At 47.1% G+C, this 55,221-nt stretch overlaps 1 protein-coding gene and 1 pseudogene across 2 annotated transcripts; one reads left to right on the plus strand and one right to left on the minus strand.

Moving 5' to 3' along the window:
• Positions 1-7,071: 7,071 nt before the first annotated feature.
• Positions 7,072-8,894, minus strand: LOC101022004 (annotated as a pseudogene). Its single transcript, XR_161782.4, has one exon. The product of XR_161782.4 is annotated as a thioredoxin-like protein 1 pseudogene (transcript).
• A 7,372-nt stretch (positions 8,895-16,266) lies between these two features.
• Positions 16,267-51,693, plus strand: OVOL2 (ovo like zinc finger 2). The gene is made up of 6 exons (XM_009216592.4): positions 16,267-16,686; positions 16,948-17,063; positions 17,417-18,227; positions 18,885-19,105; positions 34,349-34,538; positions 50,902-51,693. Exons 3-6 carry the CDS (start codon positions 18,128-18,130, stop codon positions 51,216-51,218), a joined length of 828 nt encoding a protein of 275 aa, XP_009214856.1. The 5' UTR covers positions 16,267-16,686; positions 16,948-17,063; positions 17,417-18,127; the 3' UTR covers positions 51,219-51,693.
• Positions 51,694-55,221: the final 3,528 nt, after the last annotated feature.

The following is a 55,221-nucleotide window of genomic DNA, read 5'->3' on the forward strand; positions in this document are numbered from 1 at the left end:
CACAGTTTTGGGGGCCCACCCTTGCACTCTCCACTTTCCTCTGTTGGCGTCGTCTGCAGGCAGCTGCTGGTGGCAGAGGTAGCTGCCAACCCTAAGCTTGTATCATGTCCTCTCTTCAACCTCGGAGGGATGGGAGTCTCCACAGCAGCTCACCTACAGAGTTGGCTCTGTTTGGATGTCACATCTGTCCTTGAAACAATCGCCATGGCCAAGATAGTGGAGGGTTCTAATGAGCTGGGTAAAATTCCCACCTCTGCTAGGAGGGGTGGAACTGGCCTGTCTAGAACATCATGAGAGTAGGAAAGAAGCAATTTCCCAAGAAAATGAGAGTTCAGTTACCGGAAGATGAGGGATGAATGCCAGAGGGATGGGAAAACGCCAGATGTCTTCCTCAGGTAAATTTCAAGCTGGTAGACCCTTCCTTTCCAACGCTTCCCCAGACACAATTGTGCCCAGAACATACAGAGCTTGTTAGCATGGAGAAGACACTGATATCTTGTTCTTGGAAAATTCTGAGTGTGTTTACAGACTGAGGAGCCTCAGACAAGGGGGTCCCCCAACTGGCACGACTGGGGGCCCTGATGAACACACTGCCCATTCCTGCTAAACTCAGCATGCACATTCTTAGAATCCTGTGTATTGGCTGGGCGTAGTGGCTCATGTGTGTGATCCCAGCACTTTGGGAAGGTGAGGAGGGAGGATCACTTGAGCTCAGGAGTTCGAGACCAGCCTGGCCAACACAGTGAAACCCCATCTCTACTAAAAATACAAAAGTTAGCCAGGCATAGTGTCCCGCACCTGTAATCCCAATCCCAGCTACTGGGGAGGCTGAGGAGGGAGAATCACTTGAACCCGGGGAGGCAGAGGTTGCAGTGAGCCGAGATCATGCCACTGCACTACAGTCTGGGTGGCAGAGCGAGACTCTGTCTCAAAATAAACACACAAACAAACAAACAAATAAATAAAATTTGTGTATCTCTAATGAAGAGCTTAAAAGCAGGGACTTTTGACCTTTCTAATCCTTTGTTTTCTCACTTGAGAAATGGGTATGAAAAGAGTATTTCTCTCCCACAAGGGTTGTTTAGGGAACAATATCCCAGAGCATATTACCCAGTAGCTAGGTCACAGAGAGCACTTGATTAACATTGGTCATTGTCTTTTTTTTTTTTTTTTTTTGAGACGGAGGCTTGTTCTGCCACCCAGGCTGGAATGCAATGGTACAATCTCAGCTCACTGCAACCTTCACCTCCTGGGTTCAAGTGATTCTCCTACCTCAGCCCCCTGAGTAGATGGGATTACAGGCGTGTGCCACCACGCCACCACACTTGGCTAATTTTTGTATTTTTAGTAGAGACTGGGTCTCACCATGTTGGCCAAGCTGATCTTGATCTCCTGACCTCAAATGATCCAACTGCCTTGGTCTCTCAAAGTGCTGGGATTACAGGTGTGAGCCACTGTGCCCAGCCTTGTTATTTGAACGGTAGCATAATTCTTCATACAAGCACATACACAAATATCATCCCATTTTATTTTCCTAGTGTGATGGCTAATATCAGGTGTTGGCTTAACTGGATTGAAGGATGCCTAGATGGCTGGTAAAGGACTGTTTCTGGTGTGTCTGTGAGGGTGTTGCCAGAGGAGACTGACATTGAGTCGGTTGACTGGGAGAGGAAGACCCACCCTCAGCATGGGTGGGCACCATCTATGAGCTGCCAGCAGGGCTAGAACAAAGCAGGTGGAGGAAGGTGGGATGAGCTGGCTTGCTGAGCCTTCTGGCTTTCATCTTCCTCCCATGCTGGATCCTCCCTTCCACTCCTTCTGCCCTTGGACATCAGACTCCATGTTCCTTGGCCTTTGAACTCTTGGACGTGCATCAGTGGTTTGCCAGGGGCTCTAGGGCCTTTGGCCACGGACTGAAGCCTGCACTGTTAGCTTCCCTGCTTTTGAGGCTTTCAGACTGGACTGAGCCACTACATCCCTAGAGCTTGTCAGTAGCCGAGCCAGGTTTTAAAGCCAAGTCACTGGCCTTTCAATGCAATCTCCTTCTCATCCCCTACTCAATCAAATGCTAATCAGGAACATTTGAGGACTACCTGAAGTGAGCCTTCCAGAACAATACAGGCTCTTCATGCCAGTCGAAATAGTCTAGAACCACTGTCCAGTAGAAATACAATGTGAACAGCCAGGCGCAGTGGCTCACACCTGTAATCCCAGCACTTCCGGAGACCAAGGCAGGCGGATGATGAGGTTAGGAGTTCGAGAGCAGCCTGGCCAACATGGTGAAACTCTGTCTCTACTGAAAATACAAAAACTTAGCCTTGGTGGAGGGCGCCTGTTATCCCAGCTAATTGGAAGGCTGAGGCAGGAGAATCATTGGAACCCAGGAAGCAGAGGTTGCAGTGAGCTGAGATTGCACCACTGCACTCCAGCCTGGGTGACAGCATGAGACTCCATCTTGAAAGAAACGAAGAAAGAAGGAAGGAAGGAAGGAAGGAAGGAAGGAAGGAAGGAAGGAAGGAAGGAAGGAAGGAAGGAAGGAAAGGAGGGAGGGAGGGAGGGAGGGAAGGGAGGGAAGAAAGAGAGAGAAAGAAAGAGAGAAAGAAAGAAGGAAAGAGAAAGGAAGGAAGGAAGGAGAAAAGAAAAGAAAGAGAAAAGGAAGGAAGGAAGGAAGGAAGGAAGGAAGGAAGGAAGGACAGACTATGTGAACCATGGGTGTATTATTAAATTTCCTAGTATCCACACAAAGAGTTTTTTAAAGAGCCACACATGGTGGCACGGCCCTGTAATCCCAGCCACTAGAGAGGCTGAAACAAGAGAATCCCTTGAGCCTAGGAACTCGAGGTTGCAGTTAGCTGTGATTGTGCCCGTGATTAGCCACTGGACTCCAACCTGGGCAACATAGTGAGATTCCCATCTCTCAAAAAAATTTAAAATAAATAAAAGTTTAAAAAATTGATTTTAGTAATATGTTTTATTTACCCTGATGTATCCAAAACACTATCATTTCAACATGTAAATGAATATACAAACGGTTAATGTTTTACATTATTTTTTGCATGTTAAATATTTGGAATCTGGTGTGTATTTTACCCTTATAGCACATCTCGTTTCAGACTACCCACCTGTCGAGTTGGCTTAATAGCCAGCAGCCACATGTAACCAACTGCAGTTCCCATTTGGACAGTGCAGGACTAGAGGCAGATTAGGCATAAATTTAGGACACCAAAAAAGCAGGAGGACAAAGCAGAGGGGCTGAAAAAGAGAGACAAAGAGAGAGAGAGATTCTGCTTTGTTGAGTTTAACCAGAACCTTGCAAAATAGCCTAGAAAGTGGAGATTTAAGATAAGCATAGGCCAGGCACGGTGGCTCACATCTGTAATCCCAGCACTTTGGGAGGCTGAGGTGGGCAGACCACCTAAGGTCAGGAGTTCAAGACCAGCCTGGCCAACATGGTGAAACCCTATCTCTACTAAAAATACAAAAATTAGGCAGCATGGTGACATATGCCTGTAATTGGGGAGACTGAGGCAGGAGAATTGTTTGAACCCAGGAGGTGGAGGTTGCAGTAAGCTGAGATCGCACCATTGCACTCCAGGCTGGGTGACAAGAGTGAGACTCTATCTAAAAAAAAAAAAGAAGACAAGTACATATTTTGTGGTTTAGCATTGCTTTTATTTTGAATTACGATGGGGTGGGGATGATGAGACACCATGATCTTGTCCTCGATCAGAAGACAGCTGAAGGTCTTAATGCTGTCCTAGGACACCAATGGCAGAATCGATGACCCAAGATGTGGCAGCAGAACCCACTGCAGCCAGTTGAATCAGAAAAGGAATGTGTTAAACACTGCTAGGTAGTTCATGGAATCTCGGGAGATAGAGACTCCATCTTGGAAGGGAGCGTCCTGAATCAATACTCAAATTAAAGTGCAGGCCACTCCTGTGAGGGCGTCTGTCTCTGTCATCTCTGGCCAGGATGCCTGAGTAACTAACTACCATTCTTACTGAACACAGGGCTCGACCACCAGGAACCTGGCCACAGCACCCTCCCAGCTGCGGACGTCTCTCTCCATCACCCTTGCCCCAGCAGACACTGGCAGCTCCTCTTGGTTCATGTTGTTTATGTTGTTTGTTTTTAACTGGAGTCTATGGGAAAATCCTTGTCATAGAACCTGGGTCACACGCTTGCATTCAGTAGCATGGAGTCTAGGAAAGTAATTTGCAGACTCTGTTGTGAGAAAGTGAACTCCTAAGGGTAAAATTGCCCAAGCATAAAGGTGTGCAGCAGGTTCCTAAAAGCATGACGCATGCCCACTATGCTGATTGGGTTTTCTCTTTTAAAAATTACTGTGACAGCCAGGTGCAGTGGCTCACATCTGTAATCCCAGCACTTTGGAAGGTCGAGCCAGGTGGATCACCTGAGGTCAGGAGGTCGAGACCAGCCTGGCCAACATAGTAAAACCTTGTCTCCACTAAAAATACAAAAGTTAACCCGGTGTGGTGGTGGGTGCCTGTAATCCCAGCTACTCAGGAGACTGAGGCAGGAGAATCTCTTGAACCCGGGAGGTGGGGGTTGCAGTGAGTCAAGATCATGCCATTGCACTCCAGCCTGGGCAACAGAGTGAGACCTTGTCTCAAAAAAAAAAAAAAAAAAAAAAATCAAATTATTGTGACAATCAACAAAAGGAGACAGCAACCCATGGAATAGGAGAAAATGTTTGCAAATCATATATTCAATAAGAGTGTACCCAAAATAAATAAGGAAGTCATGCAACTCAATAACAAAAAAAAAACCCGAATAACCCAATTAAAAAATGGGCAAAGGACATGAATAGACATTTTTCCAAAGAAGACATACAAACTGGCTTGACAGGTACGTGAAATGACTAACAGTGATGTAGTCAACATCACTAATCATCAGGGAAATGCAAATCAAGACCACCATGAGATATCACCTCACAACGGTTAGGGTGACTATTACCAAAAAGGCAACAAATAACAAGTGTTGGCAAGGATGTGGAGAAAAGGGAACCCTCAGAAATTATTGGTGGGAATGTAAATTGGTACAGCCATTGTGGAAAACAGTAGGGAGGTATCTCAAAAAAATAAAAATAGAACTACCATAAGATCCAGCAGTCCTACTTCTGGATATATATCCAAAGGAAATAAAATCAGTATCTCAAAGAGCTATCCCATGTTCACTGCAACATTATTCACAGTAGCCAAGATGCAGAGACAACTGAAGTGTTCATCCACAGATGAATGGATAAAGAACATGTGTATATATTACATAGTGTGTATATATATATTTTTTAATTGTTTTTGAGATGGAGTCTCACTCTATCTCCCAGCCTGGAGTGCAATGGCGTGATCTCCACTCACTGCAGCCTCTGCCTCCTGGGTTCAAGCCATTCTCCTGCCTCAGCCTCCTGAGTAGCTGGGATTACAGGCATGAGCCACCATGCCTGGCTATATTTTATTTATTATATATAATATATATTTCCTTTGGATATATACCTTTCTTTCGTGGCTTGTTAATATATAATATATAAACGTAAAATATATATATAATATACACATATAATGGGATGTTATTCAGCCTTAAAAAAGAAGGAAATTCTGCCGTTTTCTACAACATGGATGAACCTGGAGGATGAGAAGTACAGCTATTGCATGATCTCGCTTACATGTGGAATCTTAAAAAGTCGAATTCATAGAAGCAGAAAGTAGAAGGGCGGTTACCAGGGGGATGGGGTAGGGGAAAAGGGATGATGTTGACCAAAGGTTACAAACTTTCTGTAATTAGATGAATAAGCTCTAGAGATCTAATGTACAGGATAGTGACTATAGTAAATAATACTGTATTATATACTTGAAATTTGCTAGTGGAGGAGATCTTAAGTATTCTCACCACACACATACACATGTATCTCTGTGAGGTGATGAATATGTTAATTAGCTTGACTAAAGTAATCATTTCACAGTGTATATGTATAGCAAACGATCACCTATACCTTGAATGTATACAATTCTTGTCAATTATACCTCAAAAAAATTGTCGTAAAATATATTTTACAGACAAGAGTGTGTATTATGTATATATACACAGTGAAACAATAATAATTATTCTGGCTGGGCACGGTGGCTCATGCTTGTAATCCCAGCACTTTGGGAGGCCAAGGTGGGTGGATCACTTGAGGTCAGGAGTTTGAGACCAGCCTGACCAACCTGATGAAACCCCATCTCTACCAAAAATACAAAAAATTAGCCTATAATCCCAGCTACTTGGGAAGCTGAGGCAGGAGAATCGCTTGAACATGGGAGGCAGAGGTTGAAGTGAGCTGAGATCATGCCATTGCATTCCAGCCTGGGCAACAAGAGCAAAACTCCATCTCAAAATAATAATAATAATAATAATACTTTTTCTTACTTTCCTGGTTTAGAAATCCAACATTACCAGCCTGAAACCACAGCCTCTCTTTGTCTTTCCTTGGGATTTTTGTTGATTTTTTTTTTTTTTTTTGAGAGAGTAATAAGGATTCTTATTGTCAGAACAAGAGATCATAGTAGAAGACACAATTAAATTAATTTTCTGATAATTTTAGACTCCAGGGCCTCTCTACGGAAAGTTCAGCTTCTTATTCAGAGAAGATACTATCCAAAACAAAAAACAGGTATTTGAGACAGTGTTCAAGACAATGACTGAACTTATACATGGTAAGGAGAAATAAAAAGGTAGTTTCAGCTGGGCATGGTGACTCACGCCTGTAATCCCAGTACTTTGGGAGACTGAGGCGGGCAGATCACTTGAGCTCAGGAGTTTGAGACTAGCCTGGCCAATATGGTGAAACTCCATCTCTACCAAAAATACAAAAATTAGCTGGGTGTGGTGGCGTGTACCTATAGTCCCAGCTATTTGGGAGGCTGAAGCAGGAGAAACGCTTGAACCCAGGAGACAGAGGTTGCAGTGAGCCAAGATGGCACCACTGCACTCCAGCCTAGGCAACAGAATGAGACTCCATCTCAAAAAAATAAATAAATAAATAAAATAAAAAGGCTGTTTCCCTATTTCCTTTAGTGTGTGTGTTTTGCATAAAGGGATGAGGCTCATTTTGGTGAAAAATGCTTTCATACAGAAAATTTTGAATTCTTTTGCCTCCCCCATTGCAGAAGTTTCAGGCCCTGAACTGATCAAGGAAACCAAAATAAGGTAACACTGGTTTCACATGAACCTCAAGACTATAATCTAACAGTACCTACCAACTTTAAAAAAAGTTTAAAGTCCATTTACCTATTCCAAATCAGTAGACTAAATTTTCTCTTTTTAGGAAGTTTTTAACCAAATTGGAATTAACTTAATCTCACTTTAAAGTGAAAGAAAGGCTTTGCAAGACTGACTAGTGTTTGTTCTGTGCCTCCCCCAGGACTGGCCTAACAGGTACCACATGAAGAACTGGCTGCAGAACAGTAATCCATTAGATCTACCAAAAGGAACGGGACATAAGGTTCAACCTAGAAAGAGGGGTTGCTGTCAAGTCTGACTCTTCCCAGACAACCCAGGTCCCAAACAGATCTAACTGAGAAGGCTGGAGCACAGCATCAGCAGTCAACATGGCCAGAGTCATCTCAAAGAGTCAGTGAGCTTTGTTGAATTTATTTATTTATTTATTTATTTTTTAATCTTGGCAAAAGTAGTGACTTTAATTTACAATTGCATGTGTCAAGATTACAATGGAAACACTAGTGATACCATCTGAACAAAAGCAATGATTTATTGGTCATGGCAATGAATGAAACATTGACAGTCTCTGGCGAGAATCAAGCAATTATCCAGGAGCTGTAGATCTGATTGCAATATGGTTGTCCAGTGTCTTTTGCACGTTAGTGGCTTTCTCCTTTTTGCCAACTACTCGTTTGAAGTCATTCATATTTGTTGTCTGGACTGCAGTACCAATAAAAGTAAAATATGAAATTCTTGTTGTTTCCTCTTCACCTTGATTCGACTGAACAAATATAGTTACACTGTTAGCATTCTGAAACTTAACATAAGGAAGTGGAACAATGCCATCTTCTTTAATATCATCCTCTGTCAGTTTCAGAGCTTGAGTTGGTTCACTTCTTTCTGCCTCTTCAAAATCCATAGATCGGGGTAGGTTGATAAAAATTTTTACATATTTAGGGCCCTGACCATTATCTGGTCCTTGAAATTTCATGGAATAAAGCTTAACAGGTTGATTGAATGCCACAGTAGTAAGTAGCTGTTCATCACAGTCAGATTCCAAGAAGGTCGTGTCTTCCTAAACAGTTGTCAAATCCATGCTCATCACTTTCATTAAGACATTCACAACCAGCTTTGTTAATAAAAGGCATGAAATCCATATAGCCTTTTGGAATATCTGTGTCTTCACTGCTTCCAGGGTCATTTTCTAAGTGCTGCTTGATTTTTTTCTTCCAATCCCACAGCATCTGCTCCTTGATATTGATCAATTCTCACTTTGTTTCGAAAAAACAAAAATGTAGGTGTTACTGATATATTGTTGCAGCTGTTCCCTGACATTGACGTACATCGACTTCCAAGAAAACAGCCTGTGGATATTTATTACTCAAAAAACTGAATGCTGGGGCAATCCTCAAACATGGCCCGCACCCTCTCATGGTGAACCTGACCACGGCGAGTCTGGAGCCCGCGCCACTCAGCTCTGGCTGGTAATCCGGGTCGCTCCCGACGGGCTTCACCCCCACCATCCTCACAGAGAGCCCGGCAGGGTGGCCGCGACGCCACTGGCTTCCAAACTGAAGGAGAAGATGATCTGGGAGAGGAAGCAGAGACGCTCAGGAAGGCCGAGGCCTGGACAGAAGAGGTGGCGACCGCCGCGTCTTCTCCCGGGACTCTCAGTGCCGAGTCATGCCAGGGGGCGGAGCGGCCCAGGGGGCGGGGAGGGATCGTTGAATTTATTTTTAATTTTTTTTTTTTTTAGTAGAGACAGGGTTTTGCCATGTTGGTGAACTCTTGGCCTCAAGTAATCCGCCCACCTTTACCTCCCAAAGTGCTGGGATTACATGCGTGAGTCACCGCGTCTGGCCATTTTGTTGAATTTTTTTATTGACATATGATAGTTGTATATATTTTGGGGGTACCTGTGATATTTTGATAGATGTATACAATGTGTGATGATCAAATCAGGGTAATTAGGAAATTCATCACCTCAAACATTTATCTTTTCTTTGTGTGGGGACACTCCTTGTGTATACCTTTCCTCTCCCCCGGTAGTCACTACTATCCTGACTTTTGTTATTAGTCATTTTCTTACTGTAACTAATGATTATTTAAATTATTAATTTTGAGTTAATACAAATTCATAGGCAGTTGTGTGCCCTTTTCCTGTCTTCTCCTACCGTAAATCTTACAGAATTAGAGTATGATATCACAAGCAGGATATTGACATTGAAACAATCCACAGCTTTTATTCAGATTTACCCCATTTTACCTGTACTCATTTGTGTGTGTGTGTGTGTGTGTGTGTATACTTAGTTCTATACAATTTCACCACGCAATGTAGGCTTGTATATCAACCACCACAGTCAAGATACTGCACATTTCCAATGCCACAAGAATAGTTTGTCTTCCTTTTACAAATCCTTAACTCCTAGCAACCACTAATCTTTTCTCCATTTTTGTAATTTTGTCATTTCAAGAATGTTATATAAATGGAATCATAAAATATGTAAACTTTGAGATTGACTTTTTTCTTCATCATAATTCTTTTGATATTCTTCCATAATTGTCCATTGTTGCCTAATAGTTTTCTTTTTGTTTTTGTTGTTGTTTTTGCTTTTGCTTTTTTTTTTTTTGAGACAGAGTCTTGCTCTGTTGCACAGGCTGGAGTACAGTGTTGGGATCTTGGCTCACGGCAACCTACGCCTCCTGGGTCCAAGCAATTCTCTTGCCTGAGCCTCCCGAGTAACTGGGATTACAGGTGTGTACCACCATGCCCAGCTAATTTTTGTATTTTTGTAGAAACAGGGTTTCATTATGTTGGCCAGGCTGGTCTTGAACTCCTGACCTCAGGATCCCTCAGGGGATCCGCCCACCTCGGCCTCCCAAAGTGGTGGGATTAGAGGCCTCAGTCACCAAACTTGGCCTGTTGTGTAATGGTTTTAACACATATATTTGCGTTCCTGAATAGCCTATTCACTTTTATGTGTTTTTAAAAATAATTTGAATATTATAAGTTTTTTTGTAATTCACTTTTTTCATTCAACTATATTTTTGATTGTGTGGCTTTATTGATGTGTGTGGCTGTGGGGTCATTTATTTTTATTGCATAAATTTATCACAATTTATTCATCCAATTAGTTATTGACAGATAATTGGGTTGTGTCTTTTATTTTTAGGTTGAGTTTTTATTTTTTGGAATATTATGAATGATGATACTATGAATATTCTTGCCTGTGACTCTTGGTTCACTAATGTATGAGTTTTTCTAGATTAAAAATGTGGGTTGGAATATCTGGCTCAATTTTATTAAATAAAGTCAAACCTATTGCTAGGTGCCCTCACCAATACTTGGTATTTTCAGAATCCTCGATTTTGTCAGTCTGATATAAAACAGTATTTCATTGTCATTTTAATTTGCATTTTCTTGTTTATGAATGAGATTGAGCATCTTTTATATGTATGTTTATATATTAATGTTTTCCTGGAGATGCCCGTTCATGTCTTTTGCCATTTTTCTATTGAGTTTGTCTTTTTTTTAATTGATTCATAAGAGTTCTTTATATATTCTGGATTCTCATCATTTGTAAGAGAAATGTGTTCAAAAAGTTTACTCAGTTTATTGTGTAGCGTATCATTCTCCTTATTGTGTGTTTTGATAAAGACATTCTTAATTTGTCTACAATTAAATTTATCAACCTTTTCTTTTCTTTTCTTTTTTTTTTTTTTTTGAGACAGAGTGTGTCTCTGTTGCCTAGGCTGGGGTGCAGTGACATTATCTCGGCTCACTGCAGCCTCTGCCTCCCAGGTTCAAGCAATTCTCCTGCCTCAGCCTCCTGAATAGCTGGGACTACTGGTGCACGTCACCACTCCTGGCTAATTTTTTGTAGTTTTAGTACAGACGGGGTTTCACCATGTTGGCCAGGATGGTCTCAATCTCCTGACCTCATGATCTGCCCGCCTTGGCCTCCCAAAGTGCTGGGATTACAGGCGTGAGCCACTGTGCCTGGCCCCAACTTTTTGCTTTTCTTTTTTACGTTCACAGTTCTTCAAGGTGGAAACCATTTTTCTTTTGTGGTTTATTTTTTGGGTCTTATTTAAGAAATTCTTTCTTATCCTGTGGTCATAAACATATTCTTCTACATTGTCTATATGCATATACGTGTATATGTATTCACGCACATCTAAATGTTAAATCCACCAGAACCTGATATGTGTGTTATTCAGTTTCCTTTGTTTTTCTTTTATTTTTCCCAAATGGATAACCACTTGTTCCAATTCCATTTATTGAATATGACATCTTTCCCTGCTGCACTGCATACCCTCTCTCATAAATCAATGCACACATATGTGTGGGGCTGTTTCCAGGCTCTCTCTCAGGTACCACTGGTCCCTCTTTGAAGGAATGCTACATCATTTTAATTACTATTGGTATCTGATCGATCAAGTCTACACACCTTGTCCTTCAGGAGTGTTTCGACTCTTCTTTCACATAAACTTTGAAAGAAATTTATCATGTCCCACAAAAAGACTGTCAAGTATTTTTAAAAATTGTATTACAGCGACAGATGAATTTGGAGATTTTTGGCCTTTTTGATTCTGACTCTTCCAATCCATTAATATGGTAAAATTTTCTAATGATTAGTGTCTTTTTTAATGTCTTCCAATAAAGATTTTTGTTGTTGTTGTTGTTTGATTGTCTTTTAGAGAGGGTCTTCTTTTTCTGTGGCCCAGGCTGGAGTGCAGTGGCGCCATATAGGCTCACTGCAACCTCCACATCCCGGACTCAGGTGATCCTCCCACCTCAGCCTCCCGAGTCTCTGGGACTACAGGTGCACACCACCACGCCTGGCTACCAATAAAGTTTTCTAATTTTATACACAAAGAGCTTGCACAATACTTTTAAAAAATCAATTCTAAGGGGCTTTGTATTTTTGTTGTGTTTTAAATAATTTTTTAATTAGTCTTTTTATTTTTCTGACTGTTGCTGGCATGTAGAAATTTAATTGACACTCAAACCTTACACACTCAGATTTTCTTCCTTCCTTCCTTCCTTCCTTCCTTCCTTCCTTCCCTCCCTCCCTCCCTCCTTTCCTTCTTTCTTTCTTTCTTTCTAGACCGAGTCTCGCTCTATCACCAGGCTGCAGTGCAGTGGTGCGATCTCGGCTCACTGCAACCTCCACCTCCTGGGTTCAAGTGATTCTCCTGCCTCAGCCTCCCGAGTACCTGGGACTAAGGCACGCACCACCACGCCCACCTAATTTTTGTTTTTTTAGTAGAGACGGGGTTTCACTATGTTGGCCAGGATGGTCTCCATCTCTTGACCTCGTGATCCGCCCACCTTGGCCTCCCAAAGTGCTGGAATTACAGGCATGAGCCACTGTGCCCAGCCCACATTCAGATTTTCTACACTGCGACCTTGCTAAACTCTCTTATTAATTCTAATAACTTATCTACAGATTCTTTTGGGTTTTCCATAGACAATGATACTGACTACAAACAATAGTAGTTTTGCTGTCTTCCCTTATAATCCTTATATTCTTCTTTCTTCTTTTTTGCGGATCACCTGAGGTCGGGAGTTCAAGATCAGCCTGACCATCATGGAGTAACCCCATCTGTACTAAAAATACAAAAAATTAGCCGAGCATGGTGGTGCATGCCTGTAATTCCAGCTACTCGGGAGGCTGAGGCAGGAGAATCGCTTGAACTTGGGAGACGGAGGTTGCAGTGAGCCAAGATCCTGCCATTGCACTCCAGCCTGGGGTACAAGAGCGAAACTCTGTCTAAAAAAAAAAAGAGTTTAAATAAAGTTTCCTTAGGAATATTTTCTCAACATCTTACCCTCTCCTTATTGCTCTGTGCTCCAGGGATGCCATTGAGCAGGTTTGTACCTGCCTCCTTTCAACCTGACTATATATTACTGGAGAGAAGAAGTCTTAAGTGAGGGTGCAGATGGCGGCTTTCAAGAATTTGAAGAACTACCAAGGGGAGGGAGTGCAGGAGGAGGAAGTGCAGAGGGAGTCTTGGCAGCCCTGGGTGACAGAATAAAAGGGGAGATGGAAGGGCAGGAAAGCAGATTTCCACAAGCAGAAAGAGAAGCTTTTTAGCATCATTGTTGTCTAACCAGAGAATAGGTTGCTTTTTGAGACAGTGAGCTTCCCAGCTCTGGAAGTACTCAAGCAGGGCTAGATACACACCTACCAAGGATGCTGTACAGACCCCTCACCCCCAATATTGGGTGGGGTATGGACCACATTATGTCTCCTGTCTCTTCCAACTTCAGTCTTGAGATTTGTAAAGAATTGGATTCATTTCTTCTTTTTTTAAAATTGAACTTGGTTTTATTAACATCTTGTGGGTGTTTTTAAGTTCTGAGTATTCAACTTTGACTATGACGAAAATGTCTAATTTAAAGAGGTAACAAGGTATTTAACACATTGTGTAATATGAGCCAGATAAATTGCTTTCATAATGAGGGCTCCGTCCAAATAAGGCAGAGGCCATGATCCCAGGTGGAAGGAATGGAAATGAATCTATTTCAAGGCCAATAGCTACAGCCCAAATTCACTCAACTCTACCAAACATACCTGCACTGCCTCAGCAACTCATCTCTACAATTTGACAAGACAATCAAAAGTACATTTTGTACTTAATGTAATAAGAGGCTCAGATATAAATGCCTACTTTTATATATTTTTAACTTATGCAGATAGTTTGTTATTTAACAAATAGGTTAAACTGACTTTGTTGCAAATGAGATATGAGGATGTGCATATGAAGAATAATTGGGCTGGGAGCAGTGGCTCACACCTGTAATCCCAGCACTTCGGGAGGCTGAGGCGGGTGGGTCATGAGGTCAGGAGTTCGAGACCAGCCTAGCCAAGGTGGTGAAACCCCGTCTCTACAAAAAATACAAAAATTAGCCAGGCGTGGTGGCAGGTGCCTGTAATCCCATCTACATGGGAGGCTGAGGCAGGAGAATGGCTTGAGTCTGGGAGGCAGAGGTTGCAGTGACCTGAGATCGTGCCATTGCACTCCAGCCTGGGCAACACAGTTAGAGTTTTTTTAGACAGAGTCTTGCTGTCACCCAGGCTGGGGTGTAGTGGGGCAATCTTGGCTCACTGCAACCTCTGCTTCCTAGGTACAAGTGATTCTTCTGCCTCAGCCTCCCGAGTAGCTGAGATTACAGGCGTGCACCACCACATCTGGCAAATTTTTGTATTTTTAGCAGAGATGGGGTTTCACCATGTTGGCCAGGCTGGTCTCGAACTCCTGACCTCAGGTGATCCACCTGCCTCGGCCTCCCAAAGTGCAGGAATTACAGATGTGAGCCACAGCGCCCCGCGGAACTTGAATGCCATTTGGTTTCTCATAGCCTATTTTCCCTCCTTCTTAAAAAATGGGACAAATAATATTACCAAATGAATGTAAATAAAGGCATTTAGGAAATAATGTGGAAAAGTTTTAAAGTGTTATTTACTTTTTCTTTTCTTTTTTAATTTTAGATTCAGGGGGTACATGTGCAGGTTTGTTACATGGGTAAATTGCATGACGCTAAAATGTGGGCTTCTAATGATCCTATCTCCCAAATTGTAAACACAGGCCGGTCGTGGTGGCTCATGTCTATAATCCCAGCACTTTGGGAGGGCGAGGCAGGCAGATCACTTGAGCTCAGGAGTTCGAGGCCAGCCTGGCCAACGTGGCAAAACCTCGTCGCTACTAAAAATACAAAAAGTAGCCTAGTGTGGTGGCACATACCCGTAGTCCTGGCTACTTGGGAGGCTAAGGCACGAGAATTGCTTGAGCTCAGGAGGCGGAGGTTGCAACGAACTGAGCTCTCACCATTGCACTCCAGCCTGGGAACAGAGGGAAACTACGTCTCAAAAATAAAATGAAAATAACAACAAATAGTGAACATAGTACCTGATAGGTAGTTTCTCAAACTTTCCCCCCTCCCTCCCTCCCCACTTTTGGAATCCCCCTTGTTAATTGTTCCCATCTTTGTATCTGTGTGTACCCAATGTTTAGCTCCCACTTCTAATTGAGAACCTGCAGTATTAGATTTTCTGTTTCTGAGTTAATTTGCACTGGATAATGGCCTCCAGCTGCATCCATGTTTCTGCAAAGATGTGATTTCATTCTTTTTTTGTGGCAGCATAGTATTCCAGGGTGTATATATACCATATTTCCTTTATTCAGTCCACCATTGATGGGCAACTGGGTTGATACTATGTCTGTCCTATTGTGAATAGTGCTGCAATAAACACACGAGTGTTTATTGGTAAAGCGATTTATTTTCCTTTGGTTGTATACCCAGTAATTGGATTGGTGGGTCCAATGGTAATTCTATTCTTAGTTCTTTAAGAAATCTCCAAACTGCTTTCCACAGGGGCTGAATTAATTTGCATTCTCACCAATAGTGTATAAGCATATAATAGCAGTGCAAGAAAATAAGAATTGGGTTCATTTCTTATCCTACTTTCTGGGATACTTCATCAACGCCTCTCATAAAACTTAGAAAACCGACCTTACAATGGAGGCAAGTCAACCAAGATGAAAGCTGGTTCTTTGTATATGTTAATAATTTTGATAGACCCCATCACGTCTGATCAAGGAAAAAAAGAGAGAAATAAAACACATTAAAATTCCTTTCTCCTCAAGAAGCACCCAGCAAATATAGTAGGTGTGCATCCAGTGATCATAGAATAAAAGTGTTGTTATCCTGTTAAGTCTTCATCCCCAAACCTCTAAAGGCTGCATTCTTTTGGAGGTTTCTAGCCTTATACCTCATCGTCCTATAATCTTTTTAAATAATACAAGTAGGTAAAGTAGTCAAGGCACTCACTGGTTTGAAAACCTGTGAAAGAAAAAAAAGCTTTATAAATGGAGTTGACAGCCTCTTCCGTATAATTGGGACTTCTGAACCAAGTGAAGTTTTGAAGATTTTTGAAGACTGGGAATAATTCTGTAGCTTCATAGTTGTACTTTATTTTTACTCTTCCATTCACCCAAGCTTCTTCTTTCTAGCAAATCCCGTTTGTTGGCGGATAAAAATACATCTGCAGAGTCTCCCGGAAGCTGCCCCATCAGCCTCGTAGACAAGAAGCCTTGTTTTCCTGCACCGCCACAGAAATGTCTTCCTCCTCCTCCTTCTCCGGCTCACTGGGATCAAAGTCTTTTTCGTTCTTAGCTGGTTTTCCTTAGAGAAAAGCTGGAGTTCAGGGTTCAGTTCAGAGAGGGTGACTCCTTGAGGGCAGACCTAGAGGCGCCGCGCACCGATCCCGCCTGCAGCCCCGGCAGAGCTGCGCCCCGGCTGCCTGCGCCGCGCGAGTCCGCCAATAGCGCCGAGAAATCCGTTACCAGGCGGCTGTGTCCCCAAGGGCCATTCAGGGCGGAAGGGAGCAGGGAAAACCGCTGTGTTGATTCCCGGGCGCTGTAGGCTGCGAGCGCAGAGGGTCAGGTTACAGGCAGGTGAGGCTGGCTGTTGGGTGAGCCGTGGGCTCCAGGGCATCCCTGGTCAGACGCGCCCCCGCAGCACTCGGCAGCTGGCACACGTCTGACGACCTCCTGGAGGAGGGCGACCGCAGAGATACAGGAGGCTGTGCCCGTTGTCCTGGGCGCACCCGAACAAGGCCTTGGGAAGGGCAGCGCGCCCCCCAACGTGAGCACAACTGCTTTAGAAACTTGGCATATTTTACCAACTCCCCCTCCTTCTCTCCCTCTCTCCTCCAGGCATAAAGGTTGATAGGAACAAACATATATAATAATAAATGCAAAGCTTTCCTACCTCCCCGGTAGGGGCGGCGAGAAGATGTAGCCAATGTTCACTATGCTGGCTTCCTGGAAAGGTATTTCCCAGTCTCAGAATTTGGGGATCGGGTGGTTAGGGGAGGCAATGGTGGGAGTGGACGAAGATTGGGGGCTTGTTTTGAGGCTGCATTTGCTTAATATGCTCCTGGCTTTTGTTTCTATTGTGTGTTTACTTGGGGTGAGGGGGCCTCGGGGTGCAACATCTTGTGGGGAGAAGCTGCTTTGGCGGGGCAAGCCGTGTTTTTCTTAAATTGTATGATACTAGTCAGAAAAATAACGTGTTCTAAAGATGCCGAATTTTAAAATTTATTTTTACTGCTTTTGCGGGGGGAGTTGTAGTTGATGGATAGCTTAAGCTCCTAAGCCCCCACCCTCCATTATTAATAATCAGAATCCTTGGAAGTCTCCCGCCGCCTCGCCCTTCTGACCGCCCAGATTTCATCAAGCCCCGGGAAGGCTCCACAAGGTCCAGAGGAACTGAGCCATTTTCTGGCTCGTCGAAGATAAATCCACCGGGCGGGGGAGGGGGGCAACTCGTGGGAGGCCCCAACTCACCGGAAGGGTGCCCTGGGAGGCGAACCTGGGGTTTACTTCGAAGAGCTCGCCTCGAGGTGCAGGTGATGGGAGAATGGGGCGGGGGTTGATTAAAAAATGTTCTTCCTTTCTTAAAAAGAGGAGGGGGAAGAGCAGACTTTAAATTCTTTTGCAAACATTCATGCCTAAGGAAGGGCTGGAACAGGCAGCCCCGGCCGCCGGAACCGGTCGGACAGGTAGCGAGCTTGTTGACACCGTTATGTTGCAGGGCGCATGCTCACTCCCAAGTTTCCTGGTGCCTTTTCTATTCCACCTTATGAAACTTTTTCCCCGGCGTGGTCTCACTCGCGATTTAAGGCATAGGTGTCGCCCAGCCGGGAGGCTGGGAGTCGCCAGGCGTGCGGGGGAGAGGCCTGGGCCGCGCCGCGGCGGGGGGTGGAGGAAGAGGGCAGGCGAGGCGGGAAGGTGGGCTCTGGCCGCCGGGAGCCGGGGACGGAGCCGCCGCCGTCGCCCCTAGCGGGGAGCAGCCTGGAGGAGGGGGCCGCGGTAGGGAGAGGGGACCCCCACCATGCCCAAAGTCTTCCTGGTGAAGAGGAGGAGCCTGGGGGTCTCGGTCCGCAGTTGGGATGAACTCCCGGATGAGAAAAGGGCAGACACCTACATCCCAGGTGAGCGCGCGCGGGGGCCGGGCCTGGGCGCTGGGCTCCCGGGGTGGGGGAAGGGGTGGCGGGTCTTCTCCGCTCATCGGCAGGGGCGGGCTCCCCACCTCATCCCCTCTTCCGGGGGACACGCGGGGGTCTTCTAGGCGAGGGAGGGTGGGCAATGAGGGACTGGGATGCCCGGGACTCTGGGCGCCCCCTTCCCCCTAGTGGGAGCCTCTAATTGCCCGGCGGCAGGACCGTTGGCTGCAGCGCGGGCCGAGGTGGCCCAGGAAAGGGATTGAAAGCCAGCAGGGGCTACCCCCAATCTCACGTCCTCATGGGGGTGCACAAAGGCCCGCCAACCCTTCTGGGGCTAGCTGGGGAGAGGTCAGACCCGCCTCCCCCGCCCAGAGAGGAAACTTGGCGCGCAGGGTCCTCTGCCGCGCGTGGCCACCCGGTTCCTCGTGGGCGCCAGGGCTGGGACCGGGAAGAGGCCCCCAGCACTCCAAGCTAGCCGTAGGGGTCGATCCGGGGCTTACTCGCCCACCCCCGCGACGTTGCCCACTTGGCGAGGTGCCCAGGTCCGGGGCGGGGCGGCGGCAGCACCGCCCGCAGGTCAAACTGCAGCGGGCGTACGGGCTGACGCCGAGTGTGTATGTCGGGGCGCGGCCCCTCCCTCCGCAGTGGGCCTGGGCCGCCTGCTCCACGACCCTCCCGAGGACTGCCGCAGCGACGGCGGCAGCAGCAGCGGCAGCGGCAGCAGCAGCGCGGGGGAGCCTGGAGGAGCCGAGAGCAGCTCGTCCCCGCACGCCCCCGAGCGCGAAACCCCCGAGCCCGGCGACGCCGAGGGCCCCGATGGACACCTGGCGGCCAAGCAGCGCCCGGTCGCCAGATCGAAAATCAAGGTACTGTGTCGACTCTGCCCCCGCCGCCACCTGCACCACGCCCTGGCGTCGGGCTCCCGGGGCCGGCGCCCCTCCCTGCCGCGCCCGCCCGCGCAACCCGGCACCCGCGCCCCGAGCGCGCCCGCCGTGCAGCTCCTGCACCTGCCCCTGGGCGGCGGCCAGGGCGCCTCGGCGCGTACTCCCGCCTGCAGGGTAGCTGCTGCGCAGGGGCGGCCGGTTCCCAGAGTGGGCTCTGTCCACCCGGTGGCCCCGCCTGATGCCGAGTGCTGCCTCTGGAACTGCGGAAAAGGCACTGGCATCGCTGCCTTCCGCCAGCAGCCCATTCTGTGCGCCAGGCCTGTAGAATAACGAAGGCCGTCGGAGTTCCCGAGGTCGGAAAGGAAGCCCCCGCGCTCTCAGAAATTTCACCCTCTGAAACGCAGTTCCTGGCGCCGCGGTTCTGAGAGTTCACCCCCCATGCTTATGTTCTGGATATGGGCGGCAGCTGGACACATAGTGGGCTTCTCCCAACACGAGCGGTTCCCAGTGTCTGTTAGACAGAAGGCTTGTGCACGGCACTTTAGGTCTGTCATCTTTCCAATCTTGAATTAAGTTGATGGGTAAAAGGGTTCAACTACCGATTTCTCGAGCGCCCTTACACCAGTGGATTGGAGTGTTTGCTCCCATCTATGGTCGCTTTTCAGGGCCCCCTCGAACATTCTGGACGCCCACCTGCGCTTTCGGGCAGAACTTCCATGATGGTCTGCTCAAAGGTATCAGCTACCCACCAAGATTTAGGAATCCCATTCCACTGACTCAGCCAGCTGGAGCTAGTGGGTGGCGGTTTATGATCACTTGACCCCACTTTCTAGCCTGGTGGGCCGCACTGCGACGCTGTGCACCCCCAGGTCCCCGGTATAGGTGGTAATTCCAGGGTTCTCCGGTGCCCTCCCGCCACCCAGACCGGGAGTAGAGGGTGGGGAGGGAGAGCCTGGGCTTTGCTGTGGATTGAGAAAGCAGTCCTCTTTTTCCTGGGAGAGGCCACCCCTCCCCTATGCACATTGCATATTCCCAGGGTTTGACTCCGGGGTGGGCTGAAGCGCATTTGGTTATGAATTGAGGTTTGAGGCTTCAGCTGGGATCCAAAGGAAAGACTTCTTTAAAAAAGAAGTGCCGATACTGTGCGGTCCGGTAGCCTAGCGGTAAGTGTGAGGGTGAGGTTCAAAGTCAACTGGCCTGAGGCTCTTCTGGGCCAGGTGGGGTTAAATGGGAGGGAACAATTTGCCTGAGGCTGGTAGCTCTGCCCTTCGGGAAATTCTACAACGTGTCCCACTTGCATATTTATCACCAGGCTGAAAGGACAATTGCAACGTTGTTTTGGGAGCCTCTGCAGCTAGTTTGCCCCTCTGTCCCCCAATTGCCCAGATTCCCCTGGAGAGAAAGTGACAGATTCTCATCCAGTCTCTTAACCAACATTTTAGGCAATCTTTTCTGCCTCAGGCACACAGGGCCGTTGGAATCCTGGATTAAAGGAAGACGTAAACCAATCTGATTTCCTAGATTAGTTGCCTGTTCTCTGGGGGAAGTGGGGCAGAGAGGCACAATTCACTCCTGAACCGTTAAAAGTCTTCTTTCCATAGTTTCCAGGGGAGTTTTTATTTACTGGGGATGTTTAGCTTCCTTCTTTCTGCCTCTACCCTCAAAAAGGAGACATTTTGGTGTTAATATGCGCCAAGCCTCCAGAATTATCATCAGCCGTGGCATTGGCAGTTTTCAAATGACTGAACGAATTGCCTGTATAATTATAAAGTTCTTTCCAAGGCATGCTGAACTCACAGAGTTTCTCTAAGAATTAGTTTCTTTTCTTTCTTTTCTTTTCTTTTTCTTTTTTTTGAGACAGAGTTTCGCTCTTGCTGTCCAGGCTGGAATGCAATGGCTCGATCTCAGCTCACTGCAACCTCTGCCTCCCGGGTTCGAGTGATTCTCCTGCCTCAGCCTTCCAAGTAGCTGGGATTACAGGCATGTGCCACCACCGCCTGCTAATTTTGTAATTTTAGTAGAGATGGGGTTTCTCCGTGTTGGTCAGGCTGGTCTTGAACTCCCGACCTCATGTGATCCGCCCACCTCGGCCTCCCAAAGTGCTGGGATTACAGGCGTGAGCCACCGTGTCCAGCCAAGAATTTGTTTCTTAGGCAGTGGGCTCCCGGGACCACAAGAAAGGCAGGTTTGAGCCATTGCCTGGCACAGAGAGGCAACACTCTGCCCATCTAACACCTGGGGTGTGCAAGGCAGCGGGAGGTAAAAATGCTCCCAACCTGGTGTTCCTTCCAGAATCATCTGGTAGTAGCTGTTATTAAGCATGTAAGCGCTGGCTTTGTCACTTCTTAGCTGTGTGACCTTGAGCAAGTGGCTCACCCTCTGGGCCTCAGTTTCCTTATCTGTAAGATGATAATAATGATACCTACTTGATAGCATTGTGAGGATAAATGAGTGGAGGGTAGAACATGGTTTGTGTCCAATAACCGTAGATAGTATTTGGGTTAATAGGGAGACACAAACATTAACTCTGCTGCAGGACCGTGAACGTGAAACCAGAATTCCAAGCAAAGATGTGACCAGTTTGAGTGGGGAAGGTGTCCTGATGTGGATTTGAAAGCCAGGGAGAAGGGAGGGGGTGGGCCTGAGGGCAGTGTGGGCTGAGTCCCGCAGCTGGAGCATAGAAAGGATGAAGCTGTGGTGGCTGAAGATAGGAAACAGGGCTTGCTGGGATCAGGGAGAGAGTTGGCGGTAAAGAGCTAGAAATGTAACCAGGACAGGGTGAGATGGTGAAGGGGCCAAGCCAAGAAGTGTGGGTGCTCCTGCTGGGCAGAGGAGAAGCTCTGGATGATGTCAGAAGGAAAATCCCAATCGTGTTCCTCTTTTTTTTTTTTTGAGAGAGAGTCTCGCTCTGTCGCCCAGAGCTGGAGCACAGTGGCACAATCTCAGCTCACTGCAAACTCCGCCTCCTGGGTTCAAGCAATTCTCCTGCCTCAGCCTCCCGATTAGCTGGGATTACAGGCACCTACCCCAAAGCCTGGCTAATTTTTGTATTTTTAATAGAGATGGAGTTTCGCCATGTTTTCCGGGCTGGTCTTGAACTCCTGACCTCAGGTGATCTGCCCACCTTGGCCTCCCAAAGTGCTGGAATTACAGGTGTGAACCATCACACCCGGCCGGCCAGTCGGGCCCCTCTTAACGGCTGTGGTCATGGATACATTATCTCCTCTGGGCCTCAGTTCCTTGATCTGTAAAGTGGAGGACTCAAACAATCAGCCTCCTACAAGAGTTGCATAGATTAAATGAGATAGTGAGTGTAAAGTGTTTAGCTTTCTGCGTATGTGTAAACTGCCTAAGAGGAAGTTAGCTGACAGTGACATACAGCAAGTTTTAATGCCCAACATTTTGTTGGCTGCAGTAAGGACACGGATCGTGTTGATGGGTGGATCTGGAAAAGGAGTCCGAGGTGCAGGTTAAGAAATGTAGCTGGCCTTTCCCAGCCCATCTGCCTTTTGATGGTGTGCCTCAGGGCAGATTGTGAAATTGTCTCTTTACTGCTGAGAATTCTGTAATTTGCCAAACAAATAGGGGTGAGAAGATGACTTACATTCCACAGAGTGTGCACGGCAGGTCCCTTTTGTGCTGGATCCATCTGCCGGTCTCCAGCTGCAGGGTGGAGAAACCCAGGAAATACTAATCACCATTGTCCTGTGGAGGCTTATTAGAAACTAAGTAACTCTGAAGTTAACCCAGTTGACTGATAGTATTCATTCGTGATTCTCTGGCTGGTAGGACCCAGGTCCCAGTATGGAGTACCAAGGGAATTTGTCCTCTCACCCTGTCCTATTCTGTTCTTTCTTTTTGCCTTCTTCCGTGGGTTCTTCAAAATAAAGTAAGTTTAGATTCTTTCAAAAGTATTCTTGGCCTTTTACTCGGCTCTCTAACGAGTCTTGTAGTGGTGCAGATGTGTGTTTATGGAGTAGTCCCCATACCCCCATCACTTTGTATTATTTAAAATCTCAAAGGCACAGTGGTATGTATCTGCCACCCAGCCCCAACAGCCCCGTGGCCATTCCTGCCCAGGCACACCCCCACCCCTTGCCCCACACATGATTTTGAAGCAAATCTAGGACATCATACCATTTCAACCACAAATCGTTCAGAATGTGCGTTTAGTGGATAAAAACCAAAATTCATGATCACACCCACATTACAAATTGTGTTCACGTTACTAATTGTCTCATAAATTCTTACTTTTCCCCTCTAGTTTGCTTAATCAGGTCCACATAATGTCTACACGTTGTAATTGATTGGCATGTCTTTTGAGCCTCTTTTAATTTCATACATTTTCCCTCCATCAAGTTAATTGTTGAAGAAATGGGTGATTTGTTTTGTAGAGTTCCCAACAGTCTGGATTTTGCTGAGCACATCACCATGTGCCTAACATTCCTCAGTCCCCTAGGTTTTCTCTAAACCAGTAGTTGGATCTGCAGCTGCAGCATCCAGTATCACATGTGACTATCACAGCCGTAGTCAATTAAGAATGAACAATTAGACCAGGTGCCGTGGTTCATGCCTGTAATCCCAGCACTTTGGGAGGCCGAGGCGGGTGGATCACCTGAGGTCAGGAGTTCGAGACCAGCCTGGCCAACATGGTGAAACCCTGACTCTATTAAATAAATACAAAAAAAAAATTAATGGGGCTTGGCGGCATGTCCCTGTAATTCCAGCTACTCGGGATGCTGAGGCAGGAGAATTGCTTGAACCCGGAAGGCAGAGGTTGCAGTGAGCCAAGATTGCACCACTGCACTCCAGCCTGGACAACAGAGCCAGACCCCATCTCAAAATAACAATTAAGTTCCTCATTTCCACGAGTGACATTTTAAGTGCTCAGTAGCCACGTGTGACTAGTGGTCAATGTACTGGACAGTAGAGAATATAATTTTTCTGTCACCACAGAAAGTTCTATTGGACAATGCAACTCTCCCCACTTGGTCAGCTCTATTCTATTTCAGCTAGAATATGTCACAGTGGGAGGCATCTGTCTTCATCAGAGGCACTGAATATTTGGTTATGTCTCTTTTTCTGATGTTAGCAGCTGTTGATGCTCAGGACCTAAATATTTTGGCTTATTAGGTGTTCTAAAACAGCAGTAATCTAATTCTGTCCTCTGTTTATTAACTGATGTATTTCTATAGAGACACACTTTGCCTCATCTATTGCTTGGTTTCCCAGTGGCACAGTTCATTTATGAAAGGCAGAATAATGCTGGATTCACTTTATTTACCTTTATAATGGAAGATAATCAGTCGTTAACCAGAATTCTCCATTGATGGCTAATTAGTTCTTTCTTTTCTTTCTCTTTCTTTATTTTTCCTTCTGAGACAGGGCCTTACTATGTTGCCCAGGCTGGTCTCAAACTCCTGGGCAGAAGCGATCCTCCTGTCTCAGCCTCCCAAAGTGCTAGGACTGCAGGCACACGCCACTGAGCCTGGCTCTCAATCTGTTGTTTCATTCATTTTGTTGTGAATTATGGATTTAAGCAGTTTTTAAAAACCAATTCATTTGATATTTGGAAGGGAACATAAGCTCCATCTCTGACTCCTTTCCTCCTATTTTTTGTCTCCCAAGACAGCCTTGAATACTCCTCCTGCTGTCCCCATTGTAACCTGCTGCCCATTTTCTTGGCTGCCCATTTGGCCAACGGACTTCTCTTTTCCACTCTAGACCCATTAGAGCCAGGGAACACTTCCTACTGGGCTTGCACTCCCCAGCAACCAGTGCAGTAGTGCCTGGGTCACAGAAGGACGTAAGTCAACATAGAACAAGAATATAGGCGGGGGAAGAAGTCAACAGTCCCTAGACATGAGTGATAGCATTTGAAGGAAAACGTAGAAAGCAGGAAGAAAAGGGATACTGGAAAAATGCTTGGAATGGATTTTTGATGAAGGTTAAATTAATTAAAAGGGGGAAAAGGAGGAATATGAGAACAATGTGTATTAATTACCTGGTTTTAAACCTGAATATAGGTGAAGTAGGTTTTTATTGTTGGAAAGGACTATATAGGCTTAGTTATGAACATCAGAATCCACTATAGCTAGTTTAAGCAGAGAAAGGTATTAAATGGACTAAAGAAAGAGCAAGCTGAGCTCTTACGAATGACTCAGAGCCACAGAGCAGAACTGGGCCACCTAGGAGCTGCGGCTGCTGCCCAATCAGGAAGCTGCCACCTCGACGGCTGCCATTGCAGAGTGTAAAACAATTGCCTCTTGCCTGCCTCTGCCCAGTTAACTCGGGGCTGAATTCAGATCTCCTGATAGTGCATGTAATTGGTAGAACCCAGGTTACTTCCCAAATCCTCATGGCAAAGGAGTCAGGGAAGTGTAGTTTTCACTTCTCTAGCTTCTGCAGTACAGGAAGGCCCACCAAAAGGAGTTGGGATAGATACTGAGTCCTTCCACAGGATCGACTACAGGAACCTTTAAAGCATGTATGGCCCCAAATCTCCTTACTTTCAGGATGAGAAAAATTAAGCCCAGCAAGTTTTTGTTGAGTTCCTCAAAGTTGTTAGTGGCAAAACTCAACCCAAGGATCCTTAACTTTTCAGCATTGTTCCCTTGCATTATGGGACAACCGCACTGTCCAGTATGTCAGCCATAGTCAACATGTGGCATTGATGCTTTAGCCCTTAGTGTTGATAGTCTGACATTAAGGACTCATGATGACATGAGACAAACAATGGGGTTCATGCCCCCTCCTCCTGCCCCACAGACCTGTGGGCCTGTCCTGAGGGAACTGTAGGCACAAGTTTTGCAGATGACAACCACATTCAAAATTCTCAGGGTGGGCCACTACAAGTCATGTGGCCGTGGGCAAGTCATTTCTCTTTGGGCCTCAGTTTCTTCTTTGGGTTTATAAAGATATATATTCCCTTCATCTTCTCTGCATTCGAGAAGACTCTCCATTCTACCATGTAGGGGAGTTGTGAAGTCTAAGGAAACGGTACATAGGACCAGGAGGGGAATCTGAATGCCAAACGAATTTGGGAAATATGCTTAGCACGCTTTTAGCATTCAAGCATCGCCACGTGTCGGTGGAAATCTTGTCCAAATGGCCACCAGAAGGTAGCCTTGGACTCAGAATGTCCTCCTATAGGAAACAGGACCATTAACTAAATGAACTTGTCTGCTAGAAACATCAACAGAAAATAAAGGTTGTTCTTTTTTTGTCGTTGTTTTCAGCTTTAGAAGTTTGACAGGTGAATGATCTGAGCCAGCTTTGAAGTTGGTCAGAGGGCCAGCTGAAGGCCCTGACTCCCTGTATGTTCCTGCAGTTTTCAGCAGTGCAGAGACAATGATTGGTTTGTTTTGCCGCCGAGTCCTGTTTTCTAGAAGAACTTGAGGAGAATTTTACACATTTTTTGAAATGAAAGCTGAGATCCTGCAGAAAACAGGACAGTGCTCAGAAAAGCACCAGGCCATGGGGTTGGAGAGCTATTCATTCTCTCTTCATCTTCGTGACCTGAATTAATTTCAAGACCTATGTCATTTTCCTCCCTCTATGGTAGTTTCCCTACCTCATTAATAAGCCTTTTACAAAGTGCTAATTTTGGATTAAGGGTGAGACAATTAAGCTTTGCCAGAAGGTAGCATGGTGTAAAAACCACCCCTGGCAGGCCTGGAGCAGTACCCTATAATTAAATATATTAATAATTTCTGTATTAAAACATATGAATATTGACATTAAATGGGATAAAGTCTGCAAATATTTTTACATCAGCTCAGGTCAGATTTCACTGTCACTGGAGATAGGAGAGAATGTTGGTTGTCAGAGCTTTTTGTCATACATTTTATTTTATTTTATTTTATTTTTTGAGACAGGGTCTCTCTCTGTCACTCGGGCTGGAGTGCAGTGGTGCTCTCTCGGCTCAAGCAACCTTCCCACCTCAGCCTCCTGAGTAGCTGGGATTACAGGTGTGCGCCACCACGCCCAGCTAATTTTTGTATTTTGGTAGAGTCCGGGTTTCACCATGTTGGCCAGGCTGATCTTGAACTCCTGACCTCAAGTGATCCTCCTGCCTCTACCTCTCAAAGTGCTGGGTTTACAGGCATGAGCCACTATACCCAGCTGTTTTTCAGAGCTTTTCTCAAAGTGCTGGGTTTACAGGCATGAGCCACTACACCCAGCTGTTTTTCAGAGCTTTTTGAATTACAGAGTTGCAGATGAAGGACTGGGGGCTAGTGGCTCCCTTTTTAGTTTAGTTTTTTTTTTTTTTTTTTTTTTTAGTTCCCCTTTTCTTCCATCAAAGAGAGAAAAATTCAAAAGCAAATTGAGAAACATATTTTTTTGTTTTATTTTTTTGAGACAGAGTCTTGCTCTATGGCTGAGGCTGGAATGCAGTGGCATGATCTCGGCTCACTGCAACCTCCGCCTCCTGGGTTCAAGTGATTCTCGTGCCTCAACCTCCTGAGTAGTTGGGACTATAGGCATGCACCACCACACCCAGCTAATTTTTGTATTTTTAGTAGAGACAGAGTTTCACCATGTTGGCCAGGCTGGTCTCGAACTCCTGAACTTAAGTGATCCACCTGCCTCAGCCTCCCAAAGTGCTGGGATTACAGGCATGAGCCACCATGCCTGGCCGAGAAACAAGAAATTTTGACCAATTACCTTTTGTTTAGGACCACAGGATTTTGGAGTTGGTCTAACTATAATGGGACTTACAAAGTACCAGGTCCTTTTTAAGTAGCTTTTAAAATTTAATTTCTTCATTTCTTTTTTTTTTTTTTTTTTTTTTTTGAGATGGAGTCTCACTCTGTCGCCGGGGCTGGAGTAAAATGGCACAGCCTCTGCTCACTGCAACCTGCACCTCCCGGGTTCAAGCGATTCTCCTGTCTCAGCCTCCCGAGTAGTTGGGATTACCGGCGCCTACCACCATGCCTGGCTAATTTTTGTATTTTTAGTAGAGATGGGTTTTGCCATGTTGGTCAGGCTGGTCTTGAACTCCTGACCTCAGATGATCCACCCGCCTTGGCCTCCCAAAGTACTGGGATTATAGGCATGAGCCACTGTGCTCTGCCAATTTCTTCATTTATTTCTAAGAGGCAATTATTATTATTATTATTATTATTGTTATATTTATTTATTTTGAGACAGAGTTTTGGTCTTGTTGCCCAGGCTGGAGTGCAACGACATGGTCTCAGCTCACTGCAACCTCCACCTCCCGGGTTCAAATGATTCTCTTGTCTCAGCCTCCCGAGTAGCTGGGATTACAGGCGCATGCCACCACGCCTGGCTAATTTTTGTATTTTTGGTAGAGACGGGGTTTCATCATATTGGTCAGACTGGTCTTGAACTCCTGACCTCAGGTGATCCACCCACCTCGGCCTCCCAAAGTGCTGGGGTTACAGGTATAAACCACCTCGCCCAGCCACACAAATATTATTATTCACATTTTACAGGTGATGAAATTAAGGCTTAGAGAAGTTAGGTAACTTGCCTACAACTAAGTTAGGTAACTTGCCACAAACTAAGTGGTGGAGCAGGAATTGAAGGAATTTAGGAAACTGGAAAACAGACCCTGCTCTTATCTTCTTATACTGCTGAAGAGATCATCTAATATAATTTTATTGTTTTACATGTGGGGAAATTGTGACATAGTGATGTTAAATGACATTCCATATCACACCCCTAGCCAAATCTAGGGTTTTTTTCAATCCTTCAGATTTATTGTCTCTCTATTCCACTATTGTTTTGTAACTAACATGACTAAGATGTAATTAAGTTTAGTTTACTACTTGTAGAGGAACAAAGTAAGACTGATTAACTCTTTATTTTAACTTTTAGGAGGTTGTGTTAGGTGTAAACCTATGTAAACATAATAAAGGTGCTCCAGTGAGCAGAGCCGTGATCCTGATCCAGGCAGGGTCAACTGGTCCTCTGGCCCATGAGACATCATTCCAGGAGTCTTCTGTACCATGCAGTCCTGGGAGAGACACTTAGAAATGTGGCAGGTCTGGTGTCTGGAGAGAATGATACGTTTATTACTGTTCCAATTAACCTATTTCTGCTCCACAAGTAACTCCAAATTTAATAGCTGAAATAATGTAATATTGTGTTACCCATCTCTGTGGGATAACTGGGCTCAGCAGGGTGGTTCTTGCCTTGTGGCTGCAGTCAGATGGCGGCTGAGACTGGAGTCTTCTGGGGGTTTGACTGGGATGGACATCCACAAGGGCTCACTCATATGGCTGGCAGGTGACACTTGAACTGCTTCTAGCCTCTTACCTTTGTCCAGTGCATTAATTGTAAGGTTCTGCCATCATTTTTTTTTTTTTTTCTTTTTTTTTCGAGGCGGAGTTTTGCTCTTATTGCCCAGGCTGGAGTGCAATGGCACAATCTCGGCTCACTGCAACCTCTGCCTCCCAGGTTCAAGCGATTCTCCTGCCTCAGACTCCTGAATAGCTGGGATTACAGGCATGCACTACTGTGCCTGGCTAATTTTGTACTTTTAGTAGAGATGGGATTTCTCCATGTTGGCTAGGCTGGTCTCAAATTTCTGACCTCAGGTGATCCACCTGCCTCAGCCTCCCAAAGTGCTGGGATTACAAGCTTGAGCCACTGTGCCCGGCCCTCTGCCATCATTTTTTAACAAGTTCCTGTTGATAGACATATATTTAGTTTCCAGTCCTTTGCTATTACAAACCAAATTTCAAGGCACAAGCCACATTAAATATACTTTTGGGGATAAATTTCATGTTTAGGAATTTACAAAGATCCCTTCCTTTCTGAGAAGTGAAATAGTCTGGCAGAAGCTGGCTTTGTCAGCCATGATTTTTTGCCATTAAGTAACATTACATCTTTTTCAACAAGGCTCCTGAAGACTTTGAGTGTAATTTGTTAATATCTGATGTCTGGATTGGTCATAAGGGTGGTAAGCAGCACTTAATGGATTGGAGGGTGTGCCACAGGGTGAATTCCCTACATGAGCCACTTCTTGGTGATTCAGCTTTCCATGCTGTGAAATGGGGAGAAATGAAAAAATTGCCTTTGCTGAGGGATATGTGGAGAATTTTCATTTTTGCTCCAAGAAAACCAGAGGAAAGGTCCCCTTGAGAATTAGGTGTGCTCTGAGTCTCCAACCCCTTCTCTCCATTCCCATTTTCTCCCCTGTTTTATAAAGCTTCCTGGAGAGTCATGGTGGCTCATGCCTGTAATCCCAGCACTTTGGAAGGCTGAGGCAGGAGGATCCCTTGAGGATAGGAGTTGAAGACCAGCCTGGGAAACATAGTGAGATTTCATCTCTAAAAAAGGTTAAAAACAAACAAAACTAAATAAAATGCTTTCTATGTCTTGGTCAGATGATCTACTGGCCCCGTACTCCCTTAAACTGTCACTGATCTCCCTTTCCTGTGCCCTTTAAGATCTTATTCTTTTCAAACAAAATAATGCCTGTGATTTGAGATTTTCACTCTAGACTGCAATAGAAGACATCTGTATGGCATTCAGAGCATTTTAAAAATAGAAATTTATCAAAAAGATTAAACAAGAGTTCGTGTTTGAACTGTGGTTGGTGAGTCCTTAGGGACATTCTATAAGACTTTCAAAAGACAGTTGCAGGTTTTTACTAATTTTAATTGGAATTACCAGGGTAATTGTCTTTGTTCTATTTCATTAGCCCCTCACTACCACTCACATGTCCTTGTGCGCACTTGGTCTTTAGAAGTTCAAAGTACTTAGTGGAGCATATTTAGTCTTTTCAAATCCCTCCAAGGGTGGCTGTGAGCAGGATGAGGTCTGTAGGACAAGGAGGAGAACGTGATCTGCCTGGGTGATAGGAAAGCCTTGGGCAGAGGTGGGCAGCTGCAGTTCTGGGGAGTGAGGCAGTTGATGAGGATCCAGGACTCAACTGGGTCATTGAACTCAGCCGCTGTGATGGTCCCCCTTTGTCTTCCAATGGCTCCCTCTTGCCCTTTGTCTACATTCCAGCTCCAGTAGGGCCCTCAAGGTGGACTCCTAAGGGGATCTTGCTCTTCTCAGCTACCACTGCTTTCTTCATTAACTGCTCTCCCAGGCTCAGGCTAGCCATGCTGAACCACACACAGTTCCCTCTTTCCCACCGTCCTCTTCTGGAATGTTCTTTGCTGTGCGCCCCTTTTCCTCCTCATGTTTGCCTGGCTAAGGAGCTCACTTCCTCTGGAAACATCTTCCCTGGTGCTGCAGGTCCGGAGTAGGTGCCCCCTTGGACCCCTGGGCCTCTCAGATGTCAATGGCTGTTGACTTGCCTGCACCCCCACTAGACTCGGCAGCTTCCTAGGGACTGGGGATTAAACCATCTCTAACTGTATTGCCTCCAGCTGTAAGCACAGGGCTTGTCACGGATCAGGGACTTCTCAGTGTTAGCTGGGGCAAATTAAGCTCCAAGCAAAGGAAAATGAACTGGTGGAAAAGGCTGACTGGAATACCCTGTTCTGGGGTCTTGTGCCTCCCTTGAGACTCTGCATCCTGCCACCTGCTCCCAGCTGCCGGTCAGCACATACTGATTGTGCACTGGCCTTAGACTAGGCTTGGAGCAGGGGGTAGGGAGGCAGGAATGGGACTGAATGCTTGCCGACCATCCTCAAGGTGTTGAGTTGAGAAAACCAGATGAACTGTGTGCATAGTGAATCTTGGGAATGAGATGGAATATAGCATGACTTCTCAGGGCTAGTGTGGCATGTGCGCCAGCTGCAGTGGCATCTCCTGGGCTCTGGTTAGAAATGCAGCACATCAGACCCTACCAGACCTCCTGAATCAGAACTTGCATTTTAACAAGACCCCAGGGGAGGCATAGGTATGCTGGAGTCTGAGAGGCACTGGTTTACGTGGGACAGTGAGCAGTTTAGTCATGGGCTGCAGTATTTGGAGAAGGCTGCGTTGGCAAGGGAGCAACTGAGCTCCCTTGAGTCTTGGGAGGGCAATATCCAGGGTGGATGAAAGAGGAGAGTATTTGAAGCTGGGAGAGCGTGGAGCCAGGAAAGAACCAGTCTTCTTGCTAGTGATGAATTTTGGCAGAGCAATGGGATCCATCTTCTAAAGGGTCTGATTTGGTAACATTCACGTCACATGTTCGAAAGTTACCAAATCAGATACTAAAATTGAACACATCATTTTTATCACACAGATGTAGATTCTATGTTCTTCCTCAGCAGTAGCAAAGGTGGTAGAAAGCACTCAGCAGGGAGCCCAGACCCAGGTCTGGTTGTGTTTGCTTTGTGTAACAAAGTTGTGGAGTCCTGACCAAGTCACTTTACAAACTGATAATTTTATGCGTTTATGATTTTGTGGGTCAAGACAAAAGCCATAGGCATGGCTCTGCTAGGCAGTTCTACTCTGAGTAGCATTAGCGGAGGCCACTCATTCAGCTGGTGGCAGCCCTGAGTTGGGCTGGAGAGTCCAGTGAGGCTTTATTCATATCTGGCTCCTCCGTGCTCCCCCATGTGGCCTTTGGCTGTCCACATGGCTAGCATGGCTTCCTCACAGCATGGTGGCCTCAGACTTCTTATGTGGCAGCTGGCTTACAAGAGGGAAGAAGTGGAAGCTGCAGGGTCTCTTAAAACCTGGAACTGACACATCTTCACTGCATTCTATTGATCCAACTGGTCATAAGCCCTACCCAGATTCAAGGGGAGGGAAAACAGTCTCCATCTCTTGGTAAATGGAGCAGGATACAGGCACAAGGAGGACAGAATTGAGTGTGGCTCTCTTTGGGTACTGTCTGTAATATAACATACCAGGCTCCATGACGTCATCAGGACCCAGTCTCCTTTCTTCTCCTCCATCCTCAGCACGCACTTCCACCTCATGGTCCAAGGTGGCTATTGGCACTGTAGTCAGCAGGAAGGAGCAAAGGAGGAAGAGGGCACCATTTGTTCCCCTTCAAGGAGATTTCTATTTCATGGCCATGCTGTCTTAGTCCATTTTGCATTGCCATAAAGAATACCTGGGACTGGCCAATTTATAGAGAAGAGGTTTATGGCTCACGGTTCTGCAGGCTGTACAAGAAGCATAGTGCTGGTGTCTTCTTCTGGTGAGGCCCTCAGGAAGTTTCCACTCATAGAAGGCGGAAGGGGAATAGGTGTATCACATGGTGGAGGAAGCAAGAGAGAGGGGAGGAAGTGCCAGGCTCTTTTCTTTTTTTTTTGAGATGGAGTTTTGCTCTTGCTGCCCAGGCTGGAGTGCAATGGGGCAATCTTGGCTCACCGCAACCTCTGCCTCCTAGGTTCAAGTGATTCTCCTGCCTCAGCTTCCCGAGTAGCTGGGATTACAGGCATGCGCCAGCACGCCCGGCTAATTTTGTATTTTTAGTAGGGACGGGGTTTCTCCATGTTGGTCAGGCTGATCTCAAATTCCCAACCTCAGGTGATCTACCCACCTCAGCCTCCCAAAGTGCTGGGATTACAGGCAGGAGACACCACGCCTGGCCGCCAGGCTCTTTTAAACAGCCAGCTCTCCCATGAACTGATGAGAGTAAGAGCTCACTCTTTACTACCGGGCGGCACCAGGTCATTCATGAGGGATCTGCCCCTATAACCGCCCACCAGGCCCCACTACCAACACTGGGGATCACATTTCAACATGACATTTGGAGGGGCCTAACATCCATACCCCATCATATGCCTATAGGATGCTGTAAGACAGTATGCCCAGCTAGAAGTCAGAGGTTTGTTCTAAGGAAGAAGGGGAGAATTAAAAGTGGGAGGAACTGGCCGGGGCACTGTGACTCATGCCTGTAATCCCAGCACTTCGGGATGCTGAGGCAGATGGATCACCTGAGGTCAGGAGTTTGAGACCAGCCTGGCCAACATGGTGAAACCCCGTCTCTACTAAAAATACAAAAATTAGCCAGGCATGGTGGTATGTGCCCCTGTAGTCCCAACTACTTGGAGAGTTGAGGCAAGAGAATTGCTTGAACCCAAGAGGTGGATGTTACAGTGAGCTGAGATCGAGCCACTGTACTCCAGCCTGGGCAACGAAGTGAGACTCCATCTCAAAAAAAAAAAGAAAAAAAAGTGGGAGGAACCGCCAGTTGTTATTTCACCTTTCCCAAAGCCAAAACCTGCTTGAAAATTTTAGGGGCAGAAGCTGCAGACAGGGCAAGCCTCAAGACACAGGAGGTGGGTCTCTGGAGTGAACCTACTGGATGTGCCTGCTTGCTCGGGGACCCTCACAGCCTCTCTCTGCCCCCAGTTTACCACAGGCACATGCAGCGACTCGGTGGTTCACAGCTGCGACCTGTGTGGCAAGGGCTTCCGTCTGCAGCGCATGCTGAACCGTCACCTCAAGTGCCACAATCAGGTGAAAAGACACCTGTGCACCTTCTGCGGCAAGGGCTTCAATGACACCTTCGACCTGAAGAGGCACGTCCGCACCCACACAGGTGAGTGGGGAGCACGGGCTTTGTTCTCTGTTTTGTTATTCTGGCCAAGAGCTCCTGTTTCTTCCCCACCAAAGAAGCAGGTCGAGACCATGGAACAATGTTGTGTTTCTAGAAAGATCACAAGATGGGGATCACGAGGTTAGGAGTTCGAGACCAGCCTGACCAACATAGTGAAACCCTGTCTCTACTAAAAATACAAAAAAAATTAGCTGGGCGTGGTGGTGGGCACCTGTAATCCCAGCTGCTTGGGAGGCTGAGGCAGGAGAATTGCTTGAACCTGGGAGGCGGAGGTTGCAGTGAGCCAAGATCATGCCACTGCACTCCAGCCTGGGTGACATTGCAAGACTCTGTCTCAAAAAAAGAAAAAAAAAAAAGAAAGATCACAAGATGATGGGGCATTAGGGCCAATCCTTCTGGGTTCACCTCCTGACTCTGTCACCTGCCAACTGTGTCACCTTGGGCCAGGTGAGCCACCTGTGGTAGCCTGCCTTTCACTGCTGCAAAATGGAGATACTGATGTGAGTTCTAGTGAGGCTCAAAACAGATCCCTGGCTGGAAGTATTCTGAGAATCATGATTCATGGCACACACGGGGCCTGCCATAGCTCAGCCCTTTGGTCCTGGCTGCTGGAATGTGGGTCTTGTGGCCCCACAATGAGTATTTTATGCTTCTCTCTTGGGACATAAGCCTGTCTCTGGATAGCATCGTGTTCCTCCTGGGAGACAAAAAGGAGCTCATTGCCTTTAGGAGCGCCGAGCCTTCTACTGGAGCCTGGCAGGCAATCGTCTTCCTGTCCTTGGACCTGCCTCAGTTTCCTGACTTAGGAAGTGGGAATCCAGGTTCTCCCCAGTTTCAGTTCTTCACAGAGTGCTGGGGGTGCCCTTGGCCTCTGGTCTCGGCCTCACTGCTTCTATCTTAGAAACACCTGGCCTCCGTGCTTTCCCGCCTGAGCTCCATTGTCCACACCTCTGCCAGAGTGATCCCTCCAGGAGAATTCTAAGGACTCGACTTCCCCAAGAAATCTCCAACTCTGAACAGAACGAAATCCAGACTCCTCATCTCTCATCTTGCTGGGCTTCGTGTAAAGGCCTTTACAATGTGGGTCCTATCTTCAAATCCCCATCCTATCTCAGCCCATCCCAGCCCATCGCGTCCTATCCCATCTCGTCCTATCACAGCCCACCTCAGACCAGCCCATCTCACTCCAATCCATTTCAGCTCATCCTATCCCATCCCATCTTAACCCATTCAACCCTATCCAGGCTACCACCCACCCTCCCAACAGACTTATAGAATTTGCTACCTGCAGGCTGGGTGCAGTGGCTCATTCTCATAATCCTTGCACTTAGGGAGGCCAAGGTGGGAGGATTGCTTGAGGCCAGGAGTTGGAGACCAGCCTGGGCAACATCGAAAGACTCTATCTGCCCGAGAAAATTTTAAAATTAGCCAAACATGGTGGTGCATGCCTATAGTCCTAGCTACTTGGAAGACTGAGGCTGGAGGATCGCTTGAACGTAGGAGTTTGAGGCTGCAGTGAGCTATGATTGTGCCACTGCACTCCAGCCTGGACAAGAGAGCAAGACCTGGTTTCAAGGAAAAAAAAAGGGTTTACTATTTCAGTCCTTGGTATTTTGGTAGGGATGGGAAGACACTTTCCTCCCTCCAGATGGGGCTCCCAGCTACTCAGCCCTCATACAGGTTCCTTCTTAGGCCTCTGCATCCTATTTTCTAGTTCATATCATGCGTGATTGCTCTTAGAGGATTGGTCGTGAGCTGCCTCCCTGGTCTGGAAAGAGTTTCTGCCACCTTAGAGAGTGGCTGGAATCCTAACATATTTCTTTTCTGTTTTTCTTTTTTAAAACTTTTTCTTTTCTTTCTTTTTTTTTTTTTTTTTTTGAGACAGCGTCATTCTCTCTCACCCAGGCTGGAGTGCAGCCACCAACTCCTGGGATCAACTGATCCTCCCACCTCAGCCCCCCTAGTAGCTGGGACTATAGGTGCGTGCCACCACTCCCAGCTAATTTTTTTTTTTTTTTTTGTACTTTTTGTAGAGATGAGATTTCGTCATGTTGCCCAGGCTGGTCTCAAACTCCTGGGCTCAAGCAATCCACCTGCCTTGGCCTCCCAAAATGCTGGAATTAGAGGCATGAGCCACCACACCCAGCCAAAAACTTTTTCTAAAGAGAACTTTTCATTTCAGTTTAATATACCTCCAGAAAAGTGCACAGATCCTAAGTGTCGACCTCAGTGAATTTAGGAAGTTTTACAAAGTGAACACACTCGTGCAACTAGCAGTCAGACCAAGAAACAGAATATTTCCAGCCACTAGAAGTCACTACCCCTCCCAGTCTACCTCTTTCTCTCCAAGGAAAACCACTGTTGCAAATTCTAACAGCTTAAGTTACTGTTGCCTGTTTTTGAGCTTGATGTAAATGGAATCCCACAGTGTGCTCTTTGGGTCTGGTTATATGGCTTCTTTTCCTAGCACCAGTGAATCAGTAAAAGTGTGACCTCTGTGAGGCTAAGCTGGCCATCGGGTGGGGGTGAGGAGAATGCTTAGGGAGTGGTGGAGGATCCATAGGGCAGTGGGGGGGGTCTTATAAGAGGCCTAGGGGAGGGTCTTGAGGCTGTCAAGGGACCCATCCAGCAGAAGCAAAGCTGGGCTTTCCTCCTGACCCAGGGGCAGGAAATCGGGGCCACTCCTGAAGTCGCTGGCCATTGGCGGCCCTGGAGGGTGTCTCAGCCCCTCCTTGAGGGTGTCTCAAGGACATCATCTCTGAGGATGTCCTTAGGGCATTCCCTGCCTGGGTGGACTCTGTGGTCAATCCCCCAACACTGGCTTCTAGGACACAGTGCAAGGGGCCCAGGGAGCATGGCTGGCTGTTGGTACCGTCAACTGGAGTAAACACTGAGCTGATGGTGTTGCCTCCCCTGTGATTGAGTTAATCCTCCATTGCTGGAGACTAAGGGAAATATTAGGGACTGGCAGCTTCTCAGAGAAGAGTTTACAAGTTGAGGCGATCACATAGTAGTTAAGAACTCCTGATCTGAGTTAACTGACTGTGAGACTTGGTCTAAATTATTCATCTTTCACCTTAGTTTTTCCGTCTCTAGAATGGGTGTGATAATTTTAATACTTGCCACTTAAAGTGGTGGTTGTGAGGTTTTGGGGCCAGAATTACATAAACGTGCTTCTTACATTGTAAGTGCTTAGTAAACATTGGCTATTGCTAGTAGTAACATTGCAACAGTTGGCAGAGGCTTCCTGAGGACCTGATGTGTAACAGGCCCTAGGATTCACCTCGTGCTCATGGAGCTCTCAGCCAACACAGGGAGGAGTAACTCAGACATCTGACTGTGAGACAAGGGAAACAGCAGATATGCCAGACAGGAGAAAAAGTGGCTCATGCCAAAGGGAAGTCCTGGGAGGTGCCGTGTTTCTAACTGCATGTCAGGGAGGCTTCTTAGAAAAGGTGGTCTTTCAGCTGGGCCTTGAAGGATGAGCAAGCTTTCTACAGCAGGACGGAAGGAGGAAGGGCGTGGCTGATGAGGAGTGTCTTAGTTTGGGTTGCCCAAGAAGCAGACACTGACACAGGGATTTGAATGTGAGCAGTGTATATGAGAGGTGATCCCAGGAAACACAGTAGAGGAGGGAGGGGAGGTCGGGAGGGAAGACAGCCAATTAGAGCTCAATAATAATGAGTGGGTTATCACTATGGGCAATGGGGGCTCCATCCCGCTGGAGATCCTACAGAATGCACTCCAGGTTGCTCGAACGGGGCATCCACCCTGGGAGGCAGAAGATTTAGCAAGTGAGGAGGGTGGCTCGGCAGAGACTGGGAGACCCTTCAGAGAGTACCATGGCTCCTGCAGACAGAAGCAAGCCACACGTGGTCACTGTCCTTCATGCCAGGCCCCCAGCCTTTATCCTCTCATCTCAAACTACCCCAAGCGGTCAGTGCTGCTGTTCCCCACCTTTTGCAGATGAGGAAACGAGGCTCAGGGAGCTCACACAACCCCTCAGTGGTGGAGCTGAGAACCAGAACCGGCTGACCTGAAGTTCATGGTCTTTTCTCCTCCGTAGGGTCTCCTTCTCTGCCCTCTTTGCCTCCCAGTGCCTTCCTCAGCCTTCTCCCTGAGGCAGGGGCCTCACCAGCCTGCCCTGTTGCAGTTTCTAGAAGCAAGCAGGCTTCTAGAGGAAGGTGAGATAAAGGGAAATTCAGACCTATTAGTAGCACAAACTGCACACCTTGGCTTGGGGTTTAGTAGGTTGTAGAGGAGCCTGTGAGCATGTGAGTTCAGTGGTGCCAAGATGTCCTCTGCCCACAGAGGAAGCAAGAAAGAGGGTGCCTGTACCCGCTCGGACTCCCAACCTGAGGTTCTCAGATTTTCTCCATCTCCTACTCTTCTAGTGACTCCTGTGAGGGTGCTGAAAATCATTTAAGTTAGTGAATGATGCTTTCCACCTGAAGGGCTTCACAATTATCGCTTTAGGGGAAAGGCTAGGGCTTAGGAGGCAGCTAGGAGTGAAAAACCTGGAGGTGCGCTGGCTGGTCTGACGGCCACTGACGGTGGGTGGCTCCTGAGTCTCAGACGAGTGGCTGGTCCAGATTGAGATGTGTTGTATGCGCAAAAGAGACACTAAGTTTCAAGTTGTAATGCAAAAAAAGAAGGTGTAAACATCTCGATTTTTTTTTTTTCTTTTTTGAGAAGGAGTTTTGCTCTTGTCGCCAAGGCTGGAGTGCAATGGCTCGATCTCGGCTCACTGCAACCTCTGCCTCCTGGGTTCAAGTGATTCTCCTGCCTCAGCCTCCTGAGTAGCTGGGATTACAGGGATGTGCCACCATGCCTGGCTAATTTTGTATTTTTAGTAGAGATGGAGTTTCTCCATGTTGGTCAGGCTGGTTTCGAACTCCTGACCTCAGGTGATCTGCCCGCCTCGGCCTCTCAAAGTGCTGGGATTACAGGCGTGAGGCACCACGCTCGGCCAAAAATCTCAGTTTTTAATGTGGATTTTACATTGAAATGGTAGTGTTTTGGGCATAATGAGTTAAAATATAGCATTAAAATTCATTTCACCCATTTCTTCCTATTTGTTTGCAGCTTCTACAAAATGTTAACTTATAAAGCAGCTTGCATTTTAATTTCTATTGGATGGCACTAAGATAACCTACAGATAGATAACATTTAAAAATTTTAGTCATAATTTTGACACTTAAAGTGATGAACAAATGGAACTATGGAAATATTTTAGACCTATTTGCCCCATCCTGACCTATTGTCTGATGAAGGTGTGTCTCCATGTAATAAAAGACCAGAAACAGCAGCCGGGGCTTCCTGACACATCAGCGGGTGGCAAGCTCAGAGGAACAGGCTTGCCCCGCCATCTCTTCAGCTCTGTCCAAAAGAGACAGTTGGTACAAAGTGCAAAAATGTGGGTTTCTCAGATGATGTTTTAGTTCATGTGAACAAACTTCACCAGCTCCAAAAGACCTTACTGGAATTCAGTGGGAATTTGGTCTTACCTTTGTTTTTTGTTTGTTTGCTTTGTTTTGTTTTTTTTTTTTTTAGACAGAGTCTTGCTCTGTTGCCCAGGCGGGAGTACAATGGCTCCCATCTCGGCTCACTCCAGCCTCTGCCTCCTGGGTTCCAGCGATTCTCCTGCCTTAGCCTCCCGGGTAGCTGTAGCTGAGATAATAAGTACATGCCACTACACCTGGCTAATTTTTGTATTTCCAGTAGAGATGGGGTTTCACCATGTTGGCCAGGCTGGTCTCGACTTCCTGACCTCAGATGATCGGCCTGCCTCGCCCTCCCAAAGTGCTGGGATTACAGGCATGAGCCACTGCGCTTGCCTTTGACTGAGCTGTGAGTGTTGTATTTTTGCTGTTGGTTCTTCATAAGTAAATGTTATATTTAGGCCAGAAACAAAGATATAGACACTTAACATAAATACGACAGATAGTTAAATGAGGGGTGTGTTTGTTTGCAGTCCAATTAGACCAGGCCATGGCCAATTTAAAGACTTATCTGGGACCCCAGGACCCTTTGTTGGAGAATTGTAGCTATCATATTGATGAGGTGGGCAAAGACAGTGAGATAGAGAATCAGGGTTAATATGCACCACCCCCTTCTCCCCCATCTCTTCCTATCCCCTGCACCTACTGAGCAAACAGGATATCTAAGGAAAGACTCAAAACACAAAGAAACATCTTGAAAAAGATCCAGGGAAACTAGAACCTGAAAATGTCTTACATTAATATCCAAGTAGATAAAAGAAAAGATTAGGACTTCTTTTTTGGCTGTGAGTTCACCCAAGAAAGGTAAATTGGAGGAGTGTGTGTGTGTGTGTGTGTGTGTGTGTGTGTGTGAGAGAGAGAGAGAGAGAAAGAGGAGAAGGGAGTGTTAGTTAAATGGTGTCTTATTGAAGACTGGAAGAGAGAAACTGACCTGTGCAGAAAATCTCTGTAATATTTTGTGAAAATGTTATCAGCAAACAAGTGGCTATTTTTAATCCAAATTGTTTTAGGTGGGGTTTGGAAGCAGCTTCCCATCAAATGGTTTATTGAGGGAGGGCTGTCAACAGGGGCCTGTGAGGGCAGAGGATGAGCATGGGTTTTGCTGTTAGCTGGAGTGCAGCCTTGACCTCATCCCTGGGGGGATCTGGAGTGTGAATGGACTCCAGGGTGGACCTTGCTACAGGCAAGGTGGAGGCAGGGACTTTTTTTACCCCCATTTCAGTCTGACGTTGGCTGAGGGCTGTGTCTGCCCTGGGTGAGGTCAGGCAGACACTCCTGAGCATCTGGAACGTCACTTGCCCAGTGCTGATTCCTTAAAGAGGGGGACAGCCAGAAACCTCACAACAGCTGGGGACAGGCACTGACCCAGAAAAGCGGTCTGGATGGGAAGCCAGCAGCGCAGCCACTATATAATTGAGGGAATTGCTGTACTTTAGTGAAGTTGACAGGATCACTGAGGCCAACATCGGAAATTTTGCCTGCTAACCAGCTCAAAATAGAGAGAGGGGACATGAACTTCCAGGAAATGAATGTGTATTCAGTTCATAGCCTGTGAAAAACATCATGGGCCTTTATGTTTATAGGATATATATAGTATTTATAGGATATTCTTTTGGGTTTATTTCAGTGTTTTAGGTTGAACAGGCTAGGATGCTTCCGAAGAACGGCTCTCTGTTGAAGTCAATTATTTGCTTTGGGAGGAGAGGGAGGCGATCTGTATTTTAGAGGAAAAAATAATAACCAGCCCTTGCAAGCACGAGACTCTGCACTGAGTGTCCACACCCTCCCTACTCAAAGGGTGGTCCGCGGACCAGCAGTGCCAGAGTCCTCAGGAGCGAACATGCGGGAAATGCAGACTATTGCTTTGGAAGTGCCCGATGTGCCAAGCCCATCATTCAAGTCCAGCATTTATGGAAAGTGTTTTATTTTGCTCATTTGTAAAATGACTACATATTCTGTAAAAGATTTCAGACAATATAAAAAACTGCAGAGAAGACCGTGTAAAGGGCCATAAACAGGTGAGAAGGGCACATGCATCCGTGGGGCTCCCGGCTAAGGCTTTGCAGGGAGCCATGTGGCCCAGGGAGGTCATAAACCCACGCTGGTTATAACTTAACAACGCTGGCTGGAATAAAGGAGGCAGTTCAGGGCTCGTGCCATTCCTGGGGAAGCTGCTGAGTTCCACCGAGTGAAGCGAGGAATTCCAATTCTGAGGTCAGGGAGGTGGGGAGGCGGCACTGGCCCCACCCTCTAGGGCGCCTTCTGTCCTTATCTTCCATCGGGGGCTACATTCAGAGGGAGGAGAAGGCACACAAATCCCATCTTGATTAAAGAAGAGAAAACAATGGTGTCTTTGTTTGGAGCCCAAAGGGAAGAATTGACTAGATTGGGAAAAATGCAGATTGGGAGACGTTTGGAGTGGGGCAGATGGAGAAGAAAGAATCAAGTCACCTCCACCGCTAGTAGCCTGAATGCTGTCATGCGGAATTGCCTGGTCCAGTTAACAAACCCTCGCCTCATTGTTTTATTCTTAATTTGTATTTTATCTTAATTTATTTTTTAGCTAAGAAGGTAATATGTTCATTAGGAGATAAAAGGAAAGAAAAAAATGTAAACTTCCTTCACATGCCAAGCCCCCGTTCTACGATTTAATTTTTTTCCCAAAACTTTTTAATGCTTATTGCTTTTTTCATATAATATGTATCTTGGAGCTGGGCACGGTGGCTCACACCTGTAATCCCAGCACTTTGGGAGGCCAAGGCGGGCTGATCACTTGAGGTCAGGAGTTTGAGACCGGCCTGGCCAGCATGGTGAAACCCTGTCTCCACTAAAAACACAAAAATTAGCTGGGCGTGGTGGTGGGCGCCTGTAATCCCAGCTACTCAGGAGGCTGAGGCAGGAGAATCGCTTGAACTCGGGAGGCAGAGGCTACAGTGACCTGAGATGGCGCCACTGCACTCCAGCCTGGGCAACAGAGTGAGACTCCATCTCAAAATAATAATAATAATAATAATAAAAGAAATCATAACAAAATTTCCAATATTGAGGGACTGTGCTTTTCTATTCCCTAATTGATGACATTTGCTTCCATTTGCATATTTCCTTCCTTCCTCCCTTCCATCCTCCCTCCCTTCCTTTTTTTTTCTTTTCTTTTCTTTCTTTCTCTCTCTCTCCCTTTCCTTTCCCTTCCCTTCGCTTCCCTTCCCTTTGCTTCCCCTCCCTTCCCCTCCCTTCCCTTCCCTTCCCTTCCCTTCCTTTCCTTTCTCTCTCTCTCTCTCTCTCCCTTCCCTCCTTCCTCCCTTCCTTTCTTTCTTCTTTCCTTTCTTTCATTTCAGGCAATCCTACCATGAGTATATCTTGTATATCCTTCGCCTCCCTGTGTGAGTCTTCCTGTAGGATAATTTCCCTGATGTGGAATTGCTAGGCCAAAGGGTAGATACACTCTGATTTTTTTTTTTATGGACATTGCCAAATTGCCCTCCGAGGAGGCTGCCGTAAATGTCCACTCCCACAAGCATGCCTGTAAAAATCTTCTTGCTGAAGTTCACCTTCGGATAAAGTTCAGTAAAGGAGCAGTTGACCTATAGCAAGGAAAGCAACTAGAAAGTTCCAGAGGGAAGAATTTTCCTTGGGGATGTATGGCATGAAGCTTGATTTGCTATTAAGGTAAAAAATTTGAAAACAACAAACCTTTTTGATAACCCAATAAACAACATTTTTTGGACTAGGTAGGACGGGCTGGTGGTACAAAATTCAAAAGGGCAGATGGCGAAAGCAGTCCCCCCGCTCCTCCGCCAACCACATTTGAAAAAATTATCCTTTTGTTGTGAAATAAGTAACACATACAAAAGTATACATATAGGTACAGTTTAAAGACAAATCTGCAAAATACTCATGTGCCCAGCAGCCAGCTTATGTTTTTTGGGTTTTGTTTTGTTTTGTTTCTGAGATAGAGTGTTGCCCTGTTACCCAGGTTGGAGTACAGTGGCGCCATCTCAGCTCACTGTAACCTTCGCCTCCCGGATTCCAGTGATTCTCCTGCCTTGGCCTCCCAAGTAGCTGGGATTACAGGCACCCGCCAGCATGCCCGACTAAATTTTTTTTTGTATTTTTTAGTAGAGGCGGGGTTTCACCATATTGGCCAGGCTGGTGAGCAGCCAGCTTATGAATGAGGCTTATCTGCATTACGTTGAGCTGTATCCAATTGAGAACTTAGTGTGTCTCAGCTAATCCTCACAGCAGCCATGCAAGAGCTATGATACCCCTGTGACAGGTGAGGAAACGGCTTTTTGGACTGGAGCAGCCTGCCCCTGTTTCAGTTAATGAGCAGCAGATCTGCAGCCTGGCTTTTCAGTGGCCTTGGACTCACAGTCGTGTGGGTGTCAGTAGGTTAATGATGTCTAGTGCATGGGTGGTGTTCTTCAGTTCCCATGTCCTGCTTTAGACACAGGCACAATTGGCCTTTGCGTGAGGGCACCAAGATGGGTGAGCCTCAGTGGTGGGAGGGGCCTTGGCATCAGTCCCTCTTGCCCAGGACTCCTCTCTGGCCACCTTTGTCCCCCTGAGTGTGTGGGTGATGGGGGTCCTCTGGGAGGGAGGTGCTTGTTCCCAAACCTAGAAAGGGTCACCAAGGGGCTGCCACATGGCAGTGCCTGCACCAATGAATGAGGGGTGAATGGTGGCGTTTACACTAGAAAATTGGGAAGCAGAAGTGCTGGGGCACAGAGCAGTGCATTTGGCAAAAGTCAGAAGTGCCGTAACTAGAGCTTTTTGGGCCTACGTCTCCTTTCCATCTCTGCCTGCGAGTCACTCATCTTCCAAACCAGGCTCTAATTCCACCCCCTCCCTGGAAAAAAATCCCCCACTGCCATCATGTCTGTTGTTGGCATGATGGAGGGCTTTGGAATCTTCTAGCCTTTGCTATCCAGGCCTTGTTGGGTACTCTGCTCATGGAAGATGCTCAAAGGATGTGTTGACTGAAGAGAGGAAGGAGATGTGGCCCTGTGCACACGGGGCTGAGTGGTGGCCTGGCTGGCCTCTCCTAGGGGGCAGATCACCTTGGAGGATGGGAACCTCCAGGAGTTTGTTATATCCAGGTTAAACCCTGATGTAAGTGTGCCAGCTTCCCCATATTTTTAGTTTGGATGTTTTGAAACAGCAGCGGGTTATTTCTACTAACTAGTGAAAGGAGCAACTAATATTTCTGCTGACGAGCTGAAGGTTTGAAGTCAGGTTTGCTGCTTGATCTGTTGGATAGTGGGAGCCAGCTGCTCACTGCTGCGTGGGCCTAGAAGGCCAGGAAAACACCAAGTCTGCGTTACAGTGGAAACATGAAAGCTAGAGCGGGCGCATTCCTTAGGAGGGAAGTCTGTAGCCCTTGCCTATGTGGAAAACTAGTCCCAAAGATGTGACCTTTCTTTCCTGGTACCAATAGAGTTCATTCATTCATTCAATATTTTGATTTTTTAAATATTGCCTTAAAACTTTCTTAACCTTGATTGGTGAAGGGTTTTTGGTTTGTTTGTTTTTTGTTTTTTTGAGATAGGATCTGACTCTGTCACCCAGGCTGGAGTGCAGTGGCGCAATCATGGCTCACTGTAACCTTGAACTCCTAGGTTCAAGACATTTCTCCCACCTTAGCCTACTGAGTAGCTGGGACCACAGGGGCATGCCACCATACCAAGCTAATGTTTTAGTTTTTTGTAGAGATGGGGATCTCCCCATGTTCGCCACGCTGGTCTCGAACTCCTGGACTCAAGAGCTCCTGCTGCCTTGGCCTGCCGAAGTGCTGGGATTACAGGCGTGAGCCATGCACCTATCCTAGAATAGTTTTAAGAGAAAAGGTGGGAGATTCATTGTCATTCCACTGCCCAGGAGGAACCACAGTTAATATGAAAATTATTATCATTAATACTGGCAGGTGGTTGGAGGTGGGAAGTAGTACAGACAGGGACGCAATGACAAGTGTAAGCTTTCACCACCCTCCAGACTTTCTCTCCAGAACCCCAGGTTTATGTTTCAGAAAAATATACATACGTGCATATGCCAGTGTGAATGTGCATTTATTTAGAACGCTCGTTTTCATACTTGGCTGCACACTAGAGCTTCCTGGGGAAGCTTTAAAAAATTCTCCTGCTCAGGCAACACCCAGAGATGACATATATTTATTAATCTTAAAATATATATGTAGGCCGGGTGTGGTGGCTCACGCCGGTCATCCCAGCACTTTGGGAGGTCGAGGCAGGTGGATCTCCTGAGATCAGGAGTTCAAAATCAGCCTGGCCAACATGGTGAAACCCGGTCTCTACTAAAAAATTACAAAAGTTAGCTGGACATTGTGGCAGGCACCTGTGGTCTCAGCTATTTGGGAGGCTGAGGCAGGAGAATTGCTTGAACCCAGGAGGCGGAGGTTGCAGTGAGCCAAGATCGTGCCACTGCACTGCAGCCTGGAAGACAGAGCGAGCCTCCTTCTCAAAAAATAAAATAAAATAAAATGTATGTATATATAATTTGTAGAAAACATGAAGCATCACAAGAAACTTGAGAGTCAAGACTAGGGAAGGAGAGGTACATGGGTGACAAAGGGATCTTTTCTGTTTTTTTTTTTTTAATTTACTGCTGTTTTTCACCATAAAACTGGGGGTATATTACTTTTAAATTTAAACAACTATTAATAGTAACCTTTTATTATTTATTTTGTTTATTTATTTATTTATTTATTTTGAGACAGGGTCTCCCTCTATTGCCCAGGCTGGAGTGCAGTGGCACTATCTCAGCTCACTGCAATCTCTGTGTGCTGGGTTCAAGCAATTTTCATGCCTCATTCTCCCAGGTAGCTGAGATTACAGATGTGGGCCACCACACCAGGCTGATTTTTGTATTTTTAGTAGAGACGGAGTTTCACTGTGTTGGCCAGGCAAGTCTCGAACTCCCGACCTCACAATCCACCCAGCTCGGCCTCCCAAAGTGCTGGGATTCCAGGCCTGAGCCACTGCACCCAGCCTATTTTTTATATTTTAATAGAAGGTAAATATTAGGGCCAGGCACGGTGGTTCATGCCTGTAATCTCAGCACTTTGGGAGGCCAAGGCAGGTGAATCACCTGAGGTCAGGAGTTTGACACCAGCCTGGCCAACACTGTGAAACCCTGTCTGTACTAAAAATGCAAAAATTAGCTGGCTGTGCCTGGCACGGTGGCTCACACCTGTAATCCCAGCACTTTGGGAGGCCGAGGCGGGCGGATCACCAGGTCAGGAGATCGAAACCATCCTGGCTAACATGGTGAAACCCCGTCTCTACTAAAAATACAAAACATTAGCCGGGCGTGGTGGTGGGTGCCTGTAGTCCCAGCTACTCAGAAGGCTGAGACAGGAGAATGGCATGAACACGGGAGGCAGAGCTTGCAGTGAGCTGAGATCGCGCCACTGCACTCCAGCCAGGGCAACACAGCGAGACTCTGTCTCAAAAAAAAAAAAAAATTAGCCGGCTGTGGTGGTGGGCACCTGTCGTCCCAGCTACTCGGGAGGCTGAGGCAGGAGAATTGCTTGAACTCAGGAAGCAGAGGTTGCGGTGAGCCGAGATTGTGCCACTGCACTTCAGCCTGAGTGACAGAGCAAGACTCAGTCTCAATAAAATAAAATAAAATAAAATATTAAAAAGAAAACTGCAGCTTCCTAGTCCCAGCCCCTGACCTAGTGCCTGGGGTCCCTGAGGCAGGTCCAGGAATCTGTACAGGGTCTACAGGTTCCTTCAGGTGGCATCCCTCCTGTCTCTAGGCTCTAAGATGGTCTCGTAGCTGTGGCAGTGGCCCCTCTGTGCTCCATGCACCCCCAGTACCATATTCACCCTCTCTCAGCTTCCATGCTTTTGTGACTGTCTCCTTCACAGCCATAGCCTCTCTTTGAGAGCCTAAGTTAGACCTTACTATGGTGATTTCTGAATTTTATTTATTTATTTATTTACTTACTTACTTATTTTTTTTGGAAACGGAGTCTCGCTCTGTCGCCCAGGCTGGAGTGCAGTGGCACAATCTCGACTGACCGCAACCTCTGCCTTCTGGGTTCGAGCAATTCTTCTGCCTCAGCCTCCCCAGTAGCTGGGATTATAGGCATGTGCCACCATGCCTATCTAATTTCTGTATCTTTAGTAGAGACGGGGTTTTTCCAGGCTGGTCTCAAACTCCTGACCTCAGGTGATCCACCCACCTCAGCCTCCCAAAGTGCTAGGATCACAGATATGAGTCACTGTGCAGCACCCAGACAATTCGTTTCATAAAACTTGTTGATATGACCTACAGGAATTTCCTAGAATCTGTCATGTGAGATTTCGGCTTAGTGTGCTTGCTTCTCTCACGTACCAATCTCAACCTTTTTAAAAAAAAAAAATTCAACTTTGATTTTAGATTCAGGGGGTACATGTGCAGGTTTGTTTATATGGGTACATTGCATGACGCTAAGATTTGAGGTCCAGATGATCCCATCGCCTAGGTAGTGCACGTAATACCCAATGGGGAGTCTCTCAGCCCTCGGCCCCTCCCTCTGGTAGTCCCCAGTGTCTATTGTTCCATCTTTAAATCCCAACCTTCTTTTTGAGTGTGAGCCTCCTGTTCAGCCACTGGCTTGAGGGGTGACCTTTGCTGGTGTAGGGTACTGAGCTGGGTGTGCTCTGAGGTCTCCGCCCTGCCACTACCTTACGTGACCTCAGGCAAGACCACAACCAGAGTCTTAAAGACCATAATCGGTAACTCTTGAAAGCCAAGTTAAACACTGGAATATCCAGTGACGTTTGTTAAAAATAGATTGCTGGGCCTGGCACGTTGGCTCACGCCTATAATCCCGGCACTCTGGGAGGCCGAGGCGGGCGGATCATGAGGTCAGGAGATCGAGCCCATCCTGGCTAACATGGTGAAGCCCCGTCTCTACTAAAAATACAAAAAATTAGCTGGGAGTGGTGGCAGGCACCTGGTGTCCCAGCTACTCGGGAGGCTGAGGCAGGAGAATGGTGTGAACCCGGGAGGCAGAGCTTGCAGTGAGCCGAGATCTTGCCACTGCACTCCAGCCTAGGCAACAGAGCCAGACTCTGTCTCAAATAAATAAATAAATAGATAGATAGATTCCTGATTCCTACCCCAGACCCACTGAGTTGGTCTTAGGAGAAGTGAGTTAAGATTTTCAAAAGCTCTCCAGGTGATTCTGAGGCTCTGGCAAGTATGTAAAATACTGCACTGTCCAAGCTCATCCAAATTGTCTGTTGCATACACGCAGAGTCCATGTTTATATTCTTTATCTGACATTCTGCCACACACATCAGGGTGAGTACCAGTCATGGAGGTAGGAGCGGCAGTGCTTTGATGAGGCTGAACTCCCTGCTCTATATTGTACCTGTGAAATCTCAGCTAGAAGGCAGGTCTAATGTTAGCCCAGTTCTAACGCCAGCATATCTTGTTTGGAAATGATTTTCATAACTGCAACAAATGCCTCAGTATCCTGCCAATGGCCTGGGCATCTGCCATTTCTGGGCACACCAGTCCAAGTGGCAACTGCCCACGCTTGCACCTCTGCTGGAGAGGTTTCCTGCTGGAGCCCAGTGTGTCTGCACAAGGCAGGCAGAAGTGCTGGGGATGGAGAATCAAAGCCACCCAGGAGCAGCCGGCAGCCAGTGACTGACCTCAGCTCCTGGAGGGGCAAGATGACGCCAAGGTGTGTGCCACACTGTCTCCCTGCATTGCACAACAGGACTGGACCCTGGTAACTGGCTGGGTAGCTCCCCCTGTACTGGATCTTACCCCTCCCTGACTCACATCTTTTTTTTTTTTTTTTTTTTTGAGACGGAGTCTCGCTCTGTCGCCCAGGCTGGAGTGCAGTGGCCGGATCTCAGCTCACTGCAAGCTCCGCCTCCTGGGTTTACGCCATTCTCCTGCCTCAGCCTCCCGAGTAGCTGGGACTACAGGCGCTCGCCATCTCGCCCGGCTAGTTTTTTGTATTTTTTAGTAGAGACGGGGTTTCACCGTGTTAGCCAGGATGGTCTCGATCTCCTGACCTTGTGATCCGCCCGTCTCAGCCTCCCAAAGTGCTGGGATTACAGGCTTGAGCCACCGCGCCTGGCCCCTGCCTCACATCTTTGTTGCCCTATAGGTTATTCCCAGGATCACCTCTCAAATAAACTACTGGTACTAAAATCTTTGTCCCAGGCTCTGTTTCTGGGAAAACCCAAATTAATTTTTTTTTTAATGGAGTCTCACTGTTGCCCAGGCTGGAGTGCAGTGGCTCGATCTCAGCTCACTGCAACCTCTGCCTCCCAGGTTCCAGTGATTCTCCTGCCTCAGCCTCCCAAGCTGCTGGGACTACAGGTGCTCACCACCATGCCTGGCTAGTTTTTTGTATTTTCAGTAGAGATGGGGTTTCACCATGTTGGCCAGGCTGGTCTCGAACTCCTAGCCTCAAGTGATCTTCCCGCCTTGGCCTCCCAAAGTGCTAGGATTACGGGCGTAAGCCACTGCACCTGACCTGAATTAATTTTTTTTTTTAAAGTTTACTTTGCTCACAATAATATGAAAACGTTAAGGTATGCGAGTTGGAAGGATAAAAATCTTCCTCCCATAAGCCGGTGGTTTTTGGTTGTTTGTTTGTTTGTTTGTGGCTTTTTTCCCTATGTTGGCATCTGTTTGTGTTAGGTTTGCTCAGGTGGATGCTATGATTTTTTGTAGACAGTTTTGTCTCCTGATGTAACCATTGTCCTCATGCTGCCATGAATCCTTGGTCAGGATGACTTTTACTGGCTTCATAGTTGGGTGGTTCTGGCTTGGCCATGACCAATCGATGCTGTTTCTGTCTCTCGTCCTTGCAGGTATTCGTCCCTACAAATGCAACGTCTGCAATAAAGCCTTCACCCAGCGCTGCTCTCTGGAGTCCCACCTGAAGAAGATCCACGGGGTGCAGCAGCAGTATGCCTATAAGCAGCGGCGGGACAAGCTCTACGTCTGCGAGGATTGCGGCTACACGGGCCCCACCCAGGAGGACCTGTACCTTCACGTGAACAGTGCTCACCCGGGCAGCTCGTTTCTCAAAAAGACATCGAAAAAACTGGCAGCCCTTTTGCAGGGCAAGCTGACGTCCGCACACCAGGAGAATACCAGCCTGAGTGAGGAGGAGGAGAGGAAGTGAGGAGAAGGAAGGGGAGGACAGACGTTCACACTGCCACGTATGTCTACGTGGATTTTTGGTTTTCAGCGTCCCCCACCCCGCTGGCTCTTCTTAATTAGAAGTGACCAGTTCACCTCTGTGTCCTTTTGAAACATCAGCAGTAGGGTCCGTTCCAAGGTTGTCAGTTACCGTAGTCACATCAGGCCCTGTAACCTGTGTCCTGTCTGGCGCAGTTGCTCGCATTCACCAAAGTTTGTTTTCAATGATCCTGATGGCCAAGAACACCGTGTGGGATTTTTTTTTTTCCCCCAAGGATTTTCACACATGGAAGGAGAGGTATTTCTTAGAGAGATCATCATTTTATGGTGCCTTGAAATAAAAATACTTCTACTTGAAATGCTGTTTAAGCAAGGAAAATGAATTTTGTTATTCTGAAAGAGTTTACAGAAACTATTTTAATAAATGAAATGTTCTTGTGAAGCTTTTAAAAGCAAAATGGAACATTGACCTACAGCTCTTTGTTCAGGGCTTATTGTGTGATGTTTAATTTCAGGTTATTGAGGTGGGGAGGTTGATTACTTTGTATTAGTTGTGTAGGTTTGAAGAAGCAGAACTTCCTCTCTTTTTTTTTTTGTTCTTGAGACAAGTTCTCACTCTGTCGCCCAGGCTGGAGTGCAGTGGAACGATCATGGCTCACTGCAGCCTTGACCTCCCAGGCTCAGGTAATCCTCCCACTTCAGCCTCCCAAGTAGCTGGGACTACAGGTGCATGCCACTATGCCCAGCTAATTTTTGTATTTTTTGTAGAGATGGAGTTTTGCTATGTAGTCCAGGCTGAGAAGCAAATCTTGAGTGTTGGGTGGAAGAACAAATGGCCAATTGGAAAAACGTGCACTGAGGGGCTGGCTCACGCAGGCTGGTGGGCAGAGATGCCTGGGGGTGGCATGGCAGGGAACTCAACTCTTGGGTCTCTTTTTATGGGCCTGGTCTCTTTTTCTGCAGAGGTCTTGACTTTCTGCGGTTAGGATGCGCTGGCTGAAGGCTCTTCTCCCTCCCTTGAATGGGCTTTGGGGCCAACCCTGGAGAATGAGGAATGCTGGCTCCTCACTTACAGGCGGGATGACAATGCCAGGAGTTCCCTCAGGGTGCGTGACAGCCGAGTGCAGTGACCTCTGCTACCTCCATCTCCTCACCTTGAAGGCCTGCGTCAGAGCCATGGGAGGCAAGACCCTGATAGGGTAAAATGTGCGCAGCTGGCCATGCGGGGTGGGGGAGGAGGTTTCCTCATCCTGTCTGCCTGGTGGGTATTTGCCTCAGGCTGGGAGCTGCTGCCTGAATTGAGTAGGAAGTTCAGATCACCTATACCCCAATCACCTACACCCCAGTAACCAACACCCTGATCATCTACATCCCTATCACAGATACTCCAATCACCTACACCCCATCACCTACACCCTGATCACCTACACCATGGTCACCAACACCCCATCACCTACATCCTGATCACCTACACCCTGGTCACCAACATCCCATCACGTACACCTCAATCACCTTGACCCCGATCACCTACACCCCATCACTCTATACCCTGGTCACCTACACCCTGATGACCTACACCCCAATCACTTACACCACATCACCTGCACACCTCTACCACCTTGACCTCTAACTGGACTTGGCATCCCAGCACCTATACCCCACTCACCTCTAACCCATCACCTACACCACGATCATCTACACTCCCATCACCCACCCCATCACCGGCACCCCAACCACTTTTATCTAGCCACTCCACCCCCTGGAAGGACTTACACCCCATCACCTATACCCTATCGCACCCTGATCACCTACACCCCAATGACCTGCACCCCATCACCTATACCTTCCTATCAAGCACCCCTGACTACCTATACTCAATCACTGGCACTTAGTCACTCACTCCCCGGCTGACTCCAAATTCCCCATCACTCTATACTCATCACACCCTGATCACCTAAGCACCCCTGGCTGACTCCATAATTCCCATCACCTATACCCTATCACACCCTGATCACCTATACCCCATCACCTACACCTCTATCACCTTGACCCCAATCACCTACATCCCATCACCTACACACCGCTCACCTATACCCCATCACCTACACCTCATCACCTACACCCCATCACTTACACCCCATCACCTATACCCCATCACACCCTGATCACCTACACCCTGATCACCAATACCCCATCACCTACACCTTGATCACCTTGACCCCCTTGACCCCCATCACCTATACCCCATCACCAATCATCTACACCCATCACCTATACCCTCATCACCTACATCCCATCATCTACACCCCAATCACCTACACCTCTGAGTCACTGAATACACCCGACTACCCATGATCCTGACCACCATATCCCATCACCTACACCTTGATCATCTACACTCCATCACCTACACCCCAATCACCTATACCCTGACACTCCATACCTGATGACCTATAATTCCCAACTACTCATAACTCCCATCACCTACACCTGATCACCACCAACACCCCATCACCTCCACTCTATCACCTTGACCCCAATCACCTACACCCTGATGACCTACACCCAAATCACCTACACCCCATCACCACACCCCTTGATCACTTCATATCCCATCACCCCATAATTCCTTATAACCTACAACCCATCACCTACACCCCATCACTCATATATACTCCCACTACACCTCTGATCACCTACACCCATCACCAAATAAACTCCATCAGCCACAATTCTCATCACCTTGACTCCTATCACCTATAGTACTCCCAACCACCTATACCCCATCACCTACACCCCATCACCTACACCCCATCATCTACACCCTGATCATCTACACCCCAGTCACCTACACCCCACCACCTATAACACCTCTATCACTACACCCTTGACTACCTGCACCCCAACTTACCAACACCCCACTACCCATACCTTGATCACCTTGACCCCATCACCTACACCCCATCACCTACTCCTTGATCATCTATACCCCATTACCTACACCCCAGTCTTCTACACCCCATCACTCTATGCATCCTGATTCTCACTCTATACTCCCTGACCACGCATACACCCCATCATCACCTACACTCCCATTGTCTTTTTGCCCACTGCCTGTCCCCTGCACCACTCTGGCCTACTTCTTGTCTAGGGAAATACCTGGGATGAGGAGGCCTTGTCTCATTTCCTTTTCTCTCTCTCCCTCAGCTTCCTCCTCTCTCTCCCTTTCTCCTCCCTCCTTTCCCTTCCACCTCTCTCCCACACTGTGCCTTGTAAGCAAAGCATATGCCAAGATCTGACATTTTAAGTGATATATCCCAGCTTGAGCTGGCCATTTCTTCTTCATTCCAGTGCTTTTTGTTCTTGTGGCTGAGTGAAATAACGCTTTTGGTGTGAGCTGTAGCCCCTCACTCTGGGCAGATGTTTTCTGGAAGAATCCCAGAGTCACTCTCTGGGGTCAGTATCCCTGCTCTATGGAGTAGATGAGGCAACTGCAGAGGGCTAGTCCTCTGAAGTGCCAGAGGCAGAGGCTAGGAATCCTAAGTCTAGCTCAGAACACTCCTCTTGCTCTCCCTACCTCCCTTCAAAAAGAAAGCAAAAAAGCCTCAGGCTGGACTGGGACCATGCAGAGAGGCAGGTATGAGACTAGGCTGACTGGGGAGTCCTCACCTCCAGTGTCTGGAATTGGCAAGCTCCAGGGACCATGGGGCTCCCCCTGCCCTGCCTCATCTGACGTCTCCGGCTCTGGGGCTGAGGCTACAGGGCACAAAAATGTCTGTTCTATCTCATTCAGGCAATCAGCAGCAGCAGCAACGGGCTGAAGCTGCAACTCAAGCGTCAGCAGGTGCAGCTCCCAGGACAGCCAGCGCTGAGGTCTAACCCTGATCGCAGAGGGCAGTACTAACATTGAGTTCCCTCTTAGCAATTCGCTTGCCTAGGAAGGCACCGCTGGAAGGCGGCTGATTTGCTTTCTCTCCTAAGACCTG

Source organism: Papio anubis, chromosome 16, assembly GCF_008728515.1.
Source record: "Papio anubis isolate 15944 chromosome 16, Panubis1.0, whole genome shotgun sequence".
Classification (NCBI taxonomy): domain Eukaryota; kingdom Metazoa; phylum Chordata; class Mammalia; order Primates; family Cercopithecidae; genus Papio; species Papio anubis.

Coding starts and splice junctions, on each gene's coding strand:
- OVOL2 (XM_009216592.4), top strand. CDS start 18,128: ATGCCCAAAGTCTTCCTGGTGAAGAGGAGGAGCCTGGGGGTCTCGGTC. Junction 18,228..18,884: donor GGCAGACACCTACATCCCAG/GTGAGCGCGCGC, acceptor CTCCCTCCGCAG/TGGGCCTGGGCCGCCTGCTC. Junction 34,539..50,901: donor GCACGTCCGCACCCACACAG/GTGAGTGGGGAG, acceptor TCGTCCTTGCAG/GTATTCGTCCCTACAAATGC.